The sequence below is a fragment of the Corvus kubaryi genome, unplaced genomic scaffold, assembly GCF_017639235.1.
Source record: "Corvus kubaryi isolate FWS band 111438036 unplaced genomic scaffold, C.kubaryi_AGA036_p1.0 37398, whole genome shotgun sequence".
Classification (NCBI taxonomy): domain Eukaryota; kingdom Metazoa; phylum Chordata; class Aves; order Passeriformes; family Corvidae; genus Corvus; species Corvus kubaryi.
This window is the reverse complement of record NW_024581137.1, coordinates 6,505,255-6,575,488: the sequence shown is the minus strand read 5'-3', so window position 1 is coordinate 6,575,488 and position 70,234 is coordinate 6,505,255. Positions and strand designations below refer to the sequence as shown.

At 42.3% G+C, this 70,234-nt stretch overlaps 3 protein-coding genes and 1 long non-coding RNA gene across 8 annotated transcripts; 3 read left to right on the top strand and 1 right to left on the bottom strand.

Moving 5' to 3' along the window:
- Positions 1–2,999: 2,999 nt before the first annotated feature.
- Positions 3,000–5,416, bottom strand: MRPL32 (mitochondrial ribosomal protein L32). The gene is made up of 3 exons (XM_042043179.1): positions 5,223–5,416; positions 4,144–4,328; positions 3,000–3,629 (listed from the first exon to the last, which is right to left on the bottom strand). The coding sequence occupies exons 1-3, from the start codon at positions 5,344–5,346 to the stop codon at positions 3,375–3,377; spliced, it is 564 nt and encodes a 187-aa protein (XP_041899113.1). The 5' UTR covers positions 5,347–5,416; the 3' UTR covers positions 3,000–3,374.
- A 216-nt stretch (positions 5,417–5,632) lies between these two features.
- Positions 5,633–11,307, top strand: PSMA2 (proteasome 20S subunit alpha 2). Its single transcript, XM_042043177.1, has 8 exons — positions 5,633–5,738; positions 7,498–7,574; positions 8,064–8,196; positions 8,587–8,709; positions 9,057–9,138; positions 10,244–10,317; positions 10,772–10,829; positions 10,906–11,307. Exons 1-8 carry the CDS (start codon positions 5,698–5,700, stop codon positions 11,020–11,022), a joined length of 705 nt encoding a protein of 234 aa, XP_041899111.1. The 5' UTR covers positions 5,633–5,697; the 3' UTR covers positions 11,023–11,307.
- A 3,486-nt stretch (positions 11,308–14,793) lies between these two features.
- On the top strand, positions 14,794–18,497 carry CUNH7orf25 (chromosome unknown C7orf25 homolog). 3 transcript variants are annotated; one of them, XM_042043176.1, is made up of 2 exons: positions 14,794–14,896; positions 16,920–18,497. In XM_042043176.1, the coding sequence occupies exon 2, from the start codon at positions 16,936–16,938 to the stop codon at positions 18,202–18,204; it is 1,269 nt and encodes a 422-aa protein (XP_041899110.1). In that variant the 5' UTR covers positions 14,794–14,896; positions 16,920–16,935; the 3' UTR covers positions 18,205–18,497. The 3 variants fall into 3 exon arrangements, with proteins under 3 accessions (XP_041899110.1, XP_041899109.1, XP_041899108.1); XM_042043175.1 differs by having other exon boundaries at positions 14,832–14,939; XM_042043174.1 differs by lacking the exon at positions 14,794–14,896 and adding an exon at positions 15,251–15,853.
- A 6,353-nt stretch (positions 18,498–24,850) lies between these two features.
- LOC121671796 lies at positions 24,851–59,975 on the top strand. 3 transcript variants are annotated; one of them, XR_006018613.1, is made up of 5 exons: positions 24,851–25,003; positions 46,073–54,781; positions 55,388–55,529; positions 57,798–57,886; positions 58,310–59,975. It is a non-coding gene; the product is annotated as an uncharacterized LOC121671796 (long non-coding RNA). The 3 variants fall into 3 exon arrangements; XR_006018612.1 differs by adding an exon at positions 25,494–25,690 and having other exon boundaries at positions 46,073–55,529; XR_006018611.1 differs by having other exon boundaries at positions 46,073–55,529.
- Positions 59,976–70,234: the final 10,259 nt, after the last annotated feature.

Genomic DNA, 70,234 nt, shown 5'->3' with positions numbered 1-70,234 from the left:
GGATCGGCCACTCAGCCAGTTCTGGCCTATTGGAATGTTGTGGAAGACAGCATCAAAAGCCTTGAAGTAGAGGTAGACATTATCCACTGCTCTTCCCTCATCCACCCAGCCAGTCACTTCATCATACAAGGATGGTTGGTCCAGCATGATTTCCCCTCGGTGGATTCATGTTGATTACTTCTCATAACCTTCTTTTTTGTCTGGATGCTTAGAGGTGACAACCAGGCCATTCCATCACCTTTCCAGGGATTGATGTTAACTGGCTTGTAGTTCCTGGATCCTGTCTTCCTTCTTGCTCTTTTTGAAGTTCGAGTTCTCATGTACCTCTCCATGATCTTACAAGTAACATCTCCCAGCTCCCTCAGCACTTGAGGGTGCATCCCATCAAGGCCTTGACACCCACAACTCTATAAACTGATCCTCCTCAACACAAAATCTTTTCTCCAGACTTTCTCACTTGCCTACAGAGTCACAGCTTTCTGAGGGCTGCCTTAGCAATAAAGACTAAAGCAAAAAGAGACCTTCCCTAATTGCCTTCTCTGGATCCTTTGTCACCATGGGCAGGGGGCCCATGTTTTCCCAAATCTTCCTGTTGCTACTGGTGGACTGGTGGGAGTCCCTGTTGCTGTCCTTGACCTCCCTTGCCACATTTAATTCCAGATGGACTTTAGCCTTCCAGATCACATTCCTGCATACTTGTAAAACACTCCTATATCCCTCCCAAGTGCCCAAGAACCCTGCCCCTTTTTCCACAAGCTTCCATAAACTTCCTTCTTCTCTTTATGTTTTGCCAGAAGCTCCTTGCTCATCCATGCAGGTGTCTTGCCCCTTTGTTTGATTTCTTACCCGGAAGGATTCACTAACCTTGATCTTGGAGGAAGTGATGCTTATTCAGCTTTTTTCCTACAGAACTGTCAAATATTAATATCTAAAAAGCAACTAAGTGCAATTGGTAAGGTGCAATTGGTCCTATATGTGAACAAATAAAAAGACTCTCACCTCTCTCTAAAATACAGTGCCCTGTGGGAAAGGCATGTATGTATCTGCCTTACTGCTGGGCTAATCTCACCTCTAATATGTCAGTCTCATCCCATGCAGCTCTGTTAAAAGTTAGCTTTCCATTCCACATCCTGCTGGACACCTTTCATTGGCTTCACTTCTGAACAAGTGAAAAATAGGCACGACTGGACTAAATCCAGTTTGGACAAATCAAAAGGACTTATGTTGTTTGCTTGGATACTGTCAATTGAATGGCATCAATTTACTTATCAGCTTCCATTATTCCCTTGCTCCCATTACTTATGGAGGAAATGCATTATCTCCACTAACATCTGTTACTACCAGTTATGCTTCAAAGCATGGGATCCAGAGCAAGGAAAGCAGAAGTGAAGCATTCCAGCCCACTCCCTAAGCAAGCATAAGGAGCTCAGCCAACTGCCAATGAAGCCTATTGAGGAAAGTGTGGTCCTGTGTCCTCTGCTTTCATATTCCTACAGTCCACACTGCCACTTTTCTGACCCTGACAGAAGATCCCTACAGGGAGATCCCCACCAAAAAAAAACATGCTGTAGAAAGCCAGGGAACAGTTCTAAGCCAGCACAGCTCCCTGAACCAGGAAGCAAAGGAGCACATACACTCAAGTACCAATGAAATAGAGGGACCACCCAGACAGGGCTGGGGCAGGTTTGCATTTTTTGGCAGCAAATAGCTACTAGGGTGGCTGAGCCACAACACTGCCTCTGCGTCCTTTTTGGAGCAGTTCCCACTTTGCCCGGTCAACTCTGGATGCAGGAGGCTGCAGGGACCAGCCTCCGGAATCCGGGAGACCAGAGATCTGGCTCGTGGGTCCTTCCACAGGACCGCGGCAATAGAGGCAGGTGGTGGAAGAAGGAGGCAGGCTCAATTGTGGATGAAATCCGGAAGGTTTATTGTGTCTCCGAACAGGGGACCTCGCCCCCGGGGGTGTCCAGCAATGAGCAACCCTGAATGCGCCTGCCAGGGGTTTTATGGGGGGTGGTGACAGGGGAGGGATGACAACGGCATCGAATCAGGGAAGGAGAAGGACGGGTCTGCGGGATGAGGGACACACAAGGGAACCTATCTTGGGAAAGGAAGGGAGGGATCCTCCCCCCAAGACCAATCACTCGACGCCCCTGCCAGAACTTTCTAGAAGCTTGGGAGGGGTGCCGGGGCAATTGGCAGGGGTCTGGGAGGAGACAAATAGAGAAAGCAGGGTTATGAACACGAAACCAGGAGGGTATAAACTGGGATGGTACAGTAACACGAAACCCAAAGGGGAGACCCGGACTGAACCAAACAAGACACACTCCCACACAATACCAAAGAGCACCATGTGTATACTGAAATCCCAAACAGAAACTGAAAACAGACTTAAATCCCTAAGGCAGTGATGCTGCTGTGTGGCTAAAACCAAAGTGAAAATCCAAGGAGGTGCTGCAACTGCACTTCTGAAGGGCACCAGTGGAGAGTGGAGGCAGAGCTGCCCCCTCTCTGCCCAGGACTCCAGCCCAAGGCACTGCGGCCGTTCGCAGTTTTCCAAGCACACACTGACCACCCAGACTACTGAACAGCAGCGGCTGCAAAGAGCCAGCTTTGACCCCTGTCACATTTACAGATTTACAGTCATTACATTTCAATTTGGTTTTTTACTCAAAAAACCAAGTGTATTTTGAGGGGGGAAAACAGGCTTTCCACAACCTTTTAAGATAGAAAATTATCTTGTATACTGACAATAGCAAGAAACACTCAGCCTTAGTCCAGTGCAGAAAAAATGCAAATACTATGTGGCAATCACTATTTTGCTCAAACCCAGGGCTATCACCAATTATCTCAAACAGCAGCATTGTGGAGAGATCCACACAAAGGAAATAACCAAATAACTATATCTTTCCTTGCAAATATCCTTTGTTTCTAATCAAAATCACTTTTCAACCTTTTTTCCCCCTCCCTAAGAGCAGCAGCCAAAACCAGAAAGCAAATTTCCCTGGGACACTTAACACTTTATTGTACATCTGTGAATGTTTTTGCTTTGTTTAAAAGATGTTATTTATAAAACCAGCATAGAACATTAGCATACAAATTGTTCAGTGTACTGTATGCAGATATCCAAATCCAAGGCAGATCCTGATTTCTGTTTGTTGACTGCTGTGATGTATCACTGAGAAGCATTTCCCACTGCATGCTAGAGAAACACCACCTGATTGTAAAATCATATGGTACAACACAGAATTCAAGCAGGCTTCCCAAAAGTTCAGAGCAGTTCTGTTCACACTGAGTGAACAAGAAAAACATTACTGAAAATCATGAATTCTCTTCCTGCAGCAACTGCCTTTGCTACCATTAATCCTACAGCATCAATTTTGAACAAACCAAGATGGACGCTTCCTGGCTCTTTCAATGATCCGCTTGCCTGCATCTTTTTCTGTGGGTTTTTCTCCTTCATAAAGGACAACAGTCTCCACAGTTGGAGCATTAAATGGTCTTCCTTCCTTCTTATGTATTTCCATCCGTATCAGTCGAGTTTCTTCTTTGACTTTTGCGTAACAATAGCCGCAAAGGACGTGTTTCTGCTTCAAGTTTCCACACTCAGGACAAACATCTATGTTCCTCTAAAATGACAGTGGAAAACAGGAAATTTTGTCATTTGAACAGCAGCAGAAAAAGAAACAGGGAACGACTACAAATAAAAATGTTAAATGAAATAGTAGAGAAACTCAACTACCATTTCAAACTGTATTCTTCTACATAATTTTTCTGTAATGTGTTGCTATGTCAATGGCTACTACTAAGAACAGCCTATAAATTCAGTATCTAAGTCATTATGCCTATTTATGTTTGGAAGACTAAAGACCTATGGACTCAATTAGATGCACAGAAAATGTAGGCCTTTTCCATTAAATTATCTGTTCAGCCAAAATTCACATTTTGTTGGCTTGCACCTCAAGTGCCACTGTTTATTTAACCTCAGACTACTGTCACACATGATGAATGTATCTGTTACAATGGATTTTAAAGATTATAGTATCTTTTAAGCTTATTTATGTATAAACAAAGTCCAGGGAGCTTTTACAGTCAGTACTTCTCTCTGCAATGACTCTCTAAAACAAGGACTTTGCTGATTACCTTCATTTTTATGAGCTTGCTGGGATGCCTCCGCCGGCTGCGGTTCACCTCAACGGTGCGCCTTTGCTTGGGCGCCGCCATCCACAGGATGCTCTCCAGCAGGCTCTGCGCCTCGGCACTGCTCTCACCAGCATCATTTATCCCTTGTGGAACAAGAGCCGGACCTTGCACAGCTAGTACTGGTCCTGCAGGAGAAAGAAAAAGAGGGGGGTGATTGTCCCAGTCTGCACTGGTGCAGCCTCCCCTTGAATACTGTCTGCAGTTTTGGGCACCACAACATAAGAAGGATATAAAGCTCTTATATAGCATTCAAAGGGAGGCCACGAGGATCGTGAAGGGCCTGGAAGGGAAGTGACACAAGGAGCAGCTAAGGTTACTTAGTCTGCTCAGCCTGGAGGAGAGTGAAGGGAGACCTCATCACGGTCTACAACTTCCTCATGAGGGGAAGCAGAGGGGGAGGCACTGATCTCTCCTCTGTGGTGACAGGACTTGAGAGAATGGCATGAAGCTGAGTCAAAGGAGGTTTAGGTCAGACATTAGGAAAAGGTTCTTCCCCCAGAGGGTGGTTGGGCACTGGAACAGGCTCCCCAGGGAAGTGGTCACAGCTCCAAGCCAGACAAAGTTCAGGAAGCGTTTGGACAACGCTCTCAGGTACGTGATGTGACTCTTGGGGCTGTCCTGGGCAGGGCTGAGTTGGACTTGATAATCCTTGTGTGCTCCTTCCAACTCAGCGTATTCTGTGACTCTGTGAGAAAGAAATTCCTTGCAGCCAAGCCCCATTTTACCTGCGGTCGAGGAAACACAACACGATACTGCCGTCACCCCCGAAGCAAGGTCAGAGCGGCGCCCCCGCCCCGCTCCCTCACTGACCCCAGGGCCGCGCCCTCCTGCCCCAGCGCCCTCTCTCCCTCCGCCCTTCACACGGAAAACGAGTCCCTCAGCCCTCACACCGCCCTCTCACAGAATCGATGGCGTTGCAAGAGACCTCTGAGACCATCTACTCCAATCCCTTCTCAAGGCAGATGACACAGGAACACGTCCAGTTCCTTCAGCTAGGCGGAGAAGAGGCCGCGACCTACCCCAGGGTGGGCTCTGTCCCCCGAGGAGACCCGGCCAGAGGCCGCGCTCCAGCCGCCCCCAGCAGCACTGGAGCAGGGCGCGAAGCCGCGGCAGCGGAGAGCGGACGAGTACCACCACCGCCATAGCCCCACGCGACCCTGCCGAGCCCTCGGGGAAGATGCGCCTTTCGCTGAGCCTTCTGGGAAACCGAGTGCCCTCAGTCTGTCACGGCATCGCAGGGACACATGAACAGGACTCCAAGTCCCAGCACTGCTCTCGCGACCAGGAGGGCGGGGCGGCGAAGGACAGAAGGAGGACTCCAACTCCCAGCATGCCTCACGGCAAGCCTCTCCGCCAACCGCATCTCGGCACGCTCAGGCACGCGCCGCCACCCCGCCAATCAGCGCGCTCGCTTTGCCTTAGCGCTGGGAGCGGGAGCGGCGTCCGCGCCTGCGCCGAGGAGGCGGCGCGGGGGGTGCAGGGGCTGGTGCCAAAATGGCGGAGCGCGGCTACAGCTTCTCCCTCACCACCTTCAGGTACTGGGGCAGGAGCTGCTGTGGGCCCGGGGGCAGAGGCGGGCGGGCTGCCGGGCCACCGGGAGGACGGCGCGCAGCCTGAGCGGAGTGGCCTGCCGGCGGCGGCGACGCAGAACCGAGGGGGCGCTTTGCAGAGTCATCGGGCCTGCGAGCTTTGGGGGGCAGCGGGGGCTGGGCCTGGACAGGAGTGACGGGCCTGGGGAGAGCGGCGGGGGTCAGGCGCCTGAGGGGGACACGCAGCTGCCCAGAGGCTTCCTGAAGGGCTACGAGGGTTGCGGGGAGAGTCCTGGGTTCCACTTGGTGTCCGTCGCTTACCTCGGGCCCCAGTGCGGGCGCCGCTTGTGTCAACTCGTGGCTGTGAGACAGAACCGCTGTAGAACCAAGTTAAGGTCTGTCTCGACACTGGTAGTGCCCTACAGCGTGGGTTTGGTTTAGCAAACTCGGGATCACCACACACACGCATACTATAGGCTGGGGAATAATTCTCTGGTTCTTAGCTAACTGGAGATGCGTGATAACAGCTGAGCTGTGGTGTCGTGAGAGCTTGCTTCAGAACAAGCTTTGCAGATGTGGGAATGAGTGAAGCAGATGAGTTTTAGAATAGTTTGTGTTCCTTCCTGCTACACTTGGCAGTCTCTGCTCTCCTTGCACTTGGTGTTGTGCACGGCCCGAATGTGGAATGATGACATGCACAGAGTGAATATGCCATTGGAGTGGGGTCTCTTGGGGTGTTGCTCTAATACCTAGACTGAAGATTAATTCAGAGTAGAGGAAAACTTTCAATTTTTTTTTTTTCTCGATGAAAGTATTAAGGTATTAAGACCTATGTTGCATATATAAAAAAGAAAAACTGGACATAAGAATCTTCATGCTGCTTGTGTTGAAGTACCCCCTTTTTCTCAGAGGAGAATCACACTGTGTTATTGCAAAAGGAATTGCTAAAGGCTTGTTGCAGTTGAGCAAATGAAGCAGTTTGCAACCTAAAATGATGAAAAGAATATTCTCAATGGATGGAAGCTGCCCAACGTGCTTGCTCTGCTCAAGTAGATTGAATTCTTTATTAGCTGTCGGAAATGGTTTCCTAAGGGAGTTACAAACTTTTTGTATTTTACAGAAGAATTTTACAGAAGAACTACATGCTTGGAATGACAGTTCTGATTTGTTATATTTTGTAGTGGAAAAGCCAGAGTTACTAGTTTGTCACCCTTACACGCTGTTTCCTCAGTGTATAAATGACTACACTGATTGATTATTGCTTGCTTTGTTTTCTTCATCTAAGCACTGAGTTACATAATATCCGATTTTACTTCTGCAACTATTAAAGCAGCAGTGTCTGAAATACAGCCTAGAGAATACATCCACTTGCAAAATCACTTGCCCAGTGAGTGGCTCTCCTGTGGATGGAGAATGGACCCCTCCATCTTTCTCAATAAGTTACTTTGTAACTTATTTTGCTTGACACCTGCAGCTCTGCTCTGAGGATTCTGCATCCATTACCAGAATAACGTGGATCGTTAAAACAAAATGCAGGAATACCTGGGAATGGAACGGGAGTTGTTGCTGTCTTGTGCCATTGACCTCATGTGCTTGTCAGTCAAAAAGCATAGCCGTGTTTTGCTGGTTCCTTTCAGCAGTGAACATCAGTGTCTTGAAAGCTTTTAGAAACACACATTCAGTGTAATTTCAGTAGAAAGTCATGACACACCCTGAAGGTTTTTTCCCACTGAGTGGAAATCTTTATTTTGCGTCTTCTTTTTAGTCCTTCTGGAAAGCTTGTTCAGATTGAATATGCTTTGGCTGCAGTAGCTGCAGGAGCTCCATCAGTTGGGATTAAAGGTATGTCCTGAAAATACTTCAGTGGAGGATTTGGGATTTCGACTATTTTTTGAGAGAACTAAACCAATTTGGATCATGTACTGGGTCCTTTGTATTGCATCCTTCTTTATCTTTTTCTATTACATATTTTGTTACTCTTTCAGTGGATTTTCACATGTTTTAATAGGTTTAATGTTTCCTGGCATTCTTTTTTTGGGTGATTTTGGAGACATTCAGTTGGTAGAAGTAGATATAAAAAGTTATGTAGATTGCTCAGTTATTAATGTTATTCAGAATCTTTAGAATGGGATTATGGGAGCTGTATGGTTATTTGAAAAAAGAAACAATGTGTTCGGTGTATTCATCAAAGTATCTCTCTTTAACATGATTGTAAGCTTGAATGGCTTTTAAAAAGAGAGGAAGAAAATTTTTACAGTTTAATAAGCTTGTTCTGTGTTTTGACTGCTAATTTTAGTTTAATATTTAAAGAATTTTTTTGTTCCTTTCCAGCTGCAAATGGAGTGGTGTTGGCAACTGAGAAGAAGCAGAAATCCATCCTGTATGATGAAAGAAGTGTCCACAAAGTAGAACCAATTACCAAACATATAGGTTTAGTGTACAGTGGTATGGGTCCAGATTACAGGTATTAAAAAATTTTGTTTGATCACCATTTAGATACATATTCATACAAGAAATTTAGGTAACAGGTAGCAATTGGCTGTTTCTTTTTAAGTGTATCTCATAATACTATATTGTATTGCACTGTAAACGACATTCACTTGAAGTTTTTCTTAATATGTTAATTAACTTGTCAAATAACCTTGTATCTAAAGAATGAAAGCAGTGTAATTCAACCTTACTTTCACTTTAAATATTTCAGCAATTACTTGGTTGATAAAGATAACTCAGCGCAGTCTGTATTCTTACATTGATGTTATGCCAGGTGTACAACTCCTGAACAGATATTTATTATTATGAATTTCCAGTTGTAGTTGGAATTTTTTTGACATAGGAGTTTTGTCTTTGTTTTCAGAGTACTTGTGCACAGAGCTCGGAAGCTGGCCCAGCAGTATTACTTGGTTTATCACGAGCCCATTCCAACAGCTCAGCTAGTACAGAGAATTGCTTCTGTGATGCAGGAGTATACGCAGTCTGGGTACGTGCTGGAATTGCAGAGTTGCTTCGAAAGATTGTGTTGTTTAAATGTAATGAGTAACAGCTACCCAGTGATTGGAGTTCTTGTGGAAAAGGCAGTTTTTCAGTGGAGAATGTGCACAGAAAGTGGGCCAGCAGGAGGAGCACTGTCTGGCAGTGGGTGAGAATGGGTCTCCGTATCTTGCACACAAATGTGTCAGCCAAGGCAGGACAGTTTTGGTTTTGTTCTGTTGGTTTACTCGTCATTCCTCATCACAGCCCTGGTCTGGGGAGAAGGCAAACATGTCCAAAATAATTAGTCACGTTTGACTTTCACTGCATGATTTATTATTTTTTGTTTGCCTGTAGTGGTGTTCGTCCCTTTGGTGTATCACTGCTAATATGTGGCTGGAATGAAGGGCGGCCGTATTTATTTCAGTCGGATCCATCTGTAAGTATCTTACACTTGTAAGTTCTGCTGCTTTGAAAAAACATGGGAAACTTTGCCTGTGCTCCTGAGATACTTTGTGATGAGAATAATAATACAGAGCTAGAATGGAAGATACCTTAACATAACTTCAGAAGTCAAAATGGGTCATTTCAGTAGGTGCTTGGAGCAAGCCTGCATCATTCTGTGCTTACATGTTCCTGTACTGCTTGAGGGCTGGCAGCTGTTTCTGAGGGAGATCATCCCTTTTCATACCTTTCCACCTAGTTCATAGTGCCAGCAAAAATGGTGTTCTGCAACAGCTACTAGAAAAAAAGAAGTTGGACTGTTTATACTGCTCCAAACTGGATGGAAGTTAAGCCAAAACCTGTTGCATTGTGAAATGTAATGCATGTGCTTTGGTATTTAATGACAGTGGTTAATTTAAATGAGTTTATTTGCTGCGTGTGCACTGCACTTCAGAAGAACTACCCTTTGATGCACGTGTGAGGTGCAGTGCTTCAGGTGAAAAAATGAGGTCATTTTAGTCATCATTGCAACTTTCAGCAGTTTGAATTACTACCTGATGCTCCAGTGTTAAAAGCAAAATGCAGATGCCTTGTTTAAGGCAGTTTGATTGAGCCATAGAACTGCTGATGGTCTTCATGGCAGAGGAGGGAATAGAAGTGATGACTAAATATCCTGGTAGTAGTGAACATAGATCAGATGGCTGATTTGCAACAAGTCACTTACATTACTTTATCTTCAAAAAGAAGAATATGTGGAGTGAGCCTCAGTAAGGATTTCAGTGTACACTTTCTCAAAGGCAAATGTACTATTTTTGTTTAAGGAATCCCAAATCAAAACTATGCTAATTCACTTACTCAATTCATCTTTCAAAGTAGTATGAGGATGAAAGTAGGTGGGGCCCTATACACATTTTGTACAGTTTCACAGCATATGTTCCCATATAAAATTAGTCTGAATATGATCCAGAATTGTCTCCTGCAGTCTCAGAACACTCAGTATTTTCATAATTGCTTCTGTACTTTTTTACCAAGTAATTGAATACATAGTGTTTCACTAAGTTACACAAAACAGTTCAATCAACAGATTGTTGCTTTTTCAGGGAGCTTATTTTGCATGGAAAGCAACAGCAATGGGAAAAAATTACGTCAATGGGAAAACATTTCTTGAGAAAAGGTAATGTATTTGATACTTCTCTGAAAGGATACTGTGTTCTATTCAGGTTCCATATAAAACAGCCAGATTTTAAAAAATGCACACTTTTAAAATTGTCAGAACAAAGTTTTAAAATACTTAAGGTGTGATGTTTCCAATGTACTTATTTACACATGCACAGGAAGTTTGATTTATTTAAACTCCAGCTTTTGCATTTATGTAGAACTACTTGAGTGCAATAAACACTATATTCAGCATATTTGCAGTAATGTTATAGACAGACAGTAGGAAAAGTAGGCATTTTTTTTTTTTTGCAAATAATAACTTTGACTATTAATGTTGCAGTGCTTACAAATAATATTTGTATGAGAAACAGAAAGATTTTAGTAGTTTTGGGGTTTTTAGAGATTCCAGGATTATTAAAATCTGTAAAGGTCTTTGTCCTATGCTGAAATAAATGAATGTCTGTTTACAGATACAATGAAGATTTGGAGCTTGAAGATGCCATTCATACAGCTATCTTAACACTAAAGGTTAGCAAAAGATTTAAGAAATAAGTTTCTTATGTCTTCATTGATGTGATTCACTAAACTGTGTTTTTTTTAATAGGAGAGCTTTGAAGGGCAAATGACAGAAGACAACATTGAAGTTGGCATCTGTAATGAAGCTGGTTTTAGGAGGCTCACTCCTACTGAGGTTAAGGACTACTTGGCTGCAATAGCCTAGTAGAAACTGAGCTAGACTGTGTGGTTCACACAAAGGTCTTTTTAATTTTGGCTACTTAAATGTTTTTCTTTGCAGTTTTTGCATACTTATTTCTACATGGTTTGTCTGAGAGATTTTTTAAACATCATGGGTGCAAATACAACGGTCCTTGATATTGTAATACATGGAATCTTGTTAAGGATAATTCTTTCCCTTGATACACAAAATACTGTACAAAATGTAAAGTTATAGTGACAGCTTGGAAAAGGCTAAAGAATAAAATCAAAGGCCACTGTTTTGGGGGAAGGTGTCTGTGTGTCTTTTTAATCCTAGCTTGTTTATCCACATCAAGCTTAGATTTCAGTATCCTTATTGTTGAGGAAAGAGTTTTTCACATACAGCCACGATGAACTTACGTTCGACCTTCTTTTAAAAAATGTAGATGTCGAGTGACAGGATAATTTTTTCACTTTGGAATATTGTTTAAATGTCAATGAACTTCCAGAAATGGTATAATCTGGTGTAAAAGATCATGTACTTTCACAAAGGGGCAGAAAAGTCTTCCATTTCAGGGGTGTACTGTGATCTGCTTGAGCCTCTCTGCTTTCGACCCTCCCGGTCTTTGTGTCACAAGAACTTGTTTTACTTGAGTTATTTTTTTGGCCCTAGAAATTGCACTTTTTCAACCTTGAAATATTGTTAGAAAAAGGGAAGTAGTAACTCTTACTGCAAACTAAATGCATTTATCACCATCAATAAAAATCAGTGGGAATTACAAAACAGAATGAGAGTATGTAATGTAATTACTTTATTCCTTGAATTGTGCTAAAGTATTTTCCAACTTGCGAGATAATTCTAAAGATGTAATGAAAAGAGCATTTAATTTGTGCTTCATAACTTTTTACAGATATCATTGTGTGGAGGTGTATGTATCAATACATTTGTTACACGTATAGAGTCGTTCAAGTCATAAAAACCTACATTTACCACAAAAAACCCAGGATAAATATACCTTTTTTTTTTTTCCAGCAGAAGTAATCTGGTCTGCAGCCATTTAAGTTGTTGTTTTCAGATTTTATATTTTTTAAAGCAATCTGATTGTCAAAATGTTGATAGTGAACTGAGAGCAATAGCTGGGTCACGCTGCTTGTACACAAGGCTAAGGATGTAGGGGAGCAGCCTGGCAGGTCACACACATCAGCCAGTCCTAACTAATGAAGGAAATACAAAATATGAGTAGAAGGCAGTGTATAAGCTGATTGACCTGTGCTTTCCAATGTCTGTCTTCTGATGGTTTATGTTATCATCAGGTGAATAAGAATTTCTGAAGCATGCCATAATTATTTCCTAATGTCAGAAATAAAAGCTCTGTCCAAATGGTTCATTAAGAGTTCCGCCAGATCACTTTTTGAGTATTTTACTCTGAAAACTAGACCATACTCTGATTCTTATTCTAGAGAAAATAAAACAACTCAGATCTGAAACTGAAGGCTTTATATTGCTGCATCTTCGATTTAGAATATTTATGCTCATAGAGGTTTTTAATGCTATATAAATACTCGAGTTTTCTGCATGGAAATACGCATTTAGGTACTTCAGAAATAAACTGCAGTGGTTTAGATGTCTCTGCTACTAGAAACAATTGATGAACAAAGAACACCCTGTGAAGGGTAGTTTAAGCCAAAAGCAAGTTTCAAACCATGGTAAACTGCTCCATGTTTTGTGTTAAAGGAGATGAGTAGGCCTCTATGGTCTATTGCCAGTGGTTTTCACTTTAACGAGCCAAGCTGGTGACTGTTTTTACACCATTAAGAACTGAGTCCCAAAGCTCCCTGGTAATACTTAAACCCTGCAACGAAACAGAGTTCATGGCACGTGGTGTAATTTAGGAATGATATGCATAATATTTTGAATTCTGGCTTTATTTAGAGTATTACATACTTTTCTTAGCGGTAGGCAGATAGACCTTGGTATTACGCTGTTATGATGGGGAAGGTGGTGTGATTTTAAGTGCAGGGTTCTTTTTTTAACTGCATGTCTAGAATAGTAGCTAAATTTTATGTAGTATTTAAAGGGAAATCCTTAAACTGCAGAGAATTAAGTAACATTTTTCCATTTAAAATCATTAAAATTCAAGGAAATAGTAATTTTAACTTGAAGATGTATTTCTTAAATAAAATCACTTCAGGAGTGAGAGATACTAGTGCAATGGACTAGCAAATTATATGGTGATTGGGGTAATTTTCAAAAGGTAGCTTTTTTTTTAATATATTTTGCAAAAACTGCATCGGGGGTCAAGGTGCAATAAGGCAGACAAACACTGTTCCTTAATGAGAAATGACAAATTGCAGGCTTGATGACTTCAGTTCGCTGTGAATTATGACTTTGTGTCATTTAATTTGTTCCTACTAATGCAGCCATCTGAAAGAAGACGATGACTGGTCACTTGAAGCATGTAACGTTGATTTGCTTGTCCTGGAAGAGGATCTCCTTCAAGGTCCTCAGGATCGTGTGACTCCTATGAGAATCGGGCTTTATTTAACTACTACGATTAGGATCTGAGAACAGTGTTATCATTTCAGGAAGTTACTACTTTAAGTCACAGAATGACAGAATGGGTCATGTTGACAGGGCCCATAATAGGTCATCTGGTCCCACCTGCCTGCTCAGGCAAGATCATTTTGGAGTACAGGGCACAGGATTGTCCAGATGGTTCTGGTTCTGAACAGCTCCAGTGAGGAAAACTCAACAACCTCTCCAGGCTGCCTGTTTCAGTGTGCTGTCACCCACAGTAAAGAAGGTGCAGTAAGCCCCTTACAGCTTGCTTTGGCTTACTCTTGCTTTCCAGATCCTGTGAAATCATTCAGACAAGTAGAGATCATCTCTCCCTGCAAAAGCCGGCAATCAGAAGTCAAGTCTCTCCCATGCTGTTATGGAGTATTGTTGCATGGAGAGGAGTGAGACCATAGCTATGTCTGCTGTATGGAGGCAGGCAGCAACCTTGGGCAAATATTGTGGACACTTGCTCACGTTTTCACAGAACAGTTTAGTACAGCCCAACTTGCCCAGATCCAACATGCATGGAGCTGTGGCTGTTGCTTCTCCAGTGAAGTTAAAAGTCCAAGGCTAACTTGTCTCTGGCCTGTCCCCACTGTAGTCCATGCTATTGCAGCCTCACATTGAACATGGTCTGCAGTTTTGGGTGCCACAGTATAAGAAAGATACAAAGCTACTAGAGAGCATCTAAAGGGGGGACAGCAAAGATGGTGAAGGGCCTTGAGGGGAAGCTGTATGAGGACCGTCACTTGGTCTGTTCAACCTGGGGGGAGACTGAGGGGACAGCTCATTGCAGTTACAACTTCCTCATGAAGGAAGGAGGAGGGGCAGTCAGTCATCTCTTTTCTGTGGCAACTCATGACAGGACCCAAGGGACAGGCCTGGAGTTGTGTCAGGGGAGGTTTAGGTTGGGTATTAGAAAAAGGTTCTTCACCCAGAGGGTGGCTGGGGACTGGAATAGGCTCCCCAGGGAAGTGGTCAGAGAACCAAGCCTGACACAGATCAAGTGGTATTAGGACAATATTCTCAGGCACATGGTGTGACTCTTGCGGTTGTCCTGGGCAGGGCCAGGAGTTGGTCGCAACGATCCTTGTGAGCTCCTTCCAACTCAGAATACTCTGTGATTGCGTCTGACTTGATGTAATGCATTTCGGCCTTGAAGGGTTTTCGCGATAACCCGCGGCCGCGCCGGGGAGCAGAGCCAGGCCGGGCGGGCTGAAGCGGCGGAGCGAGGCGGGTGGTGCGGCTGTCCCCGCCCGGCGCCCCGGGGGAGGTGCCGGGCTGGGCCGAGCCACGCCACGCCACGCCGGCCCGGGGCGAGGGCCGTGGCCGCCGCGCTGTGAGTACGGGCTGCGGCGGCTGGAGAAAGGCGGCGGCCCCGGGTGAGGGAGCGGGGTCGGGAGCCCCCGGAGAGGCGAGGCGAGACCGGGCACATCGCGTCCTGGCAGTGAATGGGGGACAGGGAGAACAGGAGGGACAAAGGCCGGCGTCCCGCACCCGCCCACTCCGCGGGGGCTGGCGTGTGGGCGGAGGGCGAGACCGGGGGGCGGCCGGGGGGCCGGGCCGGGCTGGGGGCGAGCGCTGAGGGCGCCATGCCCTCACCCGAGATGGCGGCGCGGCCTCCTCGGCGCGGCGAACACGTGATGGCGGAGCGGCGGGAGGAGAGGGCCGGGCCGCGGGCGGGAGGGCGGCCGGTGCCGCCGGTCCCCGCCCAGGGGAGATCGGGCCCTGGGGCGAAGGCAAGGGCCTGTGTCTGACCTTGCGGTTGATAGTGGATCCCCCGCGCAGTTGTTGTCCTGAAAAAGTAGTTGCGTCTGTGGTTATATTGTCACTGCAACCCTTGATTTACTCTCTGTCTTGAAGCCTGTGTGAGTAGGAGTTGTAGCTGCTGTGGGGAGAGGTGCCCCGTTACTAATCGATAGGTTTACTCATTGCATTACATGCAAGGATAAGCTTGTGGCAGTGGCGAAGACTTCGAGGGGGAAAGGCTGATTTCTCCGGGCTCCTGGGACCCTGAAGAGAGTTAGTAGGTCATGTTGGAAGGATCAGGATTCTTGGCTGTGAAGAAGCAGGAGGAGATGTTGCTGATGCTGGATGTGGACCAGGCCAGTAGCCGTTAATGCTGGCCGTGTTTCCACTTGGACATGGGGCCAGCGAGGTTCCCACTGTTTGAAGGCAGGCCCCTGATTTGCACTGGCAAAGCCTGTTGTAGGACCAGGCTGTGTCCTGTTGCTCTTCAGTTGGAGTTTCATTTATCTTGTCCTTTAATACCAGTTTACTTCAACATGCAGGTTAGGTAAGAATTATAGGAAAAATTACAGTGTTTATACTTGTAGTCGGAAGTCAAAATTGATTAATTTCACTATTCATAGTGGTTACTGCCTTAAATATGCTATTGTTTGGTGTAGTATGAATCCTACATTTTTCAAAGACAGCACATATTCAGTGAAGGAATTCCTACCGTACTTTCCTCAAGGAAGGCCTACTAAAGTAATGCAGATGTGAAAGAATAGATTTATCAGATACAACTCAGTAAGTCTTGTAGTAGAATTAGAAAACATAGCAATTTCAAGATTGTCCTGACACTAGAATTGTTACTCATAGTCTGTCACGAGGCTGTGTAATAGAAACACACAATGGTTTGGGTTGGAAGGGACATTAAAGATCATCTAGTTCCAACCCCCTTGCTGTGGGCTGGGACACTTTTTACTATGGGGCCTTTTACTAGACCAGGTTGCTCCAAGCCTTATCCAACCTGACCTTGACCTTAACCGCTTCCAGGGATGGGCCATCCACAATTTCTCTCGGCAGGCTGTCCCAGTGCATCACCACCCTCTTGAAGGGTTCATCCACTAAGTTGAACAGTGCAAGTTGAAAGCTGGGTATCTATAAGCATGATGAGTAGCTTTTAATTTTAATGCTAAGTGTGATAAGAGGGAGAGGTAAGATTTGCTTACGGTATGAACTGTATTTTTAACTTTGCTCTGGTTGTCAGCTTTTGCAAATGAGCTGTGAGAGTTAACATCCATCTCAGTGACTGGCTGAGTGAAGGGCTCTTATGTGACGGGTGGGGGGAAACCACAAACTTGAAAGGTCTTGTGTGGAGACTTTGAGTGCTGCTGTTCTTCCTAGCTGAGAACTGGGATCTTCTGAGGCTGTAGGTTGGATCTCTAAAGGTGAAGGAAAGAAATTGAACTCATCACTGGGACTTTGTGTTGAGGTTCCAGTTGCTTGTGCTTTACAATAGCTGTTGCACTAAGTCTACTGCAAGGCTTGAGTGTATACTGTTAGAAAGAACTCTTTTGACTGTCTTTTTTCTTGGCCATGCAATAACAATTTTCTCCTTTGTTCTCACTTGACAGGAATAATGTTTCCAACATGTCTGTGCAGTCGCTGCTTTGTGAAAGAATTGCTGTTGCCAAAGACTTGATTAAGAGAGCGGAAGCCCTTTCCAAGTCCCAGAAAAGGAGAATAGAAGGTGGGGCAAAGCTATGTAGCAAACTGAAGGCTGAGCTAAACTTCCTGCACAAGGTGGAGGCAGGGAAAGTGGCCATTAAAGAATCCCATTTGCAGAGTACAAACCTTACCCACCTCCAAGCCATTATTCAGTCAGCAGAGCACCTGGAGGACGTTGTCAGTGTCCTCCATGTCTTTGCTTATGAGGACAGGTTTGGAGACAAACAGACGCTGGTGGTAGATGTTGTTGCAAACGGAGGTCACACGTGGGTGAAGGCCATTGGTCGTAAAGCTGAGGCCCTGCATAACATCTGGCTGGGAAGAGGCCAGTATGGTGACAAAAGTGTCATTGAGCAGGCAGAGGACTTCCTGCAAGCAAGCCGTCAGCAGCCAGTGGAGTACAGCAATCCCCACATCATCTTTGCATTCTACAACAGTGTGTCCAGTCCTATGGCAGAGAGGCTGAAGGAGATGGGAATATCTGTGAGAGGAGACATTGTTGCTGTAAACTCACTGGTAGAACCATCTGCAGAAAACGAGCATCTTAACCCCAGTGAATCAGATGAAGAAGGCCCTGAACTCCTGCAGGTGACCAGAGTAGATCGGGAGAATTTAGTGGCCAGCATTGCTTTCCCTACCCAGATCAAAGTAAACGTCTGCAATAGAGTTAATTTGGACATCACTACCTTAATAACCTATGTCTCTGCGCTGAGCTATGGTGGCTGCTACTTCGTCTTCAAAGAAAAAGTGCTGACAGAGCAAGCAGCCCAAGAAAGAAGGGAAAGAGTCCTGCCTCAGATGAGGGAGTTCATGGAGGGAAAAGAGCTCTTTGCTTGTGAATCTGCTGTCAGAGATTTTCAATCCATCTTGGAAACACTGGGAGGACCTGGGGAGAAAGAGCGAGCTGCATTGCTTGTTAAAAGAATTAATGTGGTGCCCGATCAGCCGTCTGACCGTGCCTTAGGACTAGTGGCTAGTTCAAAAATCAACAGCCGCTCTCTAACCATTTTTGGGACAGGGGACACTTTAAAAGCCATCACCATGACTGCAAATAGTGGCTTTGTGAGGGCAGCGGCAAACCAAGGTGTCAGGTTCAGTGTTTTTGTCCATCAGCCACGAGCATTGACAGAAAGCAAAGAATCTTCTGCCACGCCTTTACCAAAGAGCTGCCCATCTGATAATGGACTATAAGTCATTAAATGAGTTAGTAATGGAAATACTACAGGTATTGCAGTGGGAGGCATATGGAGAAACCGAAGAATCATAGCAATACAGTTTTGGGTGTGTATCAGTGATGACAGGAACTAGCAGTGGAAGAGCTCCTCAAGGAATTTGTCTTATCTTTACTCCTTCCTTGGGGTTATTTTTTGTCCAGCTGACCATTAATTTATTCACTAAAGTAATAAGAATTCTATGAAAATTGTTAACTGGCTTACAATGTATTAATTGTATCCATCCCCATTAAAAAATTCAGTTAAAGCACAGTTACTGATGTGCCCTTGTCATTTTTGTCCTCTTCAGAGAGGTAAAATTCATCATCTTAGATGAACTTTGGGCTTGATTTTCATGGGACTTAACTCTTTCTTTCCCCTATTCTATTCAACTTAATTTTTGGTTAATTCAGAGAGACCTTGTGCAGAGACCTGTGCCTTTTTGGGAGTGTGATGTTTCATGAAGATGTGACTACTAGCCATGAATAGAAATCAACTTAAGCCTTCCTTGCATTACTGAAAGGAACCTCTGTATGTATACCATGGTTAGACTGAATTGGGAAACAGCTTTAAAATTCCTGGGAAAATGAGGAAATTGGACTTTATTTGCATTAATATGTTGTGACTCAGGCTAAACTGGACAGCCAGTGGTAGCAGACCAAGGAGGCAGATCTACTTTTCTTGTAGCCTTTGTCCAAATGCAAAATCTTGCTGGTTGTAAAGCCCAACTCAAGGCTGATGGCAACAGAATCCTAAACTGAGCCAGCACCCACATAGTTTTTGATATTAGTGTGCTCTTTGCTGAGGACTCATGGTGAATCTGGCTTCGTTGCATGTGGATTACCTGAAACAAAGCCTCAGTGAGGTGCTTCAGTGTTGGTGTGATGGAGGAGGAGATTTGCAGGGTATGTTCTTAAATCCTAGTTTGGTCTGTAGTAGAGAGAAGCCTTTTTGCTGGTGGTGTAATTGCTCTTTTTATTCAAAGATTAGAATAAACAACAATTTCTTCTGGTTTTGTTTGGTTTTTTTTTTTTTTTTTTTTCTTTGCCCAGGAAAGATTTGCCGTTGTAGGAGTCTTTCTCATGTTTTTTTTTTCTGAATGCTGTAATGGCAGCAAGCACTTCCTGTTTGGAATTAATTTTCATCAGTTTCCTAGTGGAAAATTTTGAGATGTCAGAGTGAAGCTCTGGGTCCCAAGCTATACATTTTTATCAGGTCAGTGAAAGAGATACCCACTGAATATTTTATAGGCTGTTGTTCAACACAATTGCATTATTATGGAGCTTATAGTTCAAGCAAAGAACATTATCTTGCCTCTTGCCACTCCAGTCTAAATTTCTCCCTACAGTACAATGTATCTGCAGTGCTGCCCTCAGCTCAACCCATTTCTTTCTGGTCCCCAGTATGATGCAACGATACTGGAATGCCAGCAAGACCACTCTATGCCTTGTCCAGCTGAGTAAGCTGAACTCCAAGGGGCAGAAGAGTACTTCTTGTTGGTGGGATTCTTGCTCTGAAGAGTAAGATGTTAGGAGCTTTCACTGGTAACTACATGCTGCATAGCTTTACCTGAAACTTTTAGCAATGTGGAGGGCAGTCTGTTTGCTACGCTCCCCATTTGCTCTGGGTCCCTGAAGTAGTTAATGAAGTTTAATTAAGATGGGTGGGACTGGATTTTGGGTTTTGCTGCTTCAACATCCAGTTTCTCAGTTCCTCTTTGGTGAGTTCTAACAAAACATCTAGCTTGTTCCTACAAATAGCTAGATTTCATTGCACTAACACAGTGTAATGAAACCTCATGGCAGGATTCATCCCCCGCTATATCCATTAATTTTCTTTAAAGTTCTTCTGAAGGGAAAGGAGGACCAACACAATGAAACAGTATCAGTAATATGTTGACTGTGCTGCAGAAATGCAAGTCTGCCTTAGTTAACAGCACAAGTTTCACCATGCAGGTTCTTGGGGAGGTAGTAATTTATCATGGTGTGATGGATTTACCAGAGCACAACCAGAGATGTCTCTGAAGTGTTACAAACAGCTGGAAGGAAAGCGCCTTTCATTTCTGCCATGAGAGCTCTTACTCTGGACACCTGTGTGATGTCTTTCCTCTGCAGTAGGTGTGGGAATAGGGGTTGGGGAGGCCATCTGTCAGAGAAAAAGAACTGTGTGTTTCAAATCTGTGTTTCTGTTTTGTATCACGTGTCCTGAAAAAGGGTACAGGAAACCTCCTAGTTAATAATTTATGAGCAAATAACCTTGGAGAGAGGGGTTCTTGTTTACAGCTCAGAGCTGTAAGAGTTGAGGTTCCAAAACACCGCCTACAATTTCATAGAATCACAAATTGTTAAGGGGTTGGAATGAACCTTAAAGATCATCTAGAACCAACCCTGCCTACCATGAGCAGGGATACTTCCCACTAGACCAGGTTGCTCAAGGCTTTATCCATCCTGGCCTTGAACACTGCCAGGGTTGGGGCATCCACAGCCTCCTTGGACAACCTGTTCCAGTGTCTCACCACACTTGCAGTAAAAAATTTCTTCCTAATATTTAACCTAAATTTCCCCTCTTTCAATTTGTACCCATTGCTCCTTGTCCTGTCACTACAGTTCCTGATGAAGAGTCCCTCTCCAGCTTCCCTGTAGGTCCCTTTCAGATACTGGAAGTTTGCCATGAGGTCTCCATGCAACCTTCTCTTCTCCAGGCTGAACGGCCTCAGCTTTCTCAGCCTGTGTTCATAGGGAAGGTGCTCCAGTCATCTCACAAACTTCATGGCCCTCCTCGGGACTTGCTCCAACAGTTTCATGTCCTTTTCATTTTGGGGACACCAGAACTGTGTAGAGTACTTCAGGTGGGATCTCACATGAACAGAGTAGAGGGGCAGAATCCCCTCCTTTTACCTGCTGGCCACCCTCCTTGTGATGCAGCCCAGGATTTGATTGGCTTTCTGGGCTGTGAGCACACACAGCTGGCTCATGTCGAGTTTTTCATCACCTGTCAGCTCCAAGTCTTTCTCCTCAGGGCTGCTCTCAATCACTTCTCTGCCCAACCCGTTGGTGTGTCTGGGATTGCCGTGACCTGGATGTAGGACCTTGCGCTTTGCTCTGTTGAACTTCATGAGGTTTGCATCGGCCCCTGGATGGTATTATCCTTTCCCTCCATTGTGTCAACCGCACCACAGAGCTTGGTGTTGTCAGCAAATCTGCTGAGGGTGCACTTGGTCACCCCTGTCCGCGTTGCCAACAAAGATGTTGAATAGCATCAGCCCCAGTACCAGTCTCTGAGGGACACCACTCATCACTGATCTCCATGTGGAGCCATTGACCACAGCTCTTTGTGTGTGGCCATCCAGCCCATTCTTTATCCACCGAGTGGTCCACCCATCAAATCTCTGTCTCTCCAATCTGGAGACAAGGATGTCGTGCAGGAGTGTGAAACACTTTGCATTATGTCCAGGTAGACAATGTCAGTTGCTCTGCCCCTGTCCACCAACACTGTAGCTGTGTCACAGAAGGACACCAGATTTGTCAGGCATGATTGTCCGCTTGTAAAACCATTTTGGCTGTTACCAGCCACCTCCTTGTTAGCCAGGTGCCTTAGCATGCTTTCCAGTAGAATCTGCTCAGTGACCTTGCCTGGCACAGAGGTGAGACTGACTGGTCTGTACTTCCCTGAGTCTTCCACTTTCTCCTTTATAAAAATGGGGTTACATTTCCCTTTTTCCGGTCATCAGGGACTTCACCTGACTGCCATGATTTTTCAAAATGATGGATCGTAGCTCAGCAACTTTGTCTGCCAGCTCCCTCAGGACCCACAGATGAGCCTCATTGGGTCCCATGGACTTGTGCACATTCAGGTTCCTTAGATGGTCTCGAACCTGATCCTCTCTTACAGGGGGCTCAGGATCTTTATCCTCCCAGTCCATCCATCTGCTTTTCTCAACTTGGGTGGTGTGGCTGGAGCACTTGCCATTGAAGACAGAGGCACAGAAGTTGTTGAGAACCCCAGCCTTCTCTTTGTCCTTCTGGAGAGGGCCGACATTACCCTGGTCTTTCTTTTGCTTGCTTGCTTGTATCTATAGAAGCCCTTCCCATTATCCTTAATATCCCTGGCCAGACACAATTCCAACTGGGCCTTGGCTTCTCTAACCTTGTCCCTAGCTTCCTGTACAATTTTCCTCTTCATTTCAGGCCCTCTCTCCTCGTTCGCACTTTCTGAAAGCTGCTTTTTTCGCTTTGAGTTTGCACAGCAGCTCCTTATCCACCCATAGAGGCCTCCTGGCATTTTTGCTCAGTCTCCCCTTTGTTGAGATATCTTGCTCCTGAGCTTGGAGGAGGTGATCCTTGAAATTAAGCCAGCATTCTTGAACCCCTCTGCCTTCCAGGGCTCTATCCAATGGGACTCTACCAAATAGGTCCTTGAAGAGGCCAAAGTTTGCTCTCCTGAAGTCCAGGGCAGTGAGCTTGCTGCCTGCCCTCCTCACTGTCCTCAGGATCATAAACACCATCTCCTGGTCACTGCAGCCAAGGCTGCCTTAAAGCACTACATTCCCCATGAGCTCCTTTCTCTTGGTGAGCACAAGGTCCAGTATGGCGCCAAAGATACCTTTTTCATCAAGTGGATCTCATCATCCCCCAGTAAACCAGGCTTGGCAAAGTGAGTCCCGTGAGTCTGAGTAACCAAAACCCTGACTAGGACACCATTGCTCTTGGCCATTTGTTGATCTGCCAGATTCGTCTGGATATTTCAAGTCCCTCTCCTTTGACCTGGAGGATTCATGAAAAACCTACTTGAACTCCAGGGTCCTTTGCTATCTCTCCCAGGACTCTGTAGTCCCTCTTAGTCCTTCCCAGACTGGTGCCAGCTGTATCACTGGCTCCCCGATGGAACACTATTAGTGGGTAATAGTCTGTGTTTGCGTAGGCTTGGGAGCTTCTCAGTAACGTCCCAGATCCAGGCTCCTGGAAGGCTGCACACCTCCCTTGAGAGTGGGTCAGGCCAACAGGTGAGTGCCTGTGTACCTCATAAAGTGGAATCACCCCATGCAACCACCTGCCACCTTTTCTTGGTTGAACTAGTTGTTAATTTCTTTATTTGTGGAACAGGTTGGGCTGCTCCAGTTAGCTCCAGTTGTCTGAGGTCCATCTGGATCATGAAGTTCCTTTTCCCAGTGGCTTTTGGCTGAGTTGAAGCCATAGTTAACCCTCTTCTAGTTTGATGGGTGATGACTCACTCGCTAAGTTTTGTGCCTTACCTTTGCACCCTGCCCATGAAAACAGTCCCTTGTGCTCCTTGGAGGTGCTTAAATCTCCCTTGGATGCTCCTGGCAATGCCCCCTCCTTGCCAGTGATTTATCACTGATTAATCTGTTTTACAGTATTACAGGATATAGTCAAAGCTAGGTGCATGGTAACAGTGCACTTATGCATGGCAATTCATTATGGCCTTTTAATCCTTTGCATTTAAATTAATTTGCTCACAGCCTTTTTACCCTGATGAAGGCTTTGAATGAGTAAATGGGAGACAGCTGCTTCATTCCATTTCTTGCAGTGACTCTAAAGAAGTGTGTTTCCATCATTTTCCTTTTATTCCATTCAGCAATCTTGAATATCCTCTTGGGCACCCTCTAAAGAAGTTTCTCCAAGCCACAGGTGAGAGGGCAGCGACCTGCATTTTAAGATGGTAGGTGACCCAGAGGAAGAAGTGAAAAGCAAATGACCTCTGTGTTCCTGGAATCAGAATTGGCTGACCTGTTTGCAGTATTCCTTCGCTGCAGCTGCTACAGAGCTGGCTGACTTGTTTTGCAGTGACACTTTTGTGTGACCACTAAGTACAACTCTGTTTAAAATCCTCTGTATCTGGGGCCATCGTGTGGTGATTTTCTTCATTACGAGTCCTTTTTGACCAACATGGTATTTGTTATTGAATCAATTTTCTTTCTTTTACTAATTTCTGCCAATCATATAGGCAATATTTTAGGAATAGTAAACCCTTTCTGCATGCCACTGGGCAACTTGAGGCTTTTATTGTTATTTTCTGTCTCTATGTTGCATCTTGCAATGAAAAACTCAGAATGTGGATGTTCTTTGTTTTTTTTCATAGTGTTTTTTTGCTTATTAGTCAATCAGAAGTGTACTGTTGACAGATTCTAAAGATTGTTTTATAAGACGAAAGAATGCTGGCTTCAAACAAAATGTGTTTTGATTGTAATATTAGGTGGCTTTTATATTGCCTTTGAATATACTGGTGATCTATCCATATAAATCAGTGTTCTGGTTTGGTGCATTTAGATATCTTTTACTTAATTTCACAAATAATGGATTAGGTGTTGAACTTCCCTAATTTATGACTTTGCAAATGAGTAATTAGAAGATGGAAAATTATGTCTGAAATTAAGTTGAAAAAATGGAAGTCCAAGACTGCTTTTCCTTTCTTCCAAGATCACACAACTGCTTTGTCTATGCTACACCAGGTACTAGAGGATACAGAGATGTCTCACTTGCTGCTATGGATTTTCTTTGAGTTTTTTTTAGTGGTAATTTTCTGCATGAAGTTCCTTGGAAAAGATGGATTCCTAAATTGTTTTTGGGAACCTTTTTCTTCTGACACTTTTAATTTATTTTAGATTCTTTCTGCATGGTCTCTGAGGAGAGAGAACATCTCTGTTCTGTGCAGCACTCAGCCTGCTCTCTTTGCTCCAACCGTAAGAATAGCAAACAAGAAATGCTGCAATTGATGCCAGGCAGTAGGAAGCACTTGGATATTATATGAAAAATAAATTGGTAAGTAAAGTTTTTAATACATTCATGTTTCTGCGTATGTTCTTTACTTGCTGTTGTTCTGGCTGACAAAACTTGTAGATCAATGATTTATTTGCCATTGTACCTGCAAGCCATGAAGACACTTAGATAGTTTTTGCATGTTTGTAGCCACAGCTGTTTAAAAAGAGTGGTTTGTGTTTCAAACTGTCCCTGTCATCTGAGGATACCTTCAGCAGATGTAAAGCATTCTGCTGAAGTCGGCTGGAGCCTGTCTGAAAATGCATTCACAACCCTGCTTCTAGTTCCTGCAAACTGAAAGCAGGCTTGGTCATAACAGAAATAAAACAAGAAAACACAAGCATCAGTTGTATAAAATATGTTTGAGAGGAGACATAAAAAAAAATACTCTAAAATCCCTAAAATCTTTTAAATCATTTTTGTTGAAGTGGACCAAGGAAAGGATTTACAATAATGATGAAGCATGTACTTGCGATGACATTCTTTATTTCAGGTTATTATGCAAGCAAAACAGCACAGGTCAACTGTTACCTAATTAATCTGGTAAACTAAGCAAGAATTAGATGGGGTTCTGGAACTGAAGGCTATGGTAACGGTTTTCCTGCAAGATGTAGTTCTGGGAACAGCTCTGCCATCTAGCTTGCAACAGGAGCCTCATATGTGTTCTTGGTGGTGAAATCACCTCTGTAGGTAAGTGGGTGTTGCTTTTTCATCGAGTTTTAATGTTGCAATTTACTCTAGAGCAAAAACAAAGAGAGTGAATGTCAAATGACTACACTGCTCAGAATTGTGACTTTGGGGCTTTGCAAGTTGTTCCCTATGAATGGCACGGAAATTAAGATTGTTCCTACATAAACTATTGTAAAGAATAAGCAAAAAAAGACCCCTCCTAACACCTTCATTATTCCATTGTGTAAATTTAAATAATCCTCACTTATAATGTCTTGCAGGTGAGTGATCCTTACATGTAATGCAATTTGTAATATGAAATAATATAATAAAAAGACCCCAAAGCAAACCTCAAACCAACAAAATAAGAAATCCCCACAAAATCCCCAAAATAATGAACATCTGATAATGAAACTGTGCCCCTTTATTTATCAAGGAGACTGAATACATGATAAAGCAGCTCAGTGTGGTAATGAGAAATATGGAATTACAGGCCACAGAAGTTTATACTGTGTAGGTACCAAAATCCTCCTCAGGTCTTTCTTCTGTAGGGATTAATTTGGCCCATCTTTATGGAGATGGTGTTCACCAGAGTGAAATGTCACTCAGACGTACCACAGGCCTTCATAACTATGAAACTGGACCATATAAATATGTTTTCATTTTTGGTGTGGTTAGGTTTTTGTTTTTTTCCTTGCATTAGAAATGTGCATTATGAACCAGCATTAACTATATCCACACGAGAAACCTCTTCCAGGTCAGGGGAGGTCTGACCTCTTTGCTTCACATACAATTGTAAAATGCACTCATCCATAATAACACAATTTGTCTCAAGGAGTGTCATCTTCCTCTCAGTTGCAGCAATTTATTTATGTTTTGGAATGAGGAGAGGCTAGATATCTGGCATGCCATGTATCCTGCCAAAAAACAGACTACAAGGAAAAGCAGCGTTTTGATTCAACCTGCTGCCTTAGTGCAGGAAAGGTGGAAACATTGGAGTAACAAAACTGAGATATCAATAATGTGGGCAATCAAAGACAAAATGGGTCTTACCGGGCATTTCAGTGGATGACTCCTGGGTTGGTTCTTGGCTTGGCTCCACACTCGGCTTAGGTGTAGAGTCAGTACTTGACTCTCCGCTCAGCTCCCAAGTGGTCTGTTCACCTTCTTGCACTCCATTGTTCCCAGCTTGCTCTGTGCCATTCTCCTTATGCGAGTCTTCACTGTAGTCCGGGGGCAGCTCTGTGCTTGGTTGCGTGCTGAAATCTCTGCTTTGCTCCACACTTGTTGCCTCAAGCACTGGGGTAATAGGGGTACAAACAAATAAAGTGAAAGGAATTTACAGGATGAGGAGCATGGTTTGAAAAGTTATTTCTAGGGATATCCAAAAATGTGCTCAGTTCTTTTTACGGATCAGAGATCCCAAGTAGGAGTTTAGGGAGGGGGAGAAAAGTAACTCTAAGACTAAGTACAATATGAATGTGAATCTTACTTAAATTGACAAAGCTGGATTTGCCAATACGTTGTTGACTCACCTTGTGCCTTTAGTTGATCCACCAGGATCAGAATCAGCAGTGCTGAAAGGACTGTCCTCTTTTTCAGCATGGTCACCTAAATGCCACGTAAAGAACAAGCCTTTGGAGCAAAACTTGAAATGTGTGGCAGACAGAAAGCCCATGGTATTTAAAGGCAAGCTCCTACATCTGTGCGCTTTGACATCTGCCTGAAAATAGCAGGTTACAAAACCAACATCAAATTACCTTCTCAAAACAAATGTAGGATCTGTCAGAGACTGTAATCAGGCAATTCCTGCCCTTTGCTTCAGGGTGAGATAACCTTTGCTGCAAGCAGTAAAGGACTTTGGGGGCAGAGAGGTGGGACAGTGGTGGCCCAAACTGCAGTAGCATTGATAGTGATGTCACTGTGTGCCTCTGGCAATGCTGGTTTCTCCAGGCAATTGATCCTGTTGGTTTTGAATGAGGGTCTTCAAAAATCCTTTGATATGATACTTGACAGATTGAATATTCCTTGTGGGTAACAGGTGAAAGGTGAGGTGTGACTAAAAAATGTCCACCTGGCTTCTGTGTTGTAAGGAAATAGTAACTGTGAAAGAACTGTGATGTTTTGATCAAGCATTTCATTGGGAAGACTTCCTTTTTCATTGTTGAAAACTTGTGTGTTTATGTGTGTGTTGTTCAGCCTGTGATATCTCAGTCCCATAATGATGCACTTGAAAGGTTTGGACAGCACCAGACAAGTCTAAGGAGGACCTGTTTCTTGTGTGCAGTTTAACCAGCAAAGCACAATTGTTGTTCCAAGGGCCATTTCTGATGCAGAGAGGTTGCTCTGATCATGTTCATGCAGTTCAGTTCCCCACGACCTTCCCCCTCCAGGGAAGTGGGTCATGACCAGACAGTCAGAGGCTGTGGCAATTGTAACCAGGTAAGTTATGTTTTGGGGTCTGCTGAGGGAGTAGTGGGCCTCAGGGCTGTGGGAGCAACTCTCTGTGTTGCAGATAGAGAACTGCAGGCCTGGTTCTGTATATTACACTTGTATGGGTGAGTGGTGTAATTGCTGCAACTAGCAATTCTGCAGTAATTAGCAGAATTAGGTTAATGTCAAATCAACGTAAAAGAATTCAGAAGCGGACTCTGTAAGATTTCCCCCCACCCTGTTTCCCTGATTTCACTTGTTTAATATTGCATCAACTTAGTTTTTCAGCACAGTGTTTCTTTTAAGTTGCTTCTACCTCTAGGGTTTGCCTGAGGCTTTATTCTTCTAATCAAGCTTTTTATGCTGCAACAGAAGAATTTTATTATTTCTTGAAAAGAAAAAGAAATACTGATGCCCATGAACACCTACCAGTACATGGCTGCTGCAGATTTCTCCTGTGTTACTGGTTTCAATTGAAAGTTGATGTGTAACATCATCTTTTTTTCAAATGTGGAAGAATTTTTGTTCAGTATGGAAGAACTTTTTGCCGACTCACCTATAAGAGGTAACAATATGATGCGCAGGTCAGAAATCTGCAGATAACTATCTGCAGTGACCAAGATTTCTCAGTGTAGACCAAGAATTCTTGTTTTTCATTCTTGGAAATGTTTTTCCTACACAGTTTTCATGAGGTACTTGGGCCTGCTAGTTGTGAAGGAAGTGTAAATAAATATGTTGCAGAAATTGTTATTCCTAATGAGTTACTACTGTACAAAGAAAGAGGAATTGCCATGTTACTCCCTCAGAAGATCTCTAATTTGGTTTTGAAATATTTATCTTCCCTTTTAATGAGGCTCATTGAGCACAGTTGCTCATCTTGCTCTTTCCAGGTTCTTCTGTTCATTTCATTGTTATGGTTTCTAAACATTTGAAGCAATGAATTTAAATTTTTTAAGGCAGGGTTTCAGGGTAGTTGTTTGGAGACAAAGTTAGTTTCACTGTTTTTTAACTGCTCCCAGTCACATTGTTAAGGGGAAATCTCAAAAAGTAGTAACAAAGGTATACATTTTGAGTAGGATTTCTTACTGTTTGAAGTTTTGGGGTTTTTTAGAATTAATACAGAGCCTGTCACTATTCAGTATCTTCAGTGCTCTGAAGGTAAAACAGTTAACATTACTGAAGGAATCCTCAGATGAGGTGAGAATCCTGTGGAATAAGTAATGGTGAGGACAGAGGTGTGTTACAGGTTTATTGCTTTTAGCTGCAATTTTTTCAATGCACCCTGGCCAGCAAGGCAAGTTACATGTGCAGCATAAGGGAATAAAAGCCATACTTAAGCAGTGAAGGCTGCACCTGGAAATATCTTGCTCCAACTGTTCCTGTCCCCAGATTCTTGAATGTGGCCCTCAGGCCAAATACTAACGTCTATTACAGAATATAACCAAGCTAGAGAGGGTAAAGAAATAAACCATAAATGTTGGAAAAAATCCTCCCTATGAAGGGACAAATCTTTTCAGATATCAAGTCTGTTTATTTTATCAAAAAGGATACAGGAGGGACTTATGTTTTGTCATTTCATAAAGGGAGAAAAAAACCCCAAAAAGCTAGGTCCTAAAGCAGTCATTAATGGCATGGATGGAGGCATAGCCAGAGACTGTGGCTTGGTGCCAAAGCAAAATTAATGATTTAGGTACTAGTCACTGGATTTACTATGAGGGAACTGAGTGGTATTGAAAAACCTGGTGGTTTAAAAAAAAACCCCTAGGTATGACTATCTAATGGTTCCTCTTAGCCTTGTTGTCTTTTGAGTCTCAATTGTCCAGACTGATACTGGACTCCTAGGAAGAAGCAAATATGGAGATGGATCACCACCTTCCTCTGTGAGGTGGTGGAAGATACTTGGTCTCACTGTTAAAATGCAAGAAGGTTGCAGCATTTGTTGCATATTGGTTACAAATGGGCAGTTTGTACAAACTGTTCATACACCATGTCTGCCTCATTCATGTGCAGAAGATGGAAAGCTGTGCAAGTGTCCACTTGTCTTTAGTCAGGGCAATAGGAGTGAACTCCACCTTACCTGAATTAGAGTTTTGAAGGATATCTGATAGAAACCTGACAGTGACTGAAACTCTCTGCTGATACCTGGAGTATGACAGGTTGTGATGCCACTGTGTCAAACCATTTCTGTGGAGGAACAACTTCACTTGTTCTCAGTACCTATGTGGTCCAGGTGCCTAGGTTGACATGGAGACTGGCAACTGGGTCTCCAGCAGGTGTGGAACAAGCAATTCTTCCTTCATATGCTTCTGTGCCTGTGCAATGGCTGGATGTAGGAACTTGTTTTGCATTGTAATGACTGAGTGCAGGAACTCCAAAGATGTGCTGTGAAGGCAAGCAGAGTGCTGGGAAGTTTTGACAGCAAGTGATGGTAACTGAATGTGATATGTCGCCGCCCTTCCCGCTCACCTCCAAATTCAGAAATACAGTGCAGGGTATTTAATAAAAGTGTTTTTATGTTCTAAGAATATTGTGAATAACTGATACTAAAATAATTTTTAAAAACTTATTTCCTTTCTTCCCTTGCAGATGTTTTTTATATTTCTTCCACTTGAAAGCAAGCCAGAGTCATGAAATGAAGCTCAGTGAAGCTAGGATCAAAGCAAGGGACACTGTCAGATGGTGGGGGAACTAGTTGTCAGAAGTTTGCACAGTTTGCGTATAAAATTATGAATAAATAACTTGGGACATGGAAGCAACATCCACACCAAAAGTTCCTCAGATGGAAAATAGGATCATAGGCTAATTCAGCTTGGAAGGAATTGCAGGGGATCTCTAGTCCGATATCCCACTGAAAGCAGGTCACCTGGCTCATACCATTTTACTCAGAACTTTATTCAGTCTGGTTCTGAAAGCCTCCAAGGACAGTGTCTGCTAAACCTCTCTGGGCAACTTGCTCCTATTCTTGACAGTCCTCATAGTGAAAAAGTGCTTCCTTATGTTCCCTCTGAACATTCCTTGTTTCATCTTATGCTTGTTGTCTCTTATCCTCACATCCTTATCCTCTTACCCTTTTGTCAAGCATGGCTTTTGGAAACCTTCATAAATAGCTGGAAAGTGAGAGAATATGTCAGTTGGGGGCTGACATATTACATGTGTTTATGTGCATAAAATAGAAAGACTTTCTCTGAATTCTGACTTTTCTCTGGGCATCAACTTTTGCAAATAGGGCACTAGGTTAGGTGGATCCTTGGTTAGACTGGGTTATGTTAACAGTATCCTTTGTTGGACTACTGTAGGGGAGGGAAGGATCTTGATTCTAATTTGAGTCTCTGAAACAGGTGCAGAACACTTAAAAAATTTGCTGTTTGAAGAATAAGCAAATTCTTATAATGTTGTGTTTTAGGGTTAGTTTTGATTTTTTTTGTGATTTTTATTTTTGCATCTTACCAAAGGAGGTCATTTGGAAAATTGTTTAATTTAGAGAAGCAGACTCAGTGCTAAGGAGCTGTGAGATTAGGTTGCACAACACTAGACAGAAACTACTGTTTTAAAAACAAGCTACTTTTTTTTTGTTAGCAGCAAGGACCGGACATTCTGGAAAGGTGAAGGATGCCAAGACTAGAGCATTCTTTTCTTGTGAGTTGATGCCTAGGGCATCTTGTGGCAGATATAACTATTCATGTTTTGGGAAAAGTTTTGTTCCTTCAGGTACTTAATTTTTGTTTTGCAAAGAGTTCTCTTCTTTTTCATGGAGATTAGCTTGAAAGAAAAGTCGAAGATTCTAGTCAAAGATTCTAGTCAAATTCCCCAGGCGAAAAAGAAGAGTTTTTTGTACTTTGCTTAATGTTTAATGTTTCAGAAGGCTTTTTGGATCTAATTGTTTGATTGTTTCTTTTGGTTTGCCAATAAGACAAATTTTGGCATTTTTTGGAGAATCTGAGAAAAAAAATAAAGTCAGGATCTTTTGTGTATAGATAAAGGTAGGCTAAGTTGCGTATCAGGAGCTCTAAATACAAAGGTTTGAAATAGTTTTTTTCTTGATTCAGGTTTTGTGATTCAGGCCAGACTTTCAGCACTACTTGGAATACAGACACTTTTCTTTCTCCCCAGAAGTCCAATGTAGTTTTTAAGGTAAATACGTTTTTATCACTTCATAGCTGGGGATACTGAGGCACAGACAAGACTATGAGACTGACTGAGTGATAACCTGCAGCCTCTCAGGGACATCTCAAAATAAAGTATTTATTTCAGGTTTTCCAGAGATGCGGGGGGAGGAGGAGCCATGAAGAGGAGGTGAAGGAGGTCGAGAGAGAGAAAGATGTTATGGAAAGTTAAGATACCTTTGGTGGGTCAGGAGGAATTGGTGTTTTGGGTGTGCGCTCTTTGTAGGCTGGTAGAATAACTCAGGGATGGTGAAGTTGAAACAGGTCCTGCTGTCCTCAGTTGAGCCCCGCACAAAGCTGAGAACCACTTTTATTGGAGGGGGTGTGAAGAAGCCGTTTTGTAAACTCTTACTGGACAATTTTCCCACTGAGATCCCTTCTTTCTTGCTGTCATTAATTATGTGCTTAGGAAGCCTAAACCCCATGTTTGTTTCTGCTCACTGTGGGTGTTATTTGGGTTGTCTCATTCTCTCCAGTAACATTAGGTGCTTTTGGAATCCTGTTATGTGTTTTGGCTTATTAAGTCTGATGACAGTGCTTTACATAAGCTAGTGATGGAAAAATGAATGATAGTTGAGAAATTAATCCATTATGTGTGATGAATAACAAGGTGGAGAGTTGATCTTTGCAGAAAAGCTGTCAGAAGTCACCTGTTTTATGTGTCTTCATTTCTAAAAACATTTCAGAGCTGACTCTGATGCTTGACTGACTAAATCAACCCACAGGTTCATTGTGTTAAGAATATCCAACTGCTCAAGTAAGGCAGCTTTAAGCCACTTCTTTGTGCAGAAGAGAACGATTTGATTCTGTTTTGCTTAAATGATCATCTCCTAGGAGTGGTTCATGCAACTTCCACAGAGAATTGTGCTCTCTATTTCACACTCAGGTAGTCATTAGGTAATGTAACCTAATATAATATTATTAAGTGAATGTAATGAAAATACTGTAGATAAATAAGAGGCAGCTCCTCTAAAGCTGTAAGGACTGAGGAGACAGTTTATATCTTGTCTTTTCTGCTAAGTCCTTCAGTTTATAAGAATATGGTAAACTGGGAGCTCTCTGAAGCTGTGCAGCCCTTGGTTCCTCTGTAGAAAGTTTCCACACTGCTTAAGCACTTCACTTTGACATCCTGTTAGTTGTACCAACTGAAGGAGTGAAGATAAGACAGAGCACATAAATCTTTACTTTTCCTGTTCTTTATTGAGGGTACTCTAATTTTGGCCACGTTAATTTGGATGTAAATTTGAATTCTTGCATGTGAACTGATATAAAAGCCTTTACAGAAGCTCCTGTTTAATTTCGAGAGGTGGAATTTGCCACAACTTAAATTCAGACTGTAATATGACTTCCATGGATTGAACCTGGGTAAAGTGATAAAAGATTACTCAACCAGCTGAACTAACAAAGCAGAAATGCCACCCAGGAAGTCTTGATTTTCTCTCCCCTTCTGCTTTGTCCCTGTAGTTTCTCTTCTGGTACCAGTGGTGCTTAACTGCTTTCTGGGATGCTGATTCAACCTGCTGATGTGCCAGAAAACTTTCTTTTCCTACTATACTGAAGAATTAAGATACCTCAGTAGATGTTAAGTGAACAGGAGGTGATACATAGAAACAGTGGAAACACAGGGCCAAGAACAGAGTATGTCAGTGGCTGCTGGTCCCCTCAGCTGATCTCATCTGGTAGCTCCATCACTCTCTTGAAAGTCATAAATTGAAATGGTGGGTTGTAGTTACTTTTTCTCTATGTAAGAATAAATTAGCAGTAACTAGTCCAAATGGAGCTGATGTGGTAGCAGTTTCAGGCTAGACACAGTAGAGCTGTCTCAGAAGACCCCCCTGCAAATTCTGGCACTAGTGGACTTGGCACCACCAGACAGGGCTGTGGATTGTGGTGTTACAGCTCAGAAGTGCACTTTGGGCTTCCCCCCAAGCCTTGTTGATTTTAATGGAAATTCTCATGCCACCCCAGCCTTGTCCATAGTTACTGACAGTGACAGGGATTGACATTTGAGACCAGGCAGGAATGCATGAGCCAGCAAAGCAGATGTGCAGTTTGTAGTGGTGTTCTGCTGAGAAAAGACAAACGGGATTAGCTGCTAGTTTGTTTAGTAGGAGATGCAGGCTTGCTTTTATCAAGACAATATTTTCCAGTGTATTCTTGTTCCACGTCCTTTTATGTCGCAACATCATCATGTCCTTTCAGTCTTTCCTTTCTGCATGTCTTTCTCCTGCCATTCTTTTCTAAATGCATGTTTGTCACTATTTCGTAAGACAGCTTTAGTCTCCCTTCCATGGAGGTTCATCTGAAAGAGTTCAGGAGGGAAGGAGCTCACCTGAACTTTGCCAGGAAGGAGTGGATAGAAGCGTTTTCTTATCTGTAAAAGTTCAGCCTCTCAGCTTTCTGCCAGAGGGCAAAGATGCTTGCTCAGAGATAATGTGACCCTGCTCAACTGTTGGAAACTGTGGTTTGCCAAGTAGCATACTTGACTCCATATGTCATGGCTTCCCATTGCCTGTGGGAACTTTTCTGAAATGGAGTGCCTTGTGTAGGTAAAGATCAATGGAAAAACAGGTGCGAGAGCAGCACAGATACCAGAGCTCACTTGCTTTGTCAAGGGTGTTCACTGTAGTATCCCAATTTCAGCAGGTTCTTGAGAAAATGGGAAAGCACTTTAAAAATGGTTTGTGAGCATCATAATAAAGTCATGGATTTCATGAACATCTTTCTTATACCAGGGAAGCATGTTCTATTATGAATTGTTTTTTCTTCTTTAGGATTCAGTATTTCTAAAGCTAGTCAAAGACATGTTATCAACTTCAATAAGAGCAGCTGTGAGGAGTGCTAGAGTTCATATCTTCTGCCTTTTTGAATCTTATATGAGTGAAGGAGTCATCTTCCTTTCCTTCTGGAATGTTCCTCTTCAGGTTAATATCACACCAGTAAATTGGGTTCATCCAGCTCTTTTGATTCTCTGTGAATACCTGTTTGGTATGCGCCTTTGCTCTGACTTCATACCTTCATTCTTATCACTCTTGGTAAGTTTTCCATATCAACAGCCCTTGAGCACAGCAGCTGTTGGATCAAGCAAGAGCTTTCCTTAGCATTCTGATTATTCTCTTAGATGTGGGCTTGGATATTCATGGATTCAACTCAGTTTGCAGTTATGGTATGTGCTGTTTTTCTTTGTGAACTGGATGGATATGAAGGATGTTTAGCCAGTCAAATGGAAAGGGATTATGTGATTCGATGGGAATAACTGGGGGCTGGATGCAGTGATCCAAAATAACTCTTCCAACTTTCCCTTTGCCTGCTTCCTTTCTGAGACAGAGCAAGGTAGGCAAAAATGAATGTTTCAGAATTTCTTCCTCTTGTAATTTTTACTACTTATGTCCTGTATTCAGATGATTTCCATTTCTCCTCAGTCTGCGCACAGAGAAATAGAAATGGAGTTTTCACAGGGGCAGGATTACATTCTACAGCCTGATCTAAATTCCAGTGGCATCAAGAAGGGTCTGTCTGTCTCTAGGCCCATCTTGTTCTCCATTGTTTGGTTAGGTTAGTTTCCCTATATAACAGCCTGAAGCCAGGGATGGAAATAATGGTCAGCTTGGCACCGTGGTGCAGCTCCTAGGTGGTTCATACTACTGGGCAATGTATATGCCTCTCAACTTCCTTTAGGCTCCTAGAATTTGATATTGAAGTTTCTATTATACCTCTGTTTTAGTCTGTGGTTACTTCTTAAATGCAACATAAATTCACATAGATTCCAGCACATCCCCAAGCCTTGTTTTCACCGTCTAAGCTTGCCTCTGTAACATTTGGCTGGCTATACCGTCAGACAAGCCAGGGGAACTATTTTGCTGAAAACAAAAAGGGTGATTTCTGCTGGATATTTTTCCAGTCCTGGTTCATGGTGCAGCTGTGTGAATATCCAAAGGGAAAGGATAGTATTGACAGTAGCAGGGCAGAGCTGTGGAGGGTGGACTACACTGTTCAGCAGTGATCTGGCTTTATTTTGTGACTTTAAAAGCACCTGAGTTGCAATGAAGATTGAGGCACGCAAAGCAGAACGGATGCCAGAAATGGAGGCAGAGCTGGCCTTTCCCTTGTCAACAAAGGAGCTATTTGTAACACAAGATGCTGACTCCCACCTGGGAGACGGGAAATTCTGGTCTTACGAAGCATGCCTGCTACTTAGTAGGTAAAGCTGCTGTGATTTATGGCCAACCAAAAAGGTGCTGTTAGCGTGGCAACTGGGATTTCTGTTGAGAGAGAAAAAAAGGGACTGTATTAAAGAAGAAATATTCTTTGAGTTAGAAGTAGGTGCCAGATGATTGGCTAGCAGAGCTGTGGTTATCTGCTTCTTATCTTGGGGCTAGAAGCTGAGCCCCTGTAATGCCATGTTCATCTAATGCAGGTGTAAGTACTTTATAAGAAAATCCTGATGGAATCTGCTCTTTGTGAGGTACTGAAAGAGTTAAGAGAAAACTTAATCTCTGCTCAGCCTAGCAGCATCCAGTTCAGAAGATAAAAGCATGCTTCAGCGTGAACAGCCTACAAAATGTATTGTTTAATGCCAATTGTCATTAAGAATTTATTTTCAAATATGTTTTGCAGTTTGCTCATGCTGAAAGGTCCTTTTATCTTTGTAAATGCCAGACCGTGGGACTGAGCAAAATAGGTAGCTTTCCTTTTAAATAAAGTGGAAAATATTGGAGCAAGATTATATCTGTCACAGATTATAATATTTATATATATTTTTCAGCAAACTGAAATTCCCCAAGGACTGTCAGATTTGCATGAAGTCTCAGAGTCCTGGATTTTGCATCTGGGTATGTGATCGCCTTAATGGAAGACCAAGCTGTTTGCATTTGCTCTACCAACAGTCAGGTGGACTTGGTCACATGAACGTAGAAGCCAGTCTAAAGCTGTTTATAAGGATGATACTTTAGGTAACACAGTGAGTGCGCGTGTCATGGCTCAGCCTGACACTTAGGTTCAAACTTGGCAGTCCTGGCCACATCTGTTATGATTTGTTAGCAACCTCTTGATTAGGAGCTAAGTACCATAGCTAGCTGTAGCCTGCACTCCAGAGAACTCCCTGAGTTCTGCCATTTTCTGGACAGCATCAATTACTTTACATGCTTAAAATACTGTGAATCCTGTCTCTTCTGGAAAATGATGAATTCCTTTATTTCTTTCTTGGAAATTCCAGAGGAAATGTAAAACTCCATTCAATAAGTTTTGTTTTGTTTTGTGTTGTTTTTACTTTTTTCTGGTACTGTGCTGACCTCTAGAGAAATAAAGCTTGTTAACCATTTAGAAGTGGAACTGATGTTTTGGATGTAGGACTTGCTGAGGTGTTTTAACCGTTAAACAGTTCGCATTCTAGTAGAGCTCAAAAAGCCCTATTTAAAATCTGTATAAAATATTGTTTGAATTTATCCTTCATTATTGATTTCACAAAATATATCCCAAGCACTTGGGCACTGTCATGGAACTCAGGGTTTGGTCTGATAGGATGTTTGTAAGCAAATACAACTGCTCCCAAAAAGGGCAGTCCTGCTTTCCCTGTTTCCTGTCATCAGAGGTATGTTTCTTCCTTTGCCTTAGGGCAGGGGTGTCTGATCCTTTACTGAAACTATTCAGAGAGCTAAACAGAGAGAAGGCTGCCAGTGCCAAGGAGATCCTGGGAGCACACAGGTAAGGCAGAGACTGCTTCTGCCAAAAGGGACAGCAGCCAGCCCTGAAGTCGTGTGGCACTGAGAGACAAATTGGCATGTTGCAAATATTTTCATGATATGCTGGAGGACTCCCACAAAACAGTGAGGAATACTGCGGAAAAGCCTGTTAGGATTTGTAATTCTGTGCTTAGATCAGCAGGGGGAAGGTATGCTCTTAATACTATAAACTGAATAATAATGGTAAAACCAAATAGCCATTCTCTAGTTCAGCCATCCATCATGGACTCTGGATGAAGCAGCAGACTTAGGTTATATTGGCACGTGGCTCAGAGGACCTGTATAAATATTGCACAGGAAATCAAATCTGCCACTTCCTAAAGGAGAAGTAGTGGACTATGCAATGTTCACAGCAATATTTGAATGTAATTTTGTGTGTAGGACAGACACGATAGATGTCCAGATGTATGACAGATGTCCAGAGGCCTGTATCTTTTGACGGTGATAAGCATGTAGAGCATAGGAGAGGGAAAAGTCTTCCCAGATCTCTGGCTTTCTGTTGTCCCAGTGGCCTGCTCTACTCTGCTGAAGTATATGAGGAAAGAGCAGAAAGGAGTCTCTAAGCAACAGACAGGACAAAGCCACGGGCCAGTGTGTACCAGGAGGTGGTGATGGTGATGGGAGAAGAGTAACGTGGGAAATTAGGAACTATTGGTAAGGGTTGTTGTAGGAGGGTACAACAGAAGAAATTAAGAAAGTGTTACAAGGACAGTACAGGAATCCACCTGGAGGCATGTGTGGAATTGGACATCACCATTAATAGCTGTAGGAGGAAGGAGGACGTGTGAAGAGATTAGAATGGAATACCAACCTCTCACTGGCATGTGTTCTCACAGGTAATGGGAACTTTGCAAGGAATAAGGCACAGCTCGACAGCTCTTCTTGCAGCTAATAGGACCTTTTTGCCAGCCTGAGTTTTTTTCCAGGAATTGCTTGACACCATGTTCTCGAAAGAGGTTTGTCTGAGTGTTACAGAATGAAGCTCCTGTGTTTCTCTGAGGTATAAGGATGGTAAAAATCTAATGAATATGGTATGGGATTTTCTCGTGTCAGTGCCTTGGCCATTTGTGGGGAAGGGCAGGAGGAAAGCAGTATAATAGATTCCCAGAGAGGTAATGTGGGATGTGTATTGTTATTGAAAACCTGGTTTCTTGTTGCAAGCTCAGTTTGGTCAGAAGTCGAAACTACCAGCAGAGAGGGGTATTGAATATGAGGAATTCCCTTGATGCCTACTGTGAGGTATTTCCAGGCACTGCCAGCAGCCAGGCTGACCTGAGATACAGATGGAGGCAGATGTCCTGGGCGAAAACAAATGTAGACTGTCCTCTCAGATATTCTCGTGGGATAGTTAAACATGACTTAAGCCTGTTCTATTGTTTTTAATAGTTCTGGGGGTTTTTTTAATGCTGTATGTCACTGGGCTTGTCAAATAGCTGAAGTTGTCATAGCTCTGGAGTGAGCCAAGTGCAGGGCTCACATATCCCAGGCAGATACTAAAACACAGGAGGACTGTGGCCTGAAGCACTGGGGAATGTTGATAGTGTTGAGCAACTCTGCATCAAGGAAAGGTGAACACAAAGCCTTACCAAAGATAAATTAGGGTGCACTAGAAGAGACTAAAAACTTTTTTTTCTCGACAGCAGTCTGTTGTAATACCACCAAGTTATATTTGAAAATGAACTTCTTACTTTATTTGCAGCACTTAAGTAAGAAAACAGCAGGGCTTTTTATTTGTTTGTTAGAATATTCTCTTGGAATCAAGATGTTCTTATAACGCTGATCAAATTTGTGGTGATCTTTCTCCTGGCAAAGCTGAGTAATAGCAGTTTAGTGTACATCACAACTTTTCTCCTTCTATATTCTGACAATAGTAAGTATTAAAAAAAAAATGCAACACCATCCCAAAACTACAGGGCAATTCATTCCAGAGCTATAGCTGTCCCATTCAGCAGAAGGGAGGTTCTTGTCTCTATTTTTTAATCTAATTTTTTTTTTTTTTTTTTTTAGTGCTGGAAGTTGTGGGGACCTCTTATCCCAAACATCAATTTCTGCATAAGCTTGATGTAGCTATGTTCCAGTGGATACTTTTTTATGGCCCGTTCTTTGAGTGTAGACTCAGTTTAAGGGTTGTAGCTCCACAGAGAGCACTGAGCTTGTTCCGAAGAAGCCTGTGCTTTGTTTCCTGGCTTTCCATCCAATCTGCTGCTTGGCACTAAGCATCTCACTTCTGTTCTTCCTCATACCCCTTACATATCTCATCTTCAAGAATGACAAATGCTTGGGCTGGTGCACTTTCTTTCAATGTAGCTGCAGATCACCCAGGGCAGGGAGGAGTCACCTGGTGTCAGCTGGGGCTTTGCGAGTTGGTGGTTCCCCAAATGAGCTCTGAGGGCCTGTTGGTGGGTCTGGGAGCTCACTGTAAATGGCCTGTGGATATTATGGGCCCCAAATGTTGACTGGCCTGATTGTTGTTTTCTAAGAATCTGCAGGGGAAAAAAGCCAGGGGATAGCTGGTCTAGATGAATGTGGTCTTGTGGGCAGTAGCAACATTAGAAGGCAGAGGCCTGCCATATATCAGTGTAGAATTCTCTGATAAAGGGATGATAGCTTTTGTCATGTCCTTGCTTTCAAATTTAAGCTCTTTACTTCAAACTGGATTATTATTCTATTGAAACAAAATGCACACTTTGCAATAATTCTTTATAATCAGAGATATCTGATGCTTTTTCACTAAGCCATACATATTATTATTACTATTATTTAATTTTCAGCAAAACTCCGAGTTTTGTTTGCATTCCTATCCTTTTCTGAAATAAAGAATTCCCCTGTGGCCATAATAACAGTCTGTAGCATAGTCTTATAGATATATTTGCACTGGGGTATAAAACTCAGGCTGTATTAAAGAAAAATCTGCCTTGAAGCAGGTTTCTGCCTGAAAAGGTTGTTCTCTTTAGGAAATGTAAATTAATCAAAGCTGCAGTTTCAGTTTCTTGCAGTCCCACCTGCCATTCAGGAAGTGTCTGTTTTCAGATGGAATTCCTATGGGGGAGGAAATTCTCCACAGATTAGGAAGGATTTTTCATGTAAGACTATTTTGATTTGTATAAGGGACTAAAACGCTATTTTTCATGTCACTGGAGAACTTCTAGCCAAACAGATATTTTCTTTTTGAGCTGCTTAAACTTGAAGGTATTCTTGTTCAGAAGTAGAGTTCCTAGGAGTTGTTGCAACAAAGACTATTTCTTAATGATGTAATTATCCAAAAGCTGCATTTAGATAGACAGAAAAATAAAGACTCATAAGCTAAAGTAAACCCTTATCCTTGTGCCTAGGACATCTGTTAACTTAAATATACAAATTAAAAACCACAGTGTCAGCTCCCTTTGTCTCTGGCAGGTCTGTGGGGCAGATGAAGTCAGATGTGCTACCCAAAGTCCAGAGCCCCACAGTGATCTGGGCAGAGGCACTGTTTGACTATGAGAGTGCATAGATACTCTCTCCCTGATCTGGTTTCTAGTTGGAAACACCTTTCAGTTGCATTGGAAAAAATAAACAGGTTGAGAGTTTGGGAAATATGCTTCAATCAAAATCCAGAAGAGGGAGCCCTCCATCAAAATAAGGCTCTGAACTGGATCACGACCAAGATTCACAAAAGTTTCCACTTTCTCATCCACCTGCTTATAAATCACTTGGTGGAATTTCTTGCCTGTCTGCCTATTCTTTAAAGCCTAACAGCTCACAGTTTCTAGCTTTAAACAATATCATTCAATAACTGACATGCATGTGTGAGATTTTTTAAAAAACTCTGGCTGGACATAACATATATGGAATTCAGCCCCTATAAAAGAAGGGCTTCCATTATCCTGCAAAGCAAAACAACTTTTTAATGCCATACTTAGTGTATCAAATAGCAAATTCTGATCTTCACTCAGAGCAAGACCTTCCTCTGCTTTAAGGAACATTGCAGTTATCAACCTGGTTCTTGCTTGGCTGAAGTCAGCAGAGTTTTCTGTTGTCTTTGATAGAAGAGGGAACAGGCCCTTTCGTATCACAGACTGTTTATACAGGAATTTCTCAGATCCTCATGATGAGTAATTAGCTCTGAGCAAGACCAATCTGGAGCATAATGAAGCCAAGTGACCTTTGATACTCTGTGTGATGTTTGTAATGCTCTCTAGGCTCACTTTCGGTGTTCAGATCTCTACAGTTTATCGCTTGTCCTATCGCCCTGGGTGTACAGGACAAGTTAGAGTAGGTTTGAGGTCCCACCCCCCTAAGAGTGTTCTGGTTTTTTTTTTTTTTTTAATTTATTCCTCTAGGTATAGCTGGGAATAGCTCCAGGCTTTGTATAGTTCTCCCACATTACTACAGGGTTCCTCTAGACTCAACTCCAGTGTGACTCAGAGGCATGAGTTTTGTCTAGGAAATAAATTCCTGTATTTATTGAGAAAGGATGTGACAGTGACCTTGCCTGATAGGACAGGATTTGAGAAAGCAGGACAAAAGATGCATTGTATTAGGCAGACACAAAAAGATCCATGATGCTGTAGTCAGTGGCTAAACTTTCGGTTAAAGAGACCCCAGACAGCTTTGCCTTTTTAAAAATCTTCTTCTTTTTCATATTTTTTTTCCCCTTCTCTATTTTCTCTTTTCTTTTTCTCCTTTCTCTTTCTCTTCTTTGTCAGTTTGAGCAAAGCTTTCCATATACCTGCCCAGGATTGTTACTCTACTTATCTGGATTTTGCCCTCATCTTAATTTGTCCCTTGATGTAGGGTTGAATTAATACATTGAATAGCCATTCTGGTCATAACTGTAAAGGGAATGTATTGAGATAGCATACAATATATGGAAAAGTCTAATTAAAAAAGGAACAGGCCAGGTTCTTGGAAATCAAACTTTCAACAAATTTGTAATCCTGTATAATACCTCTGAGGTGAATCGTAGCTGCCAGTGTTTTATGCTTACATGCAGAGGCTTGTTTGTACTGTCTAGAAGAAGAGAGTAATGTAAATGTATTTAGAGCACAGTATGTGTGTGTTTCCTTGAGCTTTAGAAAAAAAACATGTGTTTTACTCGTGAGCTGCGTGCTGTGATTATCCATTTCAGAAAAGTCTTCTGGGTATATTTTGAGGATGGCAGGCACTGTGGCTAATTGGGTAAGTTATGGCCATCCTGAGGTCTGCACGTTATCAGTGGGAAGGCAGTAGTGGTCAGGTTACTTCCCTTCCTTTCCCACTGCCAAAACACAAGGTTAGACAGTCAAATTGCCTTCCCCTTGGGTCTGACTGCTGGAAGGTGAGATCAGGCTGTCAGATTCCTTTCTGTTGGAAGGTGAAAATGTATTGGTAAATTAGATCCCTTCCTGCTGCTGGAAGGAGAGCTTGGATAGGAACACCTGCCCCCTGAACCTCTGTTCCTGTTGGGTAAATTTGCTGCTAGCCAGGAGGCAGACAGGCAGTGGACAATGGGAATGGCTTACAAGCCAGCACACAAGCACTGCTCTGCCTTCCAGACCAGAGCAGTGTAATAAGAAAAGATCCAGTTTTTTCACACTGACATTTGTGTTTGTTTTTTAATAAAACACAGTGCAATTAAAAAAAAACCTAAATCAAATCAGTTCTATAACAGAGCTCATGGGCTGACTGCAGTTAATGCCCTTAAAATAACCTAGTAATATATGAAAAAGTCTCCTACTGCCCAAAGACAACCAGTTAACTTCCTTTTATGAAACTGTAGGTCTTTTTATTAGGCTACAAAACTGTTTCAAACAAATGAAAACCAAATGTGTAAAAAATGTGAGTGTTTTTCTTTAAACTCGTACCAAAATAGCGTAAGCCACAGGGCTCTTCAATTGAAGCTCTGCCTCAGTCTCTCCTGCAGTCTCTCCTGGCTTATGCTTTTGTGAGTGAATGCAGGGCTCATCTATTGAGCAACACGCTGCATCGTGCTGTTAGAGACAGGACCTGTACGCAGTAAAGGAGATATTAAGCAGCCATTCAGTATGGAACTATTCAGAGTAGCGAACCCTGAGATATGTGAAAGCATTATGCAACTCAGATTGGCACATGTTGTGTTCTCCAGCCCAAAATAGTTGCTATTGTGGAGGCAGGCTATTTTAACATTCACAAATGCAAAAGCTTTCAGTACGCACGGTGAACCTATGCCCTGCCTTGTAATATTATTCATTCTGTGCTAAACAGACATGACGCCAAAGGCAGCCCCGCTATAAATGAGTGCATCTACTATTGAGATCAATAAGAGCTGCACTTGCTTGCACCAGGGCTGGATTTTTGCCTGTAAATTACAAACAGTTCCACTGTGGATGGAAAATATATTAACCTCCTGTGAACGTAAAACTCAGCGTGTCATCTGTGGGATTTTGCTTTTCAGTGATTGCTTCCTTACTGGAGAACAATTACATTCAAGTGGCAAATGTTTTAGCAACAAGATCTTTGTGTACTGCCTGAACGTGCTCATGTCTTGGCCTCAGTGAAAACAATCCATGTGTAATGATTATGGTCCAGGCACTTAGGTCTTGAATTCTGATAAAGTCCTTGAAAATACTAAATGCCAGGCTGTTTTGGGCGAGAGACCAGTAAATGAGACTGCAAGAAGGTGTGTTATTGTATAGAGCAAACGTTAGTAAGCAAAATGCACAGGTTTTATTTCCTGTATCTGTGAGTCTTGTCTGGTGAGTTAGTCTTCCCATTAAATACTCCCTCATCTGGCTCATATTTCAGTCAAAAGCTAAATCCCTATTCATATATTTACCTGACCATGCACATAATACTTGGTGCCAAGACCCATTAAGATATGTAAATTGTCTTATTTTCCTGCAAAATGAAGGAGAATCCAGCTCCTAAATGTTCTTAATGCCTTTGTGCTGCACTGGATTTAGGAACTGGCACATGTTACCAACTTTTAAATTTCTGTCTGTCCCACTCTAGCTTGTGAAATTATTTTGCTGTGTGCTCCACAGGAGAAGTGGGCTTGGAGGATGAATAGCCAAATGGGTCTAGGACATGGAAATTCCAGAGGAAACCATCTAATTCATTAGAGACACTGGGCAAGAGTCACAGAAGGTTCATAGAAACTTTTGGGGCATTTTTTGGCTCCCCTTATGTTATATGTATAAACAGGCTTTGTGAGGTCCATGGCAAAAGCAAGTTGACACACAGAAGATAATGTACTCCATTTTAAAAATTAATTAGAGAACATGATACTGCATTTGGGGAAAAGCTGTGATCTTGCAGTTAAATTGTGTAGAACAATGCATACCTTCAAGAGGTTCCACACACATCCTTTATTTGAAATGTCTTCTGAATATTATGTGTTTAATTGTGTGCTCTCTCAATGCAGTTGCTTCTTAAAGGAGTATAGATTATATATTCCACCTGGTTTTCCATGGAATGATGTATGACATTTGGTCAAATGCATTGTACTCTCAGGGTAAATTATAAAGTACTTAAGTGTATTTTATTACACATTATACTTCATCTTCAGGCAAGAATGTGTTTTGTCAAAATATTGATTTGTATTATCAGGGCACGTTGTATAAAATCCAAGACTGAATTTCATTTTAGGGAACTGTGCAATTTGTCTAACCATTCCAAGGAAAAGGACATTAAATACATACGAGTAACTGTGTTGGTGAAATGAATTTTAATCATGTTTATCATCCTTCCAGATACACTGTACAATGGCATTTGATAAATTTCACTCCCTAGACCTTAGTCTGATCACTGATGAGATAGGACTGTTACAACGTCCTAGTGGCATCAGGCTGGATTCCTGCTCTTAATAGGGTGCTGATAATATAGACACTAGTAATTTATCTGTTACTTAAGAGAAATTAAATCTGATTTTGTGAAAGGAGGAAAAATAAATTTATATAGGTGAGGATTAATGTAGACATACCCTGCAGTATATAATTGGTGTCTAGAGGTTTTAAGGACTAAATGTATTTGAGGGATTGTTTTTTCTTTCAGTCGTGTGCTTAAAACTGGAGAGTCATGAAACATAGTCTTTCACTTTCTATTTTTCTTTTTGTTTAACTTTCCTACAGATTTTCTACATGACCTTGGAAAAATTTGATGGGGCTGATTCTGCACTGGAAGTCAATGGGCCATATTCTACAAAGAGATGAGGACTGAAACTGCATCCCTCCTGTATCTTCTGTCTCTGCACTTACAAAAAGAGGCCAATAGTGTACTCCTACCTCCTCTTTGGGGTACAGCAAACCTAAATCACCTGCTATTTGCAAAGATTCTAGTGTCAAAAGTATGTAGGCTGCCTCAGCTTGAATCTGCTGGGACTCTGAAGAGCAGGGGCTTTGCTCTGGTTGTGGGTTACCCAGCAGAGGGCAACATCACTCTCACACATGAAAACTATTCGTATGCTGCTTGATCCAAACTTGCCGAAAGCAAGAGGAATCTTTTCTTTGGCCTTTATAGCTCTGTTTAAATGCAGATTTTTACTGTATTTCAATATTAGCCTTAAAATGAAATGGCAGTGTGTTAGCACTCCCATGGCACTGTTGGCAGCTAGCCTTAGAAAAAAAGCTTCAAAACCTTCCAGTGCCGGCCAGAAACACAATAGCAATTTTTATTTTGTTGATGGTTGATACAGTGCTAATATCCTTAACAGCTGTGACTGAGAATTGCTTTGAGTGTTGCATGGCTTTAGTTAAATTTTATCACTCTTATCTATTTATTTGATATGTGACCCAAGGGTATTTGAGGTACATGTCACAGGAGCTGGAAAAGAAAGACATCAGGTGGATCCTGACCTCATGGAAACTAATGGCAGCATTTTCTTGCATTTTCAGTGAGGTCAAGGGCTGTGCCTGAGCGTTCCATCGAAGCTTATAGCTCTCAGGGTCCTTGGGGCACTACTGAACCTTACTGACCCTGACCAGCTTCTCCCCGCTCTCTGGGAACCCAGTTTCAGCTCAGGGCTTGGCACCCAGTCCAGGCCTGAGCTATGCTGTGGGCATGTTTATCTCTGACCTTGTCTTCTGGATGGACCCTGTCCTGTCTCCAGTCCTACCTCTTGACCTTGTCTGCTGGATGGACCTTGGAACTGCCTGGTTACTTTGTCTGGTCAGAGGCTGCTGATTGGATTCATTGCTGTGACCTCCAGGCTCTGCCGCATCTTCAGACCTTGTGAGACTGCTACCCTGCCAGTGAGGGCATGGCCTGTGCTGGGCCACCTGTGCTTCCTGGTTTGATCCGCTCATGGCACAGCCCTGCTCACACTGCTCCTCCAGAGACTCAGTTTATGCCCTGTGAGAAATCCCCAATGAGAAATTCAGTCAAACCATTTAGAGCACTTGAAGTGAACAGGGGGGTTATAATAAATCTTTGCAGGATCACAAGTCTGTGTAATGCAAAAACATGCAACCCAGGAAATAGAAATAGTTGTATACAGCTTAACTGAATGGTAAGCTGTGCTTGCTGGAAGCCAGTCTTTTAGATAACCAGATCTATTAAAGAAACGGCTAGTCTTCAGGCTTGCAGAGAACAGCTTGAAAAGTGAAGAACTATAGAGGTCAAAAAAATTGAAAATAGAGGTATCCAGACAACCCAATTTATGTTTATAGTACTTGGAATTTAGAAGATCAGGTGAATTTTAAGCTAACTTCATGATTATTGCAGTTTATTGCCTGATGCTTGAATGCCTGTGACTAGCCAGACACAGAAGATGACAGGCACTGATATTTTTTCTTCACTGTGAGGCAAAAGGTGCAAACTTCAGTCAGTTTTCTATTAAGCTTTCCTCTCCACGTATCAAAACAACAAATGCATAGAAACAATCTGAAATTCTGTTGGGGGGAAACAGCTATCCTCAGGGTATTTACCTGTAGGCTAACAATTGATTCACCTTTTATATTCCCTTCCTTTTTTCTCATTTTTTTTTTCATTTAAGAAACGCAGCCCTCAGAATGATTGGGATTTTCTTTTGTTGTTGTTAATATGAGATGCAAATACTTGTATAAAAATTTGGTCCTGAGTAGTTGATATTTCATATGTGAGCCTCTGGGTTCTCTAACTTTCATATCAGGGAAAGAGTTTCTCAATTTCAAGGGTGTTTCTGCATGATCGCTGCACTGGCTTTGTTTTTTGAGTTGAAGTGGGAGAAGTGTCACTGTAAAGTAGCTAACTGCAGGGAGAAGCTTGTCCAGCCCCTGATGGGAGCTGCACCATTTAACAGGAGATTAATGCTGAATGCAGGGGGTTTAAAATGCCTAAGGCTCATCTGCTTGGTGTAAATAATGCCTCTTCCAGCTTTAATAGATGCAAGGAAACAACAGGTTTTGTGTGGAAAATGTACTATTCCAAAGTGAAAATGGGGTATTTTTCTCAAACTAGATTTGGAGAAAAGTGGTATAACAAAGTTTAAATCCCTCATTTGCACAGTTCTCCTGTGGGAGAGGGCTTTGAAAGTGCTTCTTGTTGCTTTTGCCCTGTAAAATGACATTCAGATTGATGGCACTTGTGGAAAGATTTTGGGATCTGCCAGCCCAGGTCCAGGAGCAAAATTTGCCCTGTGACATATCCCTGGGTGTGCTTGCACTGTATAATGAACATCGTTCAGTGATGAACAGGAGGGTTCAGGAGGAGCTACAGTAATTACTGAGTTCAGATGAGTGTAAGATCCTCTGTTGGATCTTTGGATAATGTGGTCATGCACTTCTGAGAGCAAAGCTTGTGCACTGTGTCCCTTCGATACGACTCTAGGAGTAACAGGACTGCTAAAAAGAGGTGTTCTTTCTCTTCCCCATAGTAGAAACCTCCAAGGTTGTGCTAATACTTCAGACAGTTGCTCGGTTATATTTGAATAGCTTTGAAAAAGTCTCTTTAGCAAGGAGGGTATTATTTATTGCTACTCTTAGGACTGTAGCTGTAGATCCCCTGCAGGCCTGTAATGCTGTATGGATACTCAGTGGGTAAAGCGGAGCGTCACTGCCAGGAGCTGTTGTAACCACTGTGACACATGGGGCAAAGCCAGAAAAACCTTGGCATTAGGGAAGGGAGCAGGAGATCAAGGTAACAAAATAGCTCCAGTTTAGTAAGATAACAAGCTTGACAGACCACAGTTCACCTAATGAATGAAATCAGAATGCTTCTACCTTGAAGCACGAGTGCTGTGGCTCTTACTGCTTTTTTTCTCTTGTTACCTTCCTCCCTGGTTCTGAGATTTGGTCAGAGAGAACATCCTCTCTGGGACACTGCCTTTCATTGCCATTTTGTCTTTCTCCCTTATCTCTTGTTATCCTGTTCTCATGTAGTATTAATGCACAAGATGATGATTCTGGAATGAGTTGACAGAGGTTTCACTGTCTGTTTTACTGGTAAATTATTGCTGAAGTGCCAGTCACTAATGTAAAGGCATTGATTTGTAGTATGTGCTAACACTTCCAGCTGATGGCATAAATCAGTGGGTTTTACTCTTTGGTTATCAAATTCACACATTTCCTATTATAAACTTTAGTGTACATAGATTTCTGCACAGCACATGTGAAATAACTTGTATTAGTCAACTGTCTTGGACCTCATAGAACATGAGTCCATTGAGTAGAGACCTTGATTTAAAACAAAAGTGCATTCAGAATGAGGTATCTAACCTTCACAGAGTGGATTAATTAATGGAAATGTTTGTTTAGTTTTTTTACAAAAAGGTACTATTTCATAGGAAGATTATGTGTATTTTTCCAATAGATTAAATTGTGAAGATGATTTTGAGGAAATGACACCTTGCTACTACTAGTGAATAAGGCAACTGAAATTCCTCTATATTCATAACCTAAATTAATGTTAAGCTTCTCAAAGGATTGTGTCAGTAATGGTGTGCAAAACATTTCTGTAAATTGTAGGAAGCTTAGAGAATAAATTATTTGGGCCTGCCAGACTGTGGAGAAATTGTAAATATATCACTGGTGAACACAAGAAAATGATTTGTAATAAGGCACACTGTTTTCTGATTCTAAAGTTGTTGCTATCAAAAAAACAAGTTATGGATGGCACATGCTACTAAGGCTCTCTATCAATATCTTATATGGTTAATATCTGTAAAATATCTAAAAGAGACTTTCTGATGATTATATCCTGAACAGAAAACAGCACAGCACCCAGGCATAAGATTGCAGACAGCCTACAGTTAGTTTTCTGGAGTGGAAACTGGACAGTAAAATTTTTCTGAAATTAATGCTGTCAGTTTAAGTCAGTGTTATCAACTGCATCGTTTCTAGTTGGTATTTCTACCATACACATGAAGCCCATTATCCAGGACAGTTGTGCTTAACTATCACAGAACTGGCACATGTCTGTCTGATGTAACACATGGATTTCCTTTGATCAATCCTATCTGAATAAGAACACTAGCTTCTTCTTCAGTGTGTTTTTATAAACCACATATTTCCATTTTAGGAAGGGTATTTACGGCACATGTTGATAGTAAGTATGTAGTTATGCTCATAAATGAAAAATAATTTCTTATCTGTCTTTTTTCTTTCTTCTTTTTTTCATATTTAACTGTAAAGGCTGGCATCATGCAGATACAGGCAGTGAAATGATTTCATACTCTTTTCAGGTTTTGATATCTTGACTATAACAGCTCAAACGCATGATTTTTGGGCCTGTGTTTCTTTTGGCATTTGTTTAGTTGAATGGGTCAGTCTATCCTGAGGAAGTACAGTATTCTCTGTGTTTCATAAAATCCTCAACGTTAGAGCTCCTTTTTAGTTTGTAGTTGACTCTCGGTATTTCTGCCTTCTGTCAACTCCTGCTTGCAGTCATGGAGTGGTTTCCGAGAAGACTGACTAAATGTGTCTGTTCTTTAGTGTCTGTCCAAATCTCCTGCCATTGTCTATTGTCTGAGGCACAAAAAAATTTATTCCAGAGGAAAGTGCCAGAACACTAATACATATTGTCAGAGACATTGTTCCAGTATTCAGAAATAGACTCTGATATGCCATTCAAGACTGTTATAGCGTAACGCTTGGGGCAGAGATAAAGAGAGATCCTCATCTAAGACACTGGAAGGAAGAGAAAGAAACTAAAAACAAACTTAGGAAAAAAAAGAGATGGCAGATCCTGAAGCAGTTTGAATAATATTTGCGATTGGGATAGATTTTATCAGCGTAGTAAAATAAGTCGGTGTTAAAACTAATCTGTGAAGAAGCAAATCATTTATTATTACACTTATTAGGATTTTAATGATTTTTGAATAAATATACTGGAATTCTTTTCAAACAATCTAGAAAGATTCAAAATGTGGATGCAAAATGTCCACAGAGGTGGGCAGTATTTCCAACAGGATGCTAGTTATATTAATTATGAGGTTGTTAGTGATGTTTTGCAACTAACATACTTCTGCAACTTCTATAGTCATACATGTAAATCATATATAATATGCATCAGCAATTTATAGTTTATTGCTGTTTAATTGCCAGTCTTTAGTTCTACCTGACATTAAAGCCATGTCAAGCATTTGGCAGCACCAAAATTGTCCCTGATATTAGGAACAGTTTTTGCAAAGCATTAGATGTTTCTGAATCAAATGCATATTGTATTATTGGGCCAAATCCTTAGATCTTAAGAACTCTAGATTTTGTGTGTATTTGCAGCTGAAATCCTGTTCTGTATATATGGTTTGAAGAATTATTTGTACTTTTTCAGAATATTTCCCATTTGCTGCACAAATCTTCTGTACTGTAAACCCTGTCAAAAATGATGCGTCAGTGAAGATACCAATTTCAGTCAATTTACTCAAAGGACTTCACCTTCAGCAAAGTGTAGTTATTCTAATTCTGGTTATTATTATTACTTAAATAAAAATTTATTATTTATTATTGAATAAATAAATTATATCTATGTGTTTACTATTTAAAGTTATTTATTTAATTTATTTCTCTCTAGGATTCCTGTTATACTGCCTGCTTAAGCATGTCCTGCCATTCCATACCTGACTGGAAGGAAAAACCGAATGTAGAGTTAAACTGGCAAAGCTCCTCTGTAAAGTTCTTTCCTCCACAGTGAGCGTGCTGTGTTTCCAGACACTTCACACTTCATAGCCATTGAGAAATGCAGCCCTTCTGACAGTAAAATGGGTAAAAGGTTCATAAATGTGAAACATGAGTGTGTCTGAGTGCTGCTAGGCTCCTTACCTTTTCACATATGGATGTGATAGCGCAGTGGGGCAGCAGCTCCATGGCACAGCCAGCAGTGTCCCATGGGTTAGGGAGCACTGTGGTGCTGTGAGGAAAGTGGGAGTGGGGACCCTTCTCTTGCTCAGCTCCTCTGTGGCTCCTTTCCCCACAGGCACCCTGTGTGCCTGGCGGGTGGGGACATGTGGCATTGAATAATATTACAACTGAACTCTCTGGTGCCCTCTCCTCTCTGTAAGCCCCGAGATTCCTGTGCCTGGTGCAGAAGCACATCTGTTCATCTCCAAGTGTTCCTTGCTTGGGAAAACAGGACGAAGTGAGTCCTTTCAACAGACTCTCCCATCTCAGCTCTACTGGAGAGGTTTGTAAAGACTGATACTTCTCAAAATCCCCAGACCTCATGAAAAGTGACCCTCTTGTCCCTCCCTCTTGTTATGTGGCCAGCATTTTGCCTGTGTTGTGCATGCCCTTGGAGCTGTTGTAACCCCAACCAGTCTGCACAGCAGAAAGGAGGGCATGGGTAGAGCTCTGTGTTCCTCTGTGCAGCCCTGGGGGTGTTGTCACTGAACCCTCCTGTGCTTCCCTGCCTGCCTTTACACCTGCTCAGTTTGCTGTGAAATCTGTGCAGAGTAAACAAGAAACTGTCACAGCTTTTTGTCGTCCTGTGAGTGACTGGGGTAGAGTCTTGAGAATGTAAGGCAGAATATGATTTCCAGCAATGGGAAACGAGGAAACAGAATGGAGACTGGCAGGATATGAGGGTTCGGCACAGAGGTGAAAAGGAGGCAGATGTAGAGGCAGGAGCTGAGGATGTACACCTGATGTGTGTATCCCCCTGCCTTATTCAATGAAAGGGTATTTTGTTCTCCAGGAGTTTTCCTGAAGGATTTCTTTCACAACAGCAGAGATCAGCTCAGAGTATGTAAAGTTGAGGAGAAAATAATGCAGCAAGGTTTGAAGCACAGCTGGAGCTTCAAAACATCTGTGTGCATGACTTCAGACCTCTCTGAAGGACTGGAGCCCTGCTTAGGAAAAAATTCTCTTTTAAAAATTCCTCTAGAGAAGTAGTCATTGCTCATATTTGCTGCTAAAGCACCCCTGCATTTTGCATTAGGAGGACATTTGCAAGGACTAAGAGGCAAGACATATAGGAGAAAATTGACACCCAAGAAAAGAATAACTATTGCGTTTTGAAGCTTGCAGAGGAACAAGTGTTAGATAAATGCATATGACAAACAGACCCTCTTTGATCTCTGTAAGAAGATTTGACAAGTCAGACACACAGGAGCCATAAATTACCTGTAATGGCAAAAATTACATCGGTTATAACCTTTTAAGCAGTTATGCCTCATACAGCATCAATTCAGAGATAGTAATCTAAGGAGAACCAGTCTCTCTGTGCACGATTCCCTTGTAATATACAGCTACAAGAGTAAGCTGTGTATGATTTTCATAAGATGTGATAAAAATCTAATGGTTCTAGGCTGCATACCGTAAACCTGTGCAGATAACTGGCTCAGACTAACTGATAAACATACTGGGCCAGGAAAACCATTTTGTTACTTTAAAAAAGAAATGGAAATATGATTGAGATGTCATGGTGTGGGGGTACCGCATGGGGAAGATTCCCATAATCAGTCATCAGGCCATTTCAAAGACAAGTTGTGGAGCTTGAGGGGGGTGGGGGCTGCCAGTGCTGCAGAGCAGCCTGCAAGGATTTTTGTACCTGTGAGACATTGTGTGCCCTCTTTAGAGGATTGCCCTAGGGAAGTTAGTTGCCTTGCTTTGGTGCCTGGCTTGCAAGTTGGTAACGAAGGTGGGGTGGGAATGGAGGGAGAATCACAGGATCATTAAGCTGGGAAAAGACCTCTAAGGTCATCGAGTCCAACCATTAGCCCAGTACCACCATGAGCACCTCCAAGCCACCACCACTTCCCCAAGTGCCACATCCACATGGGTTTTGAACACTTCCAGCAGATCTGGCAGTTAGCACTTGGGCGCTGGGCTGACCACCACTGGCACCTGAGGAATGAGCTGGTGCAGATCAGAGCTGTGTATGACACTCCTGCCAGCAGGGCATGACAGCACAGGTCCTGTCAATGGCCACTGCTAAGGGCTTGCTTCCCTTTCTCCCCTAATGGCAGAACTTGACTTCCCCTTGAGCCCAAAGAGCATGTAGGGAAGACTATTTCCACCCTCTGCATGGCCTTGGTTGTGCTCAATTGGCTGCTCATGGGGCTGGAAGAAGAGCTTCCAGGGCTGGCTTGGCTCTTAAGCAAACTCTGTGCACATCTCCTCAGTGTGCTGCCTCAGCTGGGAAGTGAGGCGATTTGGCAGTCAGAGGGATGAAGATGAACTAATTTTGGAGCCAGTGCCAGGCAGCCTTGCAGTCCCAGCAGAGAAGGCTGCTGGTGCTGTGGCTTGGAGCATCTTCTTTTAGCCTGATGGTAATTTAAATTCACTTTTTATTGCTGCCTGTTACTGCAGACCTAAAGGCCAACATTTTTGCAAGGCTGCTTTCCCAGAAACTTCCCCAACAAGATGAATCACACTGGGAAAACTGCTGCCTGGGATTTTCTCCCCCCCCAAAAATAATTTGTTTATATGGTAAGGAAAGCTCTGTTTGTACTACCTTTTTGGATAGGAAAGGAGAAAATTATAGACTGGTTCTAAGAACTGCAATTTCTGTCCCTGTGCTGCTTTCTGTCAGCACACTAACCACATGCACCAGGAACAGCCTGAGTGCTGGAACACTGAGGTGGGCTGGGAGCAGCCTTGGCTGGGGGCTGCCGGGCACCCCGTGGCTCGCCGGGGTCAGTGGCTGATGGCCCAATGGTACCACTGGCCCCAAAAAGGCACTGGCTGTCACGCTGCTCTTCAGTGTGGCCCTAGGCTGGGGGCAGGTGCTGGCAGGGGCCACAGGGGTGTCGGTGGGGTGAGGCTGGGCTGCCCTGTGCTGGGCAGAGATGGGCACAGCCCCGGGCTGACTGCAGGAGCCATCAGGGGTAGGGGAGTTGAGGAGTTGGGAGAGAAGATGAACCTGGGAAAAGTAGTGAGTGGTAGCAAGGTGGTACTTTAATTTTTGTCTCAGCATTCAACTCTATTTTAATTGGCAATAAATTATATTAATCTTCCCCAAGTTGAGTCTCTTTTTGCCCATAAGTGATATCCTTGACCCACTAACTTTTCCATCTCACTTTCTCCTCCTTTCAGAATGCATTGCTGTAGCTTCTGCATGGGGCTAGCCAGGTCTGTCTTCAGGAAGGGGACACTGCAGCAGTCTTGCCTCCTAGGGAACCACTTTCATGTCACGATTGAGGTGCTTTTGGGGTCCTGATAAACAAACAACTGCCTGGTATGTAGTCTGGGTGAATAAATAGGATCTTTCTCTCTGCGAGTCCTTTCACTCAATGCCTTTCACAGGCACTGGGTCACTTCAAGTAGCAGTGCTCTCTCACACTTCCTTTCTGCCCGAAACACTTAAATGATCACAGAATCGTGGAATGGTTTGGGTTGGAAGAGACCTTAAAGATCATCTAGTTCTAACCCTGCTGCCACAGGCAGGGACACCTTTCACTAGACTGGGTTGCTCAAAGCCCCATACAGCCTGGCTTTGAATGCTGCCAGGGATAACACATGTGAATAAAATATTTGGTGAATGCACCCCATTAGGTGCTGGCAGGTCAGCAACTCTCCTGCACTGTCTGCCCTGTGAGCAGGTGCTGGGGACCCTGTGCCCTGTTGGGCTGGGTGCCCAAAGTGGGACTCCCCAGCCAACACGTGTTCAGAGCATCCACTTCATCTGAGGGATGCCTGGCAGCATCCTGGCTGCATGGTTTTGAGAAAAGAATCAACAGTTTGCTGAAGACTCAGCTGCAAGAAATGCAGAGGGGATGCAATTTTAACCCTATCCTGTGGTCTGGCAGGTTTTTGGCAAGGAGAGTTTTGTGTAGTAATTCTTAGGAGGATACAACACCTTGGGTTTGTAACGTGTGGCCAGTGCTAGAAAGGAAGACGGGAGAAATAAGGCAGGATTCAAAAGTGCAGATATTTAAATGCACTGAATTAGACGCAGGAGTATGACACAGAGCCAGTAGCTCAATCACCTCAAGCATGAATACTATCACCAGCTGCCCTAAGATGACTGCTTTAAAAACAGAGATGGCTCCAGATACCCTATGCAGGAAGAAATGAGTCAGCTCTGGCCAGCTGGCAAAATCCTGTGCACCTGTAGGAGTGGGCCATTGACTCTGTGCTAATCCTTGACATACTACTGATGGGGTTTTTTTCCTCTGTCAGTACAGAGAGGGTGGTAGTTGCTGCTTTAACTCAGGGTCTTCTGCAGCTCTGGGACAGCAGAATTGGATGTATTGATGCCCTGGCCCTCCTTAGTCCAAATTCTTCTTCTGGTACAAAGAAAATCAAGAAGATTGGGTCACATTCTGTGGATACAAACAGCTGAACAGCATGAAGGTGATGAAACTCTGCTTTCCAGGAAGGTTCAAGCCTTTTGACTCAGAGCCCAATGCGTAACATCTTTTTCCTTTATCATTTTATGTGACCATGATCAGGCTATGAAGTAGGTAAGAACAAATCTCTTGAATGTGCAGTAAAGTGCAAGAGGATATTTTACTTTTGGTTAGCTCTCTTGGAGAAATGTGTTATACCCAGAGTATTTGCCTGTCACTTCACAGAAATTTTTAGGGCTTCTGCAGAGCTTCTTCTAGACCTGGAAGAGCATCAGGTCCCAGAAGCTCTGACAAATTAATTGAAAAAAACTTGGCTGGTGGACAGGCCCCAAATGAGAGCAAATAGTGAGGGAAAGATGGGAACTCAGCTATAACATATTGTGGTTGGTGAGGGTCTGGCCATCCCGTGCAGGTGTCCTGTGGGGCTAATTGGGGTGCTACAAGGTGCAGGCTGGCCTGGACGTGTCCCCTCTCCCCTGCCAACAGCAGTATTGTGAGGGAGAGGCACAAGTCTACAGGAAACAAAGCTTTGTTGCTTCTGCCTTTATGAAAGAACTCACATTTCTCCCAGTGCCTCGGAAAAAGGCTATTTATTTATTTATTTTTAGCAGCATACCTTTCAGTAAGGTTTGCAGATGGCAAGGGTCGGGGTTCTGTGATGTTCTGTGTGTCTGCCCTTAATTCCTTTCTTTTGAACTCACTGTGACTTCTGGTAGAATCCTCTGTATTTGCTGATATAAATGGATGCAACAGTTCATCTTTAGAATAAATATAATTTATGTTATTAGCGATAATAAAGACATCAATTTTTTCCTCTGGATTTTTTTTTTTCTTTACGAGTTGTCAGAAAACTGAACTCTTGCTACCCCAGAAATTTGAGCCTAGGGAGTTCAGTGGTTAGTATATGACTACTCTAGGGGAACAAAAGGTACCTTTCCAATTAAAGTTAATAGAGAGATAACTTCAGACACACAAAAGGAAAAAAAAGACACCTATAAGTCATGGTGAGTTCAAAAGGAAAGAATTAAGGTAGGCACACAAAGCATCATGGGAAGTGCTATTCAAGGTACCATGTCAAAAAGGCTGATTAACAGCAGTTCCAAGTCTACCTGATCACCAGGGAGTCTTACTGATAAAAATTATTTCCCCTCCAGAGAGAAGAATCTCCCTGAACTGAACAAATGTGTCACTTTTGAATAAGGATTCATGAAAAGGCAGAAGAGGAGAAGAAAAAAGAATAAAGGTACGCATTCACCAAAAGATCTGAAATTTGTAACTTGTGACTGTTTATCAGTCTTTAAGTTGTGAATGAAACTGCAAGTCATACGTCAGTGAGCAGGATTCAGATCTAGCTTTGCATTTCTTTTTTGTTTAAAAGTGGCCATTTGCAGATAAAATTCTCTGGTGTTGGTTGTAATTGCAATCAGGGAAATCTAATGGCTTTGTTTGATGTGCTGCTTAGGCCTTGCAGGCTGTAAGGCTTTTCAACAGACTCCTTTAAAGATATTGATTGAATTCCGGTGCTACTTGGTGAAATCTGGTGGTCTGTGTTGTGTGCAGAAGTCACACGAGATGAATGTAATGGTAAATTCTAGGCATAAAATAAATTTATTTTATGTCACTAATTAATTTTGATTATCTTTTCCTCCCTATTTTATTTCTTTAGGTTGTTTTAAACACTTCGAGCTGTGCACAAGAAAAGAGACATGAAAGAAAATGCAACTGGAATGTCTTTTTGTGAGCATGATGTACGAATGCCAATCTTTTTTTTTAATTTGGCCTTAATCTGTTGCTTGTTTTATAACTCTCATATATATCTGCATGGTATTTTTGAGGAATTTCTCTTTAAATTGCCTTTTTATGTCTTTTTTCATACCCACGGTTTGTTCCTCCATTTGTGGTGATGTGGAATGGGTTAGAGAGCAGGATTGCCGCAGGTGGGGGGCAAGTCAATATGAAAGTGTGGGCACTTGAGATGTGTTGTGCAGGGCTGTATGTTTGAGCTGCTTTCTCAGGGCTACCGCAGTAGGCGTGTGTTAGGTGTGTCCCATGCTTGACATTAACTGATGAAATTTAGGAAAAGGTCTTCACTGAGTGCAGTAGGCTTTGTTGGACTGCAGCAATTTGAGATGCAGCAGGGATGAAACAAATGGAAGCAGTGGGTTCTTTGGCTGCAGCTGGACAGGAGAAGATGATCAAGTCCAGGCTGTGCTGTCTGGGATGACTTTTTGAACTTCAGGCAAGTTGTGAGAAGCTTCACTCAGTACAAGAAAGAAATTAATGCTGTTTACCTACAAAATGGGTGTAGAAGGAGACTTCAGGTAGCAAACTGCTAATTGAGCAATATTCTGTCTGGCAAAGGGAAATTAGGATCTTGCCTAGTTTATTGTATGTTCTAGATAAGCTATTGCCTTCTGAGAAATCATTGAGAGTTTTCCCTCTGTTTAGCTCAGCACTTAGAAAACCAGTGGGCAGTGAGTTTCACCTTACATTTGTGATGTTTTGTAAAAGAGAAATTCTAAAACTACTCACGTTCTTCTGTTTGTTTTCTCTAGATGAGGTATTAATTATGTTCTCATAGGGGTTTTTTTGGTCAGAGTTTTTAATGATATGTGCTGCTATTACTAGTATTTAAATGTTAGAGTGGGCTTTTCTTAGCTCATTTCCTGACTGCTGTTCTTAACACCTTGGGGAGCCATAGAGTATGAACTATTTCACTTTCAGCATCTCATTGTTTATTCATAATGGCATTGTAAAAATGCAGAAAAAACCAAAAAGAGCAGTCTAATTGAGTATAAATTTCTCCTAAAAAGTGCATGTGTATGTACAGAAATATGTCCACCTGTAAAAGAGATTAAATAATATTTAATTTTAGCATTATATTGTGTTCCACATTGTGTTTTACAGAATATTTCAGAAAACCTTGGGAAAATTCTATGTATAATTAAAATACATGTCAGCACCTTCAAACAGATGCATATTGCACACAATTATCTGAAATAAATATTAATTTTATCTGTATGTCCTCTTGGTGTTGTCCCAAACAAGAGAGTTCAACCATTAGTGAGAGAAAAGGAAGGTTATTGTTATTTTCTTTATTTGACTGAAAAGACTGCCACACAGAAAACAATTTATATGCATTAAGTGTTAAGTTCATAATCACTAGGCACGTTTCCCTAGAGGGAAAAAGAAGCAGTGTTGTTTGTGTTCTGTTTCTGTTTGTTGCTATTAACATTTCTTTGACTGGGTTGTCCTTTGTGGAGACAAGAGAACCACGTCCTTGCAGCCCACATGACCACATCACCATGCAGCTCCATGTGTAAGAGTCTGGGTAGTACCTCTGAGCTCTCAGCTATTCAGCTGGAAGATTGGGATCCTGTAGTTCTCAAAGGACTGCTGGGTTTTTTCTCTGCTCTTTACTTGAGAAAACACTGTAAGGCTTCTGGTGCTGTTGATTTTCATGCAGAAGTCCCTGTGTCATTGTTCCAGTAAGCAGTTTTAAAACACAGATGTTTTGGGAATTCTGCTTGAAGGGAAATGACAAGCATATTTAGCAAATCACAGCTTTTTTGGCAGGTGAGCTGACAGCAGGCTTCAAATGTAATTGATTGGTGGTTGATTTAACATGAGTAATTTCAGCAGACTGTAGTAGGTTTGACACCAGTTTTCGAAGGCATTGTATAAGGTGGGAATAGTTTCTGCTGAATGAAGAATTTCTTTGTTGCAATAGTAGGAAGTCAAGAGAAGGTAGGTTAGCTGTGAAGAATTAAAAAAAGCTTCTGGTGAAGGTGAAAAAAAATCATACCATTATTTGCTTTCACCTGTTATTGGTTTCCTCTCCCCTTGAAAACTTCTGCTTGTAAAATTTTCTCAAGTCAAGTGAAGAGTTTTTCATCTTGTGATTCTTCAGTTTCTTTCTTAACAGATTTAATTTCTTTCTCTCCTGGACATTAAATTTAAAAATACTCTTTAATTTTTTTATATGTTGCTTTAACAACATGAATCTACCTTAGTGAGGCGATCCCTCCTTGTACCTTCTTGGATTCAGCTGTCTTCTCACTTAAACACATTTCATTACAAATGTGGTGTTGCCAGAAATAATCATAGTTTGTGTTTATTGTTTAGATTATGTAATACCTTTCCTTTAGCTTCCTGTATTTTACCAGTGTTTAGTTGAAGCCCTCCCAGGTATCAAATTCGATGTGTCTTGGCTCCTCCCTAGTTGCCTTTGCCTCTTTACATTACTTGTTTTGATCTTGCTTTGTTCTATCAGGTAATGAAAGTAATTTTTTTGTTATCTTCTTGACAAACTTGGCCATGACATCTTTCACACTGCCTTTTACAGAGTAACCTTCCAGAGCACATAAGCAACTCTGTCCTTTGTCCCACTGAAGCCGACCTTGTTAAATTCATCTCTACTGTGCTCTCTTAGGGGAAAATTGCTCAGTGTCCCATTAAAGCAGTGTTGTAACTATGCTGGTTGTAGCTTTCCATCTTCTTCCAACTTCGATTTACTCATCTGGCTTTCTTACTGGTTTGAAAGTATGTTGTACCTGGTGTGCAGAAAAAAAGGGGGTTTTAAAAAATTATTTGTTAATTATATTCTGGACAGTTCATCCTGGGGAACTGCTTCTGGGTACTTCTTTAAGCAGGGACACAAATTTGGGATGCACCAACTGTACAAAGGGAGTTTGGGATAGTACACATAAAGAGCTGTATGATGTTGAGGACTACAAATGGGGTAAAATTTCTGAATGCAGAAGATAACATCATGCATTTGGGGGCTCTAAGCTGGGAGATCATCAGCTGGAAACAACCAAGAAACATACAGGGCTCGCTCTGTCACAAGCTGACTGTAAGCTGTGGAGATATGAAAGAGGTAAATGCAGTCCTAGGATGTCTCAGGCAGGATGATTCCAGATAAGGAAGTATTATGAACCTCATAGACAGATCATTAATGGGACCTCAGTTAAGATACCACATATGGTTTTGACTAACTGTGTTCAAGAAAGATGATCTGAAACTGAAGTTTGCATAGACAAAGCTATGGGGATGATCAGGGAAATGGAGAATTTGTTTTACAAACAGGAGCTAGGAAAGGCTTGCTGTTTAACTCGGCAAGGCAAAACCTGAGAGAGCATGCAAATTTTTTCTCTTTAAATACATCATGGCAGAAAATAACTCTTAATCTGAAGGGCAATGCTGGCAAAGGAACAGAAGGGTATACACTGGCCAACAGTACATTTTGGTTGGGGTTAAGAAAGGAGTTCCTAACTATTAAAGTGGCTGAGCTCAAAACTCTGACTGTTCCACGGGAACAGTCTGAGCACAAAACACAGTAGAACACGAAGGTCAGTAAGTTTATAAGGGGGATTATCTGTAAGAAGGCTGCTCCTGAGAACTAGGGATTAGTCTGCCTGAGCCAGGTGATCATTCTAGACCTATGGCCCTTAGGACATATAAAATTATATATTTTTTATTAATAAATATATTTCTTTATCTGTAGAAAAGGCATTTGCACTTGATTCGTTGTTTCAAGTAAACTTGCCATTTGCAGAGAGAAGGATGTGTTTGTAACTCTGGTTACCTTCTAGAAGTAAACAAAGTTTCCATCCTTGCAGTGGTGTGCGGTTTGGAGCAGTTGCTTTTTAAATCCCATGAGCTCAGCTAAGCTAACTGAACTTGACTGAAACTCTGCTTTTCTGAAATTGAGCCATAGGTGTTGAAACGTTTCTACTGAAACAGTCTGTGTCAGCTAATTCAGTCAGTTAAACTGGTTTGGTTAAATAAAGCAGTTTTATGTCACTGACATACATTTTCAGCCCTTTGAATATCATCCACCATCTGATAGGAGCTAAATAAAAACACTCAAAAAATTACGTTGGACAACAAGTTCTATTTAAAAACAAAATCAAATCAAAGCAAAACCGAAAAAACCCACAAAATGAAGCCTCTAATGATTTATAGACTGGTCCAACATGAATTGCTGGTATTATCTATATAAGGCTCTAATGCTTTTTAAAATAAAGGATTAATAGTGTTAACTTCTCTGTTGGACAAATCTTTTGCAAGTGAAAGGAGATTGGGATGCAAGACAATTTCCAGTTGCTTCTATGAGAGGACCTAGTGAAAGGAGAAAACCACAGTAAGAGTCATAAAAATGTTATCCTCCCATGTGCTCTGAACAGATGAATTTGGCATTTGATGGGAGGCCAGTGTGCTGCAAGTGTTGACTGCTGTTCTTTAAAGTCTTATAAAGAAACAAAACTAACAAAAGGCACTACAGACAATATTGCAGCAACGAGTGTTTCTTGGATGTCAAACACTCTCCAGCCCACAGCACTTTGATCTTGGGAACAAACCATAAAGAACAAATAGAGTAATTTTTCTTACATGCTAAGATTTAACAGTGAGGTTGATGAACTTCTGGAAAACTAGCATAATGGGCATGCCTTTTCCATTTGTTAAATTGTTTTGACAAGGGCATATTTCATTTAAAGAGGCTGTTTTCTATTCCTTCCCTTTTTGGTCTCTGAAAAAATAAAAGAGGAACCAATATAGAACTTCACAGTACAGATCAGCTCACCTTCCACATGAGCCAAGTGGAAAAAATACCACTTAAATGCTCTTTTATTGAAGGGGGAATAGGAAGGCGGAGGAAATAAAAGTGCGTGTAGACAGTATAGCTGGGTATTTGTGAGTTTTGGCTCATTTAGCCTTTTCATTGAAAGCCTCTGTTTCCATTAAACTTGCCAAAGAAAATGTATGAAATATATTAATACACACTGTACACATTTGGGATGGGAGCAGTGACTTAGAGGCTATCGAAGCCCCTCTAGTGCTCTCTCTGTGACTAGATAGGAGTATCGGCAGGCTCTACTGCGTTTGGTCACTATTTCTGCAAAAGGGATGCCGCTTTTAAATTTTTGTATCTCACTGTCCTTTCACCTTTCCTTAGGAACTGAAATCACCAAAATGGAGGAGGTTCCCTCCTGTGTTGCCAGTCCCACTGCCTCAGCAGGGTGTCACACTCTCCCAAACCCTGCTTTTCCAGGACCCCCTTTTCTCAATTTGCAGACTTAGCCTTTCTGTCTGTTTGGTAGGCATATAACATTTAGGTATGTTAAAGCTCAGGCTCCATTCACGGATTCTTTTGAGATTAATTTTGTCAGTATATCTCTGTCTTCCTGGACACTAAATAGATTTTTTTCAGGTATAGCTTAACAAACCGGAGTAAGACACTCTTGAAGTCTTGACTTTTTGGAGTCATGAGTTCAAATCCTGAATTCAACCCAAGCCTTTCATCATGAGGAGATGCTGATTTATATGATTTCTGGTGGAAAACCTTAATATGTCCAGGGCTCGGCTGCTCTGTCTGAATGGGTGCTAATAATCTCTAGGCATAAGAGACAGGATTTGTTCTACCAGTCCCATTCTTTCCCACTGTTTGCAGAAAATGCCTGCATTTCAGCTGTGAGAGACTCTATTTTAAATCCTACATATTGACTGAAAGACTTCATTTTTCTTCTTGTTGCACAGACAAATTAACCAGTTTCTGCTCTTCATGGTTTTCCTTTTCAAAGAAGGCAGCGATGGTCAAAACCATTGCTAAGGCACAACTGTATCCTTAGCCCTTTTCAGGACAGAAATGACCCCTTTACTGGAAGATACTCTGGTGAATCCCTGCATTCAATTTCAATTCCTTATTCAGCTATGCCCTACAACATGCTAAAAATGAAACTCAGGATGCCTAGTCGATGTTTCTCAGATTCTGTCCTGACCATTTGCAGAAGGAGTAGTGTTTATACTATCCAACTTCAGGCATCTGACATGGGCTATGGAGCTGCTTTGTCTCCTGGATCTGTTTGTACTGCTGGATGGGATTACCATCTGCAGCTGGGTATCAGAGAGATGTGTGAGCTTGTCTCACTCAGATCTGGGAGCAGAACTGTTATCTGGAGAAAAATGAGCCATTCTGCAAAATTTTGTGCTTACGCAGTGCAAGCTAGCAAGGACCATTCTTCCCAGTTTGGCACATCATTTCACATTTCTAATAAAGCTTAAGTGTATGTGGTTACATGTTTGCAATTGCATGTTTTGTTGCAAATGTTTCAATCCTTCTGCCTGGTTTTGCCTAGGGGTAATTTTAACTGAGGTAGGAAAAAAGATAGTTCTGCCAGAGGCAAATGTTCTCAGATGACTGTTTTTTCTGTCTTCTGAAACTGCTTTCTGTCTCATGGCAGTTAAGAGATGATCTCAGAGGAGTGTGGCATCTGCACATAAACCTCTTACCTTCAATTTCTCATGCAAACAGTACACAGAAGTAACTGGTTAGAAAACAATTTCTACAAGTACACACAATTAATTTCCTTCTATGCTTTGACTTGGTGTAGCCTATGGGGAAGTAAAGAGAAATTATGCACAACATGATGATTTTCCTGCTTTTTTTAAAAAAATTATTCTTTTCTCCATGTGATTGACTGAAATATTTTTTGGAAATCACTTAATGTAGGAGTTTTCCAAAGTTACTACAGCTGTTAAAATTCTGCCACATTGGGCCAAATGACCTAAATTCAAATAGAAAGTCAATTTTGCCTAAAGATTTATCCTGTGGCTTCTTTCCAGTAGGAAGCCTTTTTATGGCTTCTTTAAGATTTTCCAGTCTGGTTCTTAGGGAAAGCTTGGTAAATCTTGTGAAACTTTACTTTAGTCATGTTCATATGAGATGGGTATAAGCTTAACTGTGCCTTTAGGTACAGAAGGAGTATTCACAGGTGAATGGCAAGATGGCTTCCAAAAGCTTCCCAGGAAACACCCACAATTTGACACGATACCTTATCCTAGCTCTGGATGCACTGGAGCACCACCTCTGCCTGGAAAGTTTTGTGCTGATGCCTTTAGCTTCACTTTGCATGAAGAACATCTCAGTAAACCTAGAGAACAACTCTCCAGCAGGTACAGATCTGTACAGCTACACTTATGTGTGCCTGCCTTGATAATCGGCTTTAGTTATTTGCTGACGGTAGAACTGACAACTTCCATGAACTTTGTAACAAAAGCTTTTTCACTCTCAAGTATGTCAAAATGAGACCAACTGCATACCCCCAAGAGCTGATCACTTCAGTGGACAAACCCTGGGGCCCTTTCTATTTCCTCAGCTCACAACTGTTTAGACAGCAATTGAGGTACATCGCTGGGGCAGCACAAGGGGTGCAGTGCTGCTGAGTCGCTGCCCTCTGTGAGACAGCAGGGCAGACATCTCTGCATCTCTTGTCTGGCTGACCCTGCTGTGGCCACCATCCACGCCCAGCATTAGAGCCAGTCACTGATCTACATGGCAGCATCTCACAGTGTACACCCTGCAATAACAGACTTGCTGCCTTTTGCATGGGGATTTCTGGATGGGGTTCTCAGTGGGAATCCATTGACCCTTTGCCTGATTGGGGCCAAGCTGATGTTGGTGCCCATTTTGTCTGTATCTCCTCAGGTGATGACTCTCCCTACCTGTCTGCCACTGTCATCAGGCTCTTTCCTAAACATTTCCTGTGAGAGGCAGGTCAGCAGTGTGCAAGGTGCTTGGAGCTCAGTGCAGAAGGCTCACTTACAGATTTGCTGACTCATTTCCCAGCAAAAGGCTTCTATTCTCCATGGAGGACCTGGGGGCTGTGGACTTTGCAGAAGGCTTTAATTAGGAAAATTGCTGCTTGCATGTCTTTCTTCTTCAAAACAGAAGAATTTCTTTTAAATGCAATTTTAACTTTTGATGTTGTCAACTTGCAGTTCTTGTTTTGGGGACAGTCTTTCTAGTGTGGTGATGTTAGTGGGTTGTCTTTTCTATTTTTTCAATTGCCAAAATATTTTGAATGCTAATGTAGGCAGGCAGTTTTTGGTCTATCTGTATCTGTTTAAACTGTGTGTGCATTGCTGGAGACCAGTATTTCATCCAATGAGCAAAGTTAATTATTTGCTCAACTAACAGTGGTAAATAGTTCAGTACCATGTTGAACTGTGGAAAGTCTTCATCCCTCCAGAGAGAGCAAATCTCAATCTTCCTTTGATGTGTAAGCTCGAGATCACACCTAGTTGGGGTAGGCATCAAGCAAATGACATATGATGATTTTCCTGCTTTTTTTCAAGAGACTTTAGTACCTCTTAGACTTCATAATCGCTGGAACTCAAATGCCTCTGAAGTACAGAAGTGTACACTTTTTTTCCTGCATACGAATGACATTTGGCAATACTTTCATTTGTCCTTGTGAGTGCATGAAAAGAGGGTATTTCAGCCTGATGTTTACAACTGAGATTCAAATTTTTGAAAGAATTCATCCATTTAGTAACCTCAACCTGGACTGGAAACATTAAACTAGATTAAAACCTCAGATTTGTGCAGTATTTCTTGAGGATTTTGGACATGTAGTTTGCTAGACCAGGATGTATGGATACAAAAATGCTGCTAGCAAGGATTGTCTTGCTATTTTCTGAGTCCATGAGAGACTTTTCTCTCTCACAAAAGATAGTAGCAGAGTTCTGTAAACAATGAAACACCTGCAACCTTGAGAAGACTTGTTTACAGTATAGTAGAAAAATATTTTAACAATGGATGTTTTAGGATTTTAGCCAATCACCCCAAGGGGTGGCTGATCCTTTGTCCAATTAGACTATGAAGAAAAAAGTCTATAAAAGAGTTTGTAAAATAATTAAATAAATCAATCTTGCTGCACAATTCCTGCCTGCTGGATCTTCTCTCCTCCTCCTCCCTATGGCTGTGGGACACGCTGATATACCCTAGGGCATTTTTTAATATTTGGTGACTGTTGGGGTCCCTTCCCCTGCCATGTAGTCCTGTGAGAGGGGCCCTGGGGGAGAGGCACGGTGTTTCCCTGCCCCTGGTCAGCCTTGTTCCCCGTTGGTTGTTTTGTGTTCCCCTGCGGGGGCAGAAGGACCCTCGGGTCCCGTGATTGAGCAGTTCCTCGGCAGAGCCCCGGCCATGCGGCTGGGAAAATAAACATCTCTCTGAAACATCTATCAAGAATCAGCCTATATATATTTCTTTTCCTTGTTTGAGACGCGTGTTACAGTAGCCGCACTGTAACAGTGACCCCGACGTGATCTGCACTCTCTGATGTGTCCTGCTGCTGTGAGTCAAACCGAATTCCTCTAGAGGTACGCTGTTCCCCTTCCCCCCCCGGGACCAGAAGGACCGATGGGACTGAGAAATGGAGAATGGCGGCTCACAAACCGATCTGTGGTAATGGTCTGGAAAGGTGTGTTCAGCATATTGCAAACCTCCATTCCTGAAAACTCACTTCAGGACTTATTAGATTGGGCTACTTTGCAAGGGATTCTCATGGACAGAGACACTGCCCTGGACTTTAGATTGTGGCAGGAACTTGGCTGGGCTGTCCGGCACGAGCTCCCATTTGGGAACCCGGCAGCGTTAGAATTATTCCGAACTTGGCGTTCATTATTTATGCTGCTGACAGACCTTGACTGTCAGCAGAGCTGGCTTGCCTATTTCGGTCATGAGTGATGAGTGATGGAGGAATGTCCAAACACATTTTGAAGGTAGCCACCGTACCCCAGTATCTGTGGAAACGCAAGCATACCCACGACCCCAAACAATAAGCTCATGAGGGCCTTCCCACTGGTTAGTGAGTAAATTCTGTACCCAGACTTTTGCCCAGGGCAGTTGTGTCTCGCCTGCAGACTGCAATGAGAGGAAATGATTCAGAATAACAGGATTATTTGAATTTTGTGGTACTGTAAGGTGATTGATTGTATACAAAGCTTTTGCTAGTCGGCTCTGTGGGGTTTCTCCATGCAAGGATGGACCATAATTTCAGTGAGGAGCTGTACCTTGTAACTTTAAGCCTGTCAGTTGGTAGTGATATTACTTTGTCCAGGGTGTTAGGATCATTACAATTCTTACTTAACTGCCTATCCCCAGTTTGTCAGGAAAGTGTAACACTTTTTACCCTTGTGCTACTTTCTGCCTCAAGATTGGAAGCGTTAGATGTGCAGTGTGCCTCATGTAAGCTCTGTTTTCAAAAGAACAAACTAAAATAAAGATGGGCTAAATAACTTTTCATTAATCTGGTTCAAGAATCATGTAAGAAACTGAAGAACAAGTCTTACTTTATGACGGAAGTTGTGTTTTTTCCACAGAATTACTTTGTTTTTAAAAACCATGTAGGTATTATTTTGCAGGGCATGTGGGTTGTGGCTTTTCTTCTAGACAGACTGTGATTATCTACTGATAACATCAGCTGCAATTAGCGTTGCAGGCACACAACCTCCATGCCTTCTCCAAGCGAAAACCTGTTCCAGCATTAAGTCTGCAGAGACATGGGCTCAGGTCTCCATTGGTTAAACAAGGATCAAGCCTGCCATATACCTTCTACAGCTCCTGTAAAATGTGGATTATACTTGTCTTTTGCATCTTGTCTGTTTTATCTCTGACTGCAAGTACCTTAGGACAGGTGTGATTTTCTGCACTATCCATGAACAATGCCACTGCAGGGTTCCAAGTTGCTGTTGTAACACTGTGGGTTCAATAAAATGGCAATAATTACCTGGAAAAACCATGCTAAAAAAAAAAGCGAAATTGCTGTGAACTCCTCACTCGCATGCTGAATTTTGGCACACTTCAAGGCATCTGAAGCTCCAAAAAGAGAGGTGCCTCCTCTGCCTCTGATATACTGTCTTGAGTAAGAAGAGCAACTTTCTCATGAAAGCGTTTGATGCTTTCTTTGCTCCACCTCGTTTTACATCAGACTTGCTTTGTGTCCGTTCTCTTGATTTTGTAAAGGCATGTGCGCTGAGTCCTGTTGTAGATGATTGTTTCTAATCACCACTATGAGTGTGAGCATCCTCAGCCCTTGGAGGTGTGGTCACACTTGCCCCTGGAGCACTGTGCTGCGTGCCGGAGTCGTGAGGGAGCTGCCTGGGAGAAGAACAATGAGGTGCCCCGACAAAGTGTCTCAGGCAGCTTGAACATAACTTACTGTGTCAAGAAGAGAGAGCCAGAAAAAAGCATGAGGTGTTCTAATAAAAGCACCAGTGCAGTGAAGATACATTTTTCTGAGAAAGAATCTTAAGAAAGTTCTTTTTTTTGTCTTTTTTTCCCCCCCCTGTCTGCATTATCAAATCTCTACCCCCTGCGTCTGTCTCTCTGTTACTTTCAGTATTCATTGCAGCTTCTGTCTCCTCCTTTGTTCGTGTTAGCAGGATGGGTCTTTCTAGGTGAAGGAAAGGGGACCTTTTGCTGGCCTACATATCAAGTAAACCTTGTGAATAGTGGAGAATCCAGATCTCTTAGTTCTGAACCTCTCTTTCCTTTGTCTTGGGTTGTACTTCAAAATAGAGATAGGGTGCTGTTGTCATTTGATAGATGCACACAAATCCAGGAAGTGATCCAAATCCTGTGTGATTTCTTTTATCCCCAAAAGGACTTCCTGCAGAGGAAATAATTGGGATGGCTTTTGTTGGTTTGGGGTTAAGGAGAAGGCTGCTATCAGATTTTATTTCTACTGAAAGATGCAACTCCTTTAATATTTCACATCCTGAGTTGATTTGTGAAGAAAGCTTGACT

Coding starts and splice junctions, on each gene's coding strand:
- MRPL32 (XM_042043179.1), bottom strand. CDS start 5,346: ATGGCGGTGGTGGTACTCGTCCGCTCTCCGCTGCCGCGGCTTCGCGCC. Junction 4,329..5,222: donor GGGACAGAGCCCACCCTGGG/GTAGGTCGCGGC, acceptor TTTCTCCTGCAG/GACCAGTACTAGCTGTGCAA. Junction 3,630..4,143: donor GCAAGCTCATAAAAATGAAG/GTAATCAGCAAA, acceptor CTGTCATTTTAG/AGGAACATAGATGTTTGTCC.
- PSMA2 (XM_042043177.1), top strand. CDS start 5,698: ATGGCGGAGCGCGGCTACAGCTTCTCCCTCACCACCTTCAG. Junction 8,197..8,586: donor GGTATGGGTCCAGATTACAG/GTATTAAAAAAT, acceptor CTTTGTTTTCAG/AGTACTTGTGCACAGAGCTC. Junction 9,139..10,243: donor TATTTCAGTCGGATCCATCT/GTAAGTATCTTA, acceptor TTGCTTTTTCAG/GGAGCTTATTTTGCATGGAA.
- CUNH7orf25 (XM_042043174.1), top strand. CDS start 15,702: ATGGGGCCAGCGAGGTTCCCACTGTTTGAAGGCAGGCCCCTGATTTGC. Junction 15,854..16,919: donor TACTTCAACATGCAGGTTAG/GTAAGAATTATA, acceptor CTCACTTGACAG/GAATAATGTTTCCAACATGT.